This window comes from Sander lucioperca, chromosome 14 (genome assembly GCF_008315115.2).
Source record: "Sander lucioperca isolate FBNREF2018 chromosome 14, SLUC_FBN_1.2, whole genome shotgun sequence".
NCBI lineage: Eukaryota > Metazoa > Chordata > Actinopteri > Perciformes > Percidae > Sander > Sander lucioperca.
Window position 1 is genome coordinate 33,250,509 of NC_050186.1, and position 72,089 is coordinate 33,322,597.

The 72,089-nt window shown below is 42.2% G+C and overlaps 1 protein-coding gene and 1 long non-coding RNA gene across 2 annotated transcripts; one reads left to right on the forward strand and one right to left on the reverse strand.

Annotated features, from left to right (window-relative positions):
- The first annotated feature begins 28,556 nt into the window (after positions 1-28,556).
- Positions 28,557-36,212, forward strand: LOC116041477. The gene is made up of 2 exons (XR_004102974.1): positions 28,557-28,605; positions 36,089-36,212. It is a non-coding gene; the product is annotated as an uncharacterized LOC116041477 (long non-coding RNA).
- A 16,559-nt stretch (positions 36,213-52,771) lies between these two features.
- LOC116041444 lies at positions 52,772-55,568 on the reverse strand. The gene is made up of 4 exons (XM_031287338.2): positions 55,473-55,568; positions 54,466-54,660; positions 54,030-54,106; positions 52,772-53,756 (listed from the first exon to the last, which is right to left on the reverse strand). Exons 1-4 carry the CDS (start codon positions 55,476-55,478, stop codon positions 52,772-52,774), a joined length of 1,263 nt encoding a protein of 420 aa, XP_031143198.1. The 5' UTR covers positions 55,479-55,568.
- Positions 55,569-72,089: the final 16,521 nt, after the last annotated feature.

Here is a 72,089-nt window from a genome sequence, read left to right on the forward strand (position 1 = left end):
GACAAACACCCAGGCGTCAGTGTGAATTTGACGCAGCGTCATCTATGGGTATGGCGAGGTAATGTCATTTCAGGACAATAGTGTCAAAACGGAAAAAAAATTAAATATGAATCGATTTTTGGAATTCTATGAATCGATTTTGAATCGGTAGAGCTTGAATCTTGATTCAAATCGATTTTTTGCACACCCCTAACAAATACACACCATATGATGAAGACCACACCTCTTTATTATCATAAAACACTTTTCTGTCCCCCCCCCACCCCTTGTCATTTTTGTCTCTAACGTGTATAGGGTCAAGTGCCAACAACTAACAATTGAAATAATAATAACAATATATAGCCCGGCCAATAATCACTTATACAGTATAATTACAATTTGGCATATCTAAACAAAATAAACAATTACCAGCCATTCGCCTTAAGAACTTAGCTAATGTTAGCAATTCATTGCGGTTAAACAAAGAAACCGCGATTATTAAAAAACATTGACAAATGGACAATTACGTAATAATTTTTACAGTTTAGTGCCCCCAAAAGTCTAAGGGTCCTATCTTGCACCCGGCACAGTGCAACACAAAGCCTGACGCGAGTGTCTTTGCTATTTTAAGACCGACCCAGTTGTCAATTTCCTGTCCAGCGCCCACGTTGTTTAAACAGCAAATGCACCTGTGCCCATCTTTGCGCCCATGGGCTGGTCTTACAGGGAGGTGTGTTCAGGTGCATTCTGGGCATATTGCCATCTTGAGGCAGCAGAAAGTGATCGCACCATTGACCAACAAAAACCTGGTCTAAAGTCAATTCATTGTTATTTTAACAGCGCATTAGTAAAATGCTCCTAGGCTCGTGCACAGCGCACACACACTATGCTTGTTACGCAGCAGCACACAAACATGCAAAAGATTACAAATAAAAATATTACGGTGCAAATCCTCCATCATAATAGCAATGCACCAAGGTCCAAAGCACCTGGCTTTTAAAGGGAATGGGAGATGATCTCTGATTGGTTTATTGCATTTTACGCCCAAAACACACCTCTGATTAATGAAGACACTAAGTACAACCCTTTTGAACCATGTACCCGGCGCACGGACCCTTTTTTCCGCCGTCAAACTAGCAAAAGTGGATTTGGACACGCCCTAAACGCACCTGCACCAGGCGCTTCACGCCGTGTGCTTAGATCGTTAAAACAGGGCCCTAAGACCCTGGCATACCATCACAAACTGAGGATAGAAAGAGGTAAGAGTTACATTCATGACCTTAAAATTCTAAAAGGGAAAAACTGTTTCTGTTCAGGTTCTGTGCGCATAATTTGTGTAAACATAATGCATTTCTTCTTAGAAAGTATAAAGTGGGTGTGCGCGAAGTGAAACAGAGAGTCTGGTTAAAAGGCTTTACTCTGTTTTTTTTTCAGATTTAATGAAGCAGAACTGTGACTTACTAAAAGTTAAATTAAACAACAGGAAGAGAGAGCAGCTACAGGCTGACGCTCCACAGCGCTGATGTTCTTTTACAACACAGAGGAGAAGAGAAGACTCCATTTGGACTAACAGACTAATGAGCTCTATCCTTTTAAAAAAATAACTTTTGAATTCATTTTGATATTACATAATTGTACAAATTACGCTACTTCCGAAGCCAATGAAAGTGATTAAATCGGAGCTGGGGTCTGGTTTGCTGTGTGCTGCTATGGTGCCTTTTTACTGTCCTTTGATGATATAAATGGAGAGGTTTAGGCTACATTCAGACTGCAGGCAAAAGTGACCAAAATCTGATTTTTTTTTTTTGCTAAGGATGCACCAAATCCAGATTTTTGGGGTTCGGCCAAATACCGAACCCACTGGTTAAGATTCTGCCAAATCCGAAACCCGAATCCTACTCCCATCCTCAGTCCATGGTCTGGTTAACACAAGTTTTTAGCAGTGACTGTCCTTTCTTTGCCGTACCTGAAGTTGCTGCATTTTGGCTGCTGTCTGTAGATTCCTTCATGCACAACTCGTATTCTTTCGGATGTTTCATACCAGATGTTGTAACAGCGGTGATGTTGTGTATTGTTTAGGGTCCTCGCCACCACGAGACAAATCGGCATTGCAAATTGAACATGTAGCTGGACTTGAATGGCCTTCTTTTGACTGAAAGTTCTGCCAAGCAACACTTTTTCTGCTCACAAGTTCCATTTTCACTTTCTCACAGCCTACTGCATTGAACGCTCCACCTACGTAAACACCTTCCCGTAATCAACGGCGGCGTCATTACGTCGACCAGCGTAGCGAGTGTAGTGCAAGCGTAGGGTTCGGTGGAAAAAAATTCCAAGGTTCGGCAGAAACCGAACCCCGTCAAAAAGCCCAATATTCGGCCAAATCCGAAGCCGAATCCTATTTTTTGCTCATATCTGATTTTTTTTGACAGCCTAAGTCACATGGCATCCAATCTTTTCCACTTCTGATTTCGGCCACTTTCATATCTGGTCCAAATCTGTTACAGGTCGGATATTGCGCGTTAAATTTGGAACCAATGATCGGATTCTAAACGATTCGAGTGCTGGTAACCTACAGATACTTCAACTCCTTCATTCCTTCTGTCTAGTGTCTGCCGGTGTCTAACTGTGTGTCAATCACTGCTCAAGCACACACATTCATTCTCCCTTGTGGGGGGAGGGGCTTAGGAGACCGTTTTGGGCTTTAGCGGAAAAGGGGGAGGGACTGAGAAGTTGTGTTCACATTTTTTTGGCTAAGTCCTGGATCTTCACAATCCTACCTACAGCACCTAAATATTAGTTAAAAATTAAATGCTGCTGATGGCAGCAACATGTAACATCCAGAGCTTGTAATTCTGGGGAAGCATAATGCTTTAATTTATGTATTTATTAATTCACTAAGTTGGATTATGGTTGTATATGTATGGCATTTATATATGGTTACATTTGGCAACCTGTGTGTGCTTAGCTGCTCTTGCCTTGGTTACCCATTTGTTGACCTGCTGCAATGTTGTTTATTCTGTCTCTGTTGTCTTTTATGTGACTGGTTGACTGCTAAATAAAATTGCCCTTTAGGGATAAATAAAGTTGTTTGAATTGAAAATAAATGCTAAAATACTTAATTTGTAACTGTTCTTTAGAACGATACATAGAATAATTTCTGATACAAAACTAGGCCATCCTAAAAAAAATAACTAAAAAAAACAGCCGTATAAGTGTGACAATATGCTGAATATTTTACCTTCTAAGATAGAAAACTGAATGTATATTATGGACTAAGATAAGCTTAGATTCTCGCTACTTTTTTTTCTTTAGTCCACAGATGAATTAATATGATTATAATTATTGTTTGCTGAACTATGAATGACAAAAGCATCAAACAAAGGCGAGGCAATCAAATCTAATTTGATTATTTAAAAAAAAAAAAAAAATTGAATCCTGCTGCATTTCATTTCCTTTGAGTGGGACTAAACAGGCCTGTTTAACAAGCGGAGCTTTCCAGAGAGAGAGAGTCGTCTACTAAAGCGGTGAGTTTTCCCAAACTGCACAAGAGATGGGAGACGTCCTGTTTTCCAAGACAGGCCGTATGAATGTAATTGAAGAGAGCAGGTTGCTTCTGACTGACAGAGAGCCAACCTCCACTCCTGCATTCAGATGATTCGACTAAATGAAGCTGCCGTGTTTAACATTTCATTTCATCTGCATTCAGATGTATGGAAATAGACTCACTCGCTTCTCTGTCAGTCAGTTTATTAGTCAATGCAGCAGTAGTCTTTGTTTTAAGAAGAGCCCATCTGCTGAGTCTGAGTGTGTGTGTGTGTGTGTGTGTGAAAGCGAGTCAAAAAGCCAACAATGACCTCCTCCCTACTACATCTGCCACAACCCCTGACTGCGTGTGACTAACATTAAGTGCCCCTGAAGTGTGTGTGTGGAAAGGGTTTGCCTCATCTCCATGACAATAAACACTCATCGCCCCATCTGTCTCTCACACACACACACACACACACACACACACACACACACACACACACACACACACACACACACACACACACGTATTTATTTCAGCCCGTCTGTAATCCTCTCTGATTTCATCTCTATTCTCTCAACACAGTAAACACCACATCCTTTTTGTGCTCATAAGTAACCTGTATGCATCTCCTCAGAGTTAAACGGTCAAATAAGCCCTTTCCTCAACTGTGACACAAAAGGGTTGTTTTTTTTTTTCCCCCATACACTTCTGCTGGCCTGGCGCTACTCGGTATGACTCGGCGCGTCAGGCCAGCAAGGACTGGCATCTCCATTACAACAACGGGGCTACCCGCTTGAAAAGTGTGTCTTTAACTGTAACCCTGCTCGTCCTGAGTCGATGACGTTTAAAAGCAGCGGGCTGATCCATGTGACTAGTGCTCAAAGGAGCCCCTTCATAAATGGTGGATAAGCACATTTCATTTCCTATAAAGTCACAATAAAATACCCCGTTTTGTTATTAGACGGCTTTCACTTTGAAGCAGCAAAATCTGGAAAATGTTGTATGTTTTATCAGCAGCGGTGATTTAACACGACCCCTATAGGCTACAGCTGAAAGCGAACATTCATCCGTCCATCCATCCATCTTCGTCCGCTTATCCAGGGTTGGGGTCGTGGGGGCAGCAGCTCCAGCAGGGGACCCCAAACTTCCCTTTCCCGAGCCACGTTAACCAGCTCCGACTGGGGGATCCCGAGGCGTTCCCAGGCCAGGTTGGAGATATAATCCCTCCACCTAGTCCTGGGTCTTCCCCGAGGCCTCCTCGCAGCTGGACGTTGTCTGGAACACCTCCCTAGGGAGGCGCCCAGGGGGCATCCTTACCAGATGTCCGAACCACCTCCACTGGCTCTTTGAAAGTGGACATGAAACGGAAAAACAAAGCAGACATCTGAAAGTACAAACAGGGACGCAGGAGAGAAATTAAACATCAAACCACAGAGATTCAGTAAGAAGCTACAAAAGTACGGAGAGCTCTCTGGTCTCCTGCACCTAGGGCGTAAAGTGTTCATAAGTCATAAGCCAGACAAGGGGAAACACCCAAGCCGCTTACTTTGGCTTACTTTGAGTCAAGGCGATTAATCGAACATCAAAATAGTTGGCGGCCAGTTTAAAAGTTGACAACTAATCAATTCATCTGGGCAGCTCTAGAAGGATGTTTTAGGATAAGAAAATCTTACATGGGGCTTTCAGCTGCACTTTCCTGCTATGGGACACACTGCTGTGACATAAACCCATGCCTCATTTTGTCACGTGACGAAAATCTCACCTGCACTATCTGCACCAAAGAGTTTTGACGGATTAAGGGGCCATCAACACGGAGACGCTTTTTGATGCAAACGCACATGTTCAGCATCGTTTGGGCCGACCGTCCAAACGAATTCTGTAAACGCACTGCCTGAAAACGCACTTTCTTGAAACCTGCACTAGTGCACGGCCACACACGACTGCGGTGAAGCTAAGCGAGCATATCCCATCTCCATGGTCAAACCAGCTCACTTCATCTAAATACTTTGTCTCTGCTCCCTGACACTTCCCTCTGTTCTGCCGGTCCTGGATTGTACACAGGATATATTGCTAACGTTATGTAGCTAACGTTGAACATCGCTAAAGTAGCTGACCGCTACAGCAGCGACGTAGTTAACGTTAGCTGCTATGGTTAGCTGTCTATAAAGTGGAAGTAGACAACTTATCAACTAGCTAGCTAATCTGTCTGCTTATCAACTCCTTGAACGGATTATAGTAACTTTTACCACGGCTTATTGTAGAAAGGCTACTGCAAGAAAAACGTGTAGATTATCAAAAAGACATTGGCTCATTAATGTTTGTTTGACTGCCGATGTTCGTTAGCAGCGCTAGCGCGCTAACGTTAGCTCTGCTAGCTAGCGCGCTGCAATCATGTCCGATTACAGACAGAATTGCAAAATAAAAAGAAATCCAACAGCATATTATACAGTGTAAACGGCGGCCTTTATAAAATGAGCAGTGGTGAAAATTATTATAGTCCATGGATGTATTAAGAGAATGTTATAGTCTAGTCATGTTATGATGGGAAGTGGAAGTGACGATGCTCTTCTCCGTTTTTGGTGAATTTCTGTAGCAGAAACAGCGCCGCCTATAGGCCTGGAATATGAAGTAGCGTGTTGAGTCTTTTACAAATGGATCCGTTTGGACGCAACTATTCTACGAATCCAGGGAAGACGGGTAAAAAAAGACTTTTGGTACGTGTGGACGTGGCCTAAAGCAACACTAAAGAACTTTTCCCATATCGGTCCCCCTACAGGTTGGAAGAGGAATTGCCCATTACATTACATTATGCAAGTTTGCCAGATCGGGCAGCGGATGTGTAGTTCGAATGAACTGGACAATGTAATGTAATGGACAATTCTGCTTCCAACCTGTAGGGGGACCGATACGGGAAAAGTTCTCTTGTTTAACCAACATTCAGCGACTTGTTAACAGATTGCCGGATCCTTAATAATTAAAAAGGCAGAAAGCAGAAGTCAGCTCTGGCAGCCTCTCTCCGTCACCTGCTGCAAATGTCTCTCAAAACAGAAAAATGACAGGAGCTGCTGGGTAAAAAAAACAGAACCGAATTGCAGCCAATCAGCTGTCAGCATGGGAGGATGATGCCTCGGACACTTAAAGTCTACACGGGAAACCTTGTTAGTCCGTCCAATCTGTCAGAAGGAGAACTACAGATGAAGAGAGGGCTGTGTCTGATTCAGGAAGGCATGCGCATAGTACCTAAATAATGTAAAATACTGAAAAGAGTTTCATTTTCCAGAGTTCTGTTCAAATCTTTATTAAACCGTATGAATGTGTGTCCCAGCCCAGGATAGGAAATTAATTAACAATGTAAAGATTAACAAGCCACTGACAGAAATGTTCAAATTTGATTCATTCAATAAATTTTGTGTCTTTAATCCACCAGCCATTTTTTATATTATACCAAAATTTGCAGCATCCTGAGCCTTTATGGTAAGGTTACTATAGGAACACTCAGCCCAGAGTAGTTTTATTCTCACTGAAACAAGTTTCCCTTTTATGTTTAAAGAAGTATACCAAACAACAAAAATCGCAACTTTATCACAATAAAAAAAAAAAGAAAAAAAGCTGTCGCAAAATCAGGCATTTTGGCCCTCAAAAATCCCCCCAAAAAAGTCTGCGAAATCCTGGAGGGACTGAAATAGTGAAACATTCAGAGGTTCGTAGATTTCCTGACAGCCAGCTGTGCATATTCAGTAAGACAGTACGCTGACTTTAATCTGTGTAATTAAGTTTTTATATGTAATTTGACGGGTAGATTTTCATTGGAAACATGAGGAGTGTCCTCACTTCACTGGCGGCTTTCTGTATCTTACCTGAGGGGAAAGAAAAAACTGGATGAATGTGATTTGAAGTAAATTACTTTTAAAGACAAAGGTAGTTTGCTGAATGCGAATGAGGCTCGTAGAGGGAGGCGTTCGGCTTGCCATAGGAGCTGCAATTAAAACCGATCCAGACATTTCAAACGTCTAATTTAGAGCCACAACTTAAGAGGAGAGCTGCTGCCAGCTGCTGTCACAACAACTGTCTGTTTCCTCGACAACCATTCATCTGATGGACTTCGCAGTTGGCAGCGATATTGATGCGGATCCGAGGAAGTGCAGTGTCGAGTGTGAGCTCGAGATCTACAGGACATATTTATTAGTAGTGCATTATGTACACACTGTGTGTATAGGGCTCAACAGTGGCCACCCACTTTTTTAACGGCTCTGGTTCAAGAAGAGTTTTTCCCCGTTCAATTGTTCCATTGATGATTCAAAAATGACTTTTATACAAGATTTTTACATCTGGAACCAAGCCAACCAGCTACGAGAGGAATCGTGACCATATACAGTTTCTTTCGGTGCTAAAAAACATTTTGAAAACAGCAAAAAAGGCTAAAAGTACAAGCCTGTGTACAGAAACAATGGAAACGGTGGACGGCCAGATTGAGCTTCTACCAATGGTAGAAGCGCAATCTAGCCGTCCACCGGTTCGCGGGTACGGTAAACACTTCCATGGTAACAGCAAGTTGGACCAATCCAAGACGTCGCTGTTACGCTTACGATTATGGGTAGTGTAGTATTTTTCCTTAAATTTGGACTAAAACACGTTTTTCTTAAAACAAGGTTGATTTCATACAGACTTCTAGCTTCTACAGGAGCAGAAAACGTTTGTTTCACAACCTCGGTGCTAGTGGTCAGTCTACCTCGGATGGTTTAGACACTATGGCTGATAAGCTAAATCCTTATAGAGAAAGCCAATGGGATTTGTACTTTCGGAACCACACTGTTGAGCTCTGTTGAAAGGGTACGGCTTGCTCTGTCGCTCGCTACAGTACATCCAAGAACAGATGAAGAAAGATAGACCGTAGATGTTACATTGTAACTAGTCTGGATCAACGGAAGTACATTTCCAGGATGATTGGTTTAAAGAAATGCAAACATATCTTCTCCTATCCCAGAATGTATTTGTGGTGTAGCCAGACCATGCTCCACAGCGCTGTGGACATAGGTCTGGCAATGGGAGACTACATTGTAGCAAACTCAAACATGTCAAGCATCAGCGATGTAACTTTCAGAATGAGCGCTTTGTTCATGGCAATAGCCTGGTTCCAAATAGCTAGCTGTTAACAATTGACCGTCCAACAATAACACACTTTTCTACCTCGCTGCCCTCCAATTCACTATTAAGTTCACTAATAAAAGAGGTATGCTTTTTTTAATAAACAAAAAATTTAAAAATGTAAAAAAAAAAAAATTTAAAAAAAAAAGGTGCACTGTGTAGGAACTTCTCCCATCTAGCAGTGAAATTGTATTTTGCATTCAAACGAATAGTGCTCTCTAGCGCCTTGCTTTTTCAAATGTGTGTTGCAACTACGGTAGCCATTATGTGTCACGTTGCCTTTTTAATTCCCTTCTTTGGCGACGAGGATTCCTTCTCCTGTGGCTCGGCATAAGTATGATCCTCCGCCTCTCTCACTGATCTCCTTCTCCGTTTCAGCTGGTTTCAGTCACGTGACGCTGGCTCTGAACGAAAACATGTTGTGGATTAGCTAGACAGGTAGGCTAGTGCTGTATGTCCATCTCAGAGATTATAGTTTTTCAAAATGACGGAATGACATGGAAGCCTCCTTGGACGTACCCGTCCAACGTAAATACAGATAAGAAATTCTTCGCTTACGAGGATAAGTCAGATCATTGGCAGAGGTCATTTTACACCAATGAGGACATATTTATGAATGAAGACATTGAGTTTAGCTAATAAAATACTTAAAACACTACACTACACAATGGTGCAGGAATTCCAGAGTTCCAGAGCTTTACTTCCCTCGGAGATTTCCTGGAAATGTTCTGACCCTTTGCAACCCTAGTCACAGTAATAATATCACCAGTGAAAATAATTAATCATTCCGTGATGTCAGCAGCATGTCGTCCCGCGGCCGTGCTGTCGCTTCCTGCTGCTGATGCAGTTTGATGTGGCTGCTGCGGGCGCCGAATTAACGTCATCACTGAACGCTACACGCAGGAAACCTAGTGATGTAGCTGCAGGACTCTGTGACTCTGTGCATCTGTGTGTGTGATTTGTGTGTGTGTGACTATAGCTGGTTGAGCCGATGTGACATTTTTCAAAAGTTTGTTTCTGTTGAAACAAATTGGAACGCGAACGTTTTCCAGGTCAGTGAAGATGTACCGGTTTGAAACACAGCGACTGGTTCTCTGAAGGGCACAACCTCTGTGACACCACCTGGGTCATGATAAAGACTGACAGGGGTCGAGCTGGAGACATAAAGGTTAGGTGACATCACTGTGATGTCACCTAACCTTTATGTCTCTGGGGAAGGATGACGGTAGAGACAAACTGCTGGTGTCAGAGCTTCAGTAAACAGGAGCATGCCTATTTTCCCACAGCCCTATGTTCCCACATTTCTAAGAGTTCTTTCATAATTAGGCCCTATGTTCCCACATTTCCTTTTTCATAAATTTGTATCAGATTTTATCCCCCTTTCTCCCAATTTGGTAGCCAATTACACCCAACCTATTATCCAGTAGCAATGGACTACAGAAGGAATGTAACCCTAACCCTAACATAGGGCCTACTTTTAAGAAAAATCTTAGAAATGTGGGAACATAGGGCCTAATTTTCAGTGAAAAACAAAAAAAATCTTAGAAATGTGGGCACATAGGGCTGTGGGACCATAGGGCTGTGGGAACATAGGGCTGACCCCCAGTAAACGCCTATACCACTAGTTTTTTATCATGTTTATACTAGAGGTGATGAAATAAATCATTGCATCGATGCATCGCGATGCAGACGTGGACGATTCCGCAACGATGCAGTCACAGACCACAATTACTGCCTAATGATGTTTCTTGTTGATTTTTCGGTTTTTCGGTTTTCGGTTCTTTGTGTGCCTTTTGTCTGTTGTCTGCTGTGTTCAGACTCTGCTACATTCAGGAGGTGTCTTTTTTTAGGAGCAGATACAATAATAAGGAGAGTTCATATATATATATACATATATATATATATATATATACACACACATACACATATATATATATATATATATATATATATACACACACACATATATATATATATACATATATATATATATATATATATACACACACACATATATATATATATATATATACATATATATATATATATATATACACATATACATATATATATATATATATATATATATATCTATCTGACTACTTGAATCTGTTGATGAAAACCATGTGGCATGTCTGCCCAACCGAGAGGAATTTAGGTGTTTTTTGATTCTGCGATGTCAACTAAAGAACATATCAAGGGCCCTATCTTTGCTAGTTTAAGACCGACGCAGTTGTCTCTCCTTCCGGCTTAGCAAATCTGCCGTCATAATAGCAATGCGCCAAGGTACAAACGCACCTGGCTTTTAAAGTGAATGGGAGATGACACTGATTGGTATATTGCATGTTCAACCCGGTCTCAGGTAGTTGGTGAAATGGTTACGTTATTGAATCTATTGATTCGTGAACAGGACACGATTGTCATTTTTTTCTGTGTGGTGATTACAAATTTTAATTTAATGTATTTAAATGGGAAGCATATTTCATGATCACAGCACGACAACGGTAGGGAAAAGCAGAAAATCCACGTTGGGAGGTTGGTTGGTTGGGGTGGTAGATGGGTCAAACAATACAGGACTTTCACCCCAGAGACCGGGGATCGCGTCCGGCGTGTTGCAGTTCCTTTCCGCGTTATTCTCTTCCTAACCACAACCGTCCCGTTGTTTTCGGCGTGTCCTGCATGTGACGGTTCCTTTCCCAGTATCTTCTTTTCCTAACCTCATCCGTCCCGTTGTTGTGGCGTTTCATGTCCCCGTTGTTGCGTGCCACAGAGACTGTGGATCGTGTCCCTGCCCCGGGGATCGCGTCCCCGTGTGGCGGTCCGTCCCGTTGTTGTCGCCGGTGTGTGGCGTTTAATTTCCCCGTTGTGGCCGCGTGTGGCGGTCCGTCCTGTTGTCGCCGGCGTGTGGCGTTTAATTTCCCTGTTGTTACGTCCCCCAGAGTAGCCCAGTGTCATGGCAGTTCGTGAAATAGTAACGTTCGAAAATCGTGACCTGTACACAAATCAATAAATCAAAATAAAGTGACTATTTCACGAACTGAGACCTGAGACCGGATTGTGCATGTTACGCTCAAAACACACCTATGGTTAATGAAGACACTAAAGTACAACCCTTTTGAACCATGCGCCCGGACCCTTTTTTCCGCCGTTAAACTAGCAAAAGTTGACTCTTACACGCTGTGTGCTTAGATCGTTAAAATAGTGCCCAATAACTTTGGTGTCAAAGGTTGAATCGGAAATGATCACCCATGCTTTTAGCACATCTGGTTTAGATTATTCTAACAGTCTTTCTACTTGTTTGAATGAGAAAGAGCTTTTTCCGTCTTCAGAACTCTGCAAACTGCGCTGCGAGGCTTTCAACTCACACAAGCAAAAGAGCGCCACATCACACCTGTTTAAGCATCACTTCACTGGTCACCTGTTCATTTTAGAATTAATTTAAAATTTCTGGTCCTGATACAGCGTCACGCATCTTCCTGGAATCTGAGGTCATCAGGTCAGATGTTGTTTGTGGTCCCCCGCACTTATTTTAACACCAGAGGGGATCGATCTTTTCAGGCAGTGGCACCCAGGTTGTAGAATGCACTGTGTTCAAACTTCTTTTAAAAAAGGGTTGAAGACTTGGCTATTCAAACAGGCTTTTAGTTAGACAGGGGCTTTTATGGCTGTCTGATTTTATGTACCTATGTTTTCCTTATATTCTTATGTCTTCTATTTGTATCACGCACACAGAGAATGGACCCACGAATGCACAAATCAGGTAAGTAAAATACAATGGTTTTATTAGCAAGGCTAATAAAGCACAAGCAACAGTATCCAGTAAACGGCAGGCAAAGGGAAATCCGAGAAAACAGGCAATGGTCAAAATCCAAGGGAAAACAGGAACTCAGGAATACAGGACACAGGGAAAAAAACGCTCAAAGGCTGAACACATGGAAACAGACAATCTCGCACTGGGGTAAAGGGAAGACAGAACTTAAATACACAAGACAGGAGAGACAATGAGACAGGTGCAAAACATAAGGGCGGGGACAGGTAATTACACAGGCGGGAAAATATAAGACAGGAAGTAAAACCAGACAGCACATGAGAGAACAGGGAAACTACAAAATAAAACAGGAAATGGAAAACTAACAGAAAACATGAAACAAACTAAAAACAGAAACTTGACAGAGACAAGACATAATTTGTCGTCTTCCAATTTACTGTAAAGCACTTTGTGATTTTTATCTGTGAAAGGTGCTATATAAATAAACTTTAATTACTAAACTTTACTATGTGTAATATGTAATATTATTGGGGAGGTACTATGTGTAATATGTAATATTATTGGGGAGGTGACGCATCATGATATCGAATAGATTTGAAGCGTTGACAGTATAATCGTTATCGAATTGTGACACCAGTGAAGATTCACACCGCTAGTTTAATACACATCAACTACAAATCCAAATGTTCTATTCCTGCTGATTGGGGAGGGGGGGGGGTCATGATTCTTTAAATCCACAATTTTTTTGAATTTTCGATTTTTAAACATTTTATTTTCAACAGGGACAGCAATGCTACAATTGCAACTAGATAGCAGAAGGGTACTTTGAAACAGCAGTTAAGAGTTTCTCAGAGGTTTTTTGTTTTTAATGGCGCAATTGAATGCCTATTACTTTAACAATGTCTACCTCAAGGCACCATGGAGTCCCGTCTGAACTGGTGTTCCAAAAAGGGATCCTCTGCCAAAAACTAATTTGTCAAATACAAGACTCAAGAATGAAATCGGGTTATTTTGAGGCAAACACAACCTTCCATAGACAAGGCATAGCTTAGTGTCTGTTGTGTTTTTTCTTTGGACGTACGAAAAAGAAAGTAAAAATCCAAAGCTCATTTCAATACACTTTCAATTTAAAAATCGAAATCGCGACCCTACTGCTGATGACATTTTCCCTATCATCCATCAGTGTTGTAATCTAATGAAGTACAAATACTTCGCTACTGTACTTAAGTAGAATTTTCACGTATCTGTACTTTACTTTGTTATTTATATTTCCGGAAACTTTTACTTTTACTCCACTCCATTTCCTAAATAAAATGTATACTTTTACTCCACTACATTTCCCCTAAGCATCTTAGTTACTCGTTACTACAAAATAAAATCAGAAGAAATTTGTTACACTGTAAAAAAGGCAGGTTTGGAGAATCATTGCTCCTAAATTGCCAAGATAATGTACCCTCCATTCCAGTTGGTGACCTAATGCTTTGTTTGTTGCCAAGTGGCAAAAAAAAAAAAAAAAACATAGGCCAAAACTAAAGAAGAGGAGGAAGCATAATAACTGATATCGTCATGGAAGCACCTGCTGCAGGCTCTGCCACCATGGTAACGGACGATGATCACCTCGACGACAGTGGTGATGAAGATAACGTTACACACCTTTGGCCATAAAGTTCATGATCAAAGTTTTTTTACTTTTACTTCCAAAACTTAAGTACATTTAAGTTTTTTTTTTTTTTTTCAAATTACTTTTGATACTTAAGTACAGTACATATTAGATACTTTAAGACTTTTACTCAAGTAATATTCTAAAAGGAGACTTTAACTTCTACCAAAGTAATTTTCTGGTAAGAAACTTGTACTTTTACTCAAGTATTGCTTTCAAGTACTTCATACAAGACTGTCATCCATCAGTTTTTCGAATGATCTTCCTTCCTGGCAGCCATTGCTCATTCAGTTCATTTCTATGACAATCAACCTGCAGAGAGTACAAACTTGCTCCAGAGACATATTCACAGTCAAAATCCCGTCATGTGGTTACATTATCCTATTAGTTCATAATAGGATTTCAAAAATAAGTCTTTTCTGACAAAGCGACTGCTGCTGAAGAATTAAAATACGTACATTTCAATCTCCGGGGGAAAGTATTCAGTGCTGTAGTAATGACTTGTGTAATGACTAAAATGTGCTGACTGCTGAGTTTTAGTTTGCACAGCTGAACATTGAAGAAAAATGACTGATGACTATTTGTCTCTGCTTTAGTGCGTAACTGCGATGAAACGTTTGGTGACTCTTTATAATGCAGCCTACGATTTACAGTGCAGTTTCCTTGTATGAATCGGGTCATGATGACTGACTTAAGACTGTAATTGGGTTATATGGATTAGATTTACTTATAAGAAAGAAGAAAAGCATGGTGAAACAACTGGCCATTTTAGAGGAAAGAGTGTCAGTATTAGAAATATAGGAAATATTAGATAGAATAGAACACAACACAATGGTATCAGATGGTCCCATGGTATCAGAATTTTGGATAATCATCATGAAACATTAATGTGACAAGTGACAAGGGCTGGGAAGATTGGCAGAACAGGCAGCCAAGTGACAGGACAAAAATGACAAAATGAGAGATGGAAACAGCTCTGCCGAATAAGTTGTGACGTTTGCGGACATGTAACTCACATGACTATAGTCCCGGTATCCATCAGATGGGGCAAGGATCGGGATACTGATCCCATCCAGTGCGGCGTACACTTGTGGCACAAGGTGCGTAGTGGAGTTGCGGCGCGCTGTAGCCTGAGCCTCAGCCACGTCGGGTGTACTGACGAATTGGTTCAACAGCTTGAATCGTATGGCTCTGCACACCGCGTACACACAGCGGTGAATGGTTGTCTCGCTGACACCAAATGTCTCTGCAACAACCCATGTATTCTGCACAGGTGGCCAACTTGTACAATGCTATCTCTCTCCATTTAGCCAAAGAACTGCTCGCGTTTCTCACACACACACACACACACACACACACACACACACACGTCAAATGAGGCGCTTATTATAACTTTGTTACAATAAATATCTCCCCCTCGCCCTAATATTGACACTAGAGTCAGCCAGTGCTTGTTTACTGTGTGAATGAAGCTGTGGAAGACTTGTAGCATTTAGTGAAATGCAGCTGCAATCTCATTTATAATATTTAGAATAATATATATTATTTATAAACTATGTGATATTTGGTCTGGAAACATTGCGGTCTTTCCTTTAACTAAGCTGCAGAGTCCACGCACGGACTCGCGCACGCACGCAATATTTCTCAAGTGTCACTGCGACATGTGTTCTCCATTAGAACCAGTTAAAAAAATTAATTAAGTGGTAAAATTCTCCATCTTCCGAAAATAAATCATAAAGACTTAGCATGGAGATACAAGGTTTTCATCTGACAGCAGTTCTGTATGTAAGACTGCATTTTCAGTGTGTGTGTGTGTGTGTGTGTGTGTGTGTGTGTGTGTCTGTGTGTGTGTGTGTCTGTGTGTGTGAGCTGCATGCAGGACGCATCACTAATCTTTATAAGTGGCTATAAATCCAGCTGGCTGAGCAACGGTGGCGGGTGGCGTGCTGCTGCTGCTGGAGGGGGGATGGTGGGGGTGTCGGGCGAACGTTCAGGGCTCACTGGTTTCTGGAGTCCTTGTTCCCCTCGCATGACGCCATGCCTCACCGTATGAATATTTATGAGCGGAAAAACTGCTGCAGTTGAGGCGATTCATCTCATCTAGCTACAGACCTGCGGCGCTGCACAGGAAGTGATCATGTCTCACGCCACCCTGGATGTTTCTGGATGGCGGCCAAACATGGCAGACTATTGTTTGTCACCGCCCGTCCTCGGCGGCTTGACCATCCTGTTTGTTAACAGCAGAGCAGGACTCCAGAAGAATGAAAATGCTATGTGTTCTACCTAACAAGCAGCCGCGACAGCCCTGCACGGTGACCATGCAGCACACCTGCACCTGTGTGGCCCCACCCCCTGCCGTCTCACCTCTGGACACAGCTCCATGTCGTCCCCCTCTCTCTCCCCCCCACTTTCCTGACTTAATCTGTTCTACCAATGAAGGTAATAAAAGCCAAAAAAATAATACATAATAATATATACTTCATTAATCCCGCAAGGGAAATTACAATGTACACACACAGGCCTGAAATACACACACATGCTCACTACCTGCACAAATGCAACAACTGTTGATGGACAGGCGCCACAAGCAGTTGGGTGCCTTGCTCAACAGCACCTTGGCAGCGTCCAGGAGGTGACCTGGCACGCCTCCAGCTACCAGTCCACACTCTGTACTTTGGTCCATATGGGGACTTGAACTGGCAACCCTCCGGTTCCCAACGCAACTCCCTACAGACTGAGCTACTGCCACCCCCAAAGCTAGCCCCCTAGCTAAGCTAATGAAATACACATGTCAGCACTACTCCACGCTAGTTTTCAGGCCATTTTCATAAAGATCTCCATCCACACGGAAGTTTCTAAAACAGGAACAGGGAGTAAGCACTTCTTTTTGTTCATCACACCCAACATCAGATGCGAGCGTGCTCCGATTTATCCGCAAGATACATTTAGTTTTTGTGTTTGACATGCATTAAAGTCCTGCAGATGTTCAGTATGTGTGTGTATGTGTGTGTCATGCTCTTCAGTACACAAACTGTTTTCATCCTGAAGCCAGAAAACGGCATGCCTCTGCATAAAAACCTTCTCATTTGTTTTTAAAATCAGCACCAAATCTATCTGCAGACAAAAACAACAACACAAACGCGGTGGCGCAGAAAATATAGAAAAAAACAGGAATAAAATAAGTAAAAACCAATTAATGTAAAAGCCTGCAGCGGTATTAATGAGGAGGATTTAAAAGGTGAGGGAGATGTAGTGCTCCTCAGGCAGGTAATGCAGGTTCAACATGAATAATGTATGAGTGTCAGAGTCGAGCAGCTGATGTTAAATATAGACGGCAGAGAGAGCGAGACATAAATGAAACGGTAATGTTAAGAGCCGAGACAAATTATCTTTCTGTAAATTACTCACAGACATGTCTTTTTGGTTTGGTTTTTTTTCGCCAACCTTTTGAATAATGCGCAGACTGAAAAACATCCTACACACTGAGGCTTTCAGGACAACCATTGCTCAGTTTTGGGTTTAAAAACACAAGTTCACCACTGCTGAAAGAGGGAACTTTTTCAGTTTGAATCAAAGCTGCTTGTTGAATCACAGCTTCTTTTTCCATCTCAAGAGTTTGTTCTGTCTGAGTTGGAGTCTATGTTTTTGGGATTGTCTCACTACTACATAATGGAACTCTTCTTTTGGTTTCGCCTTACAAAATAAATATTAAGTGGGAATTTCAAAATAAAAGGCACATCTTAAAGATGACGATAGGTTATCGATCTTTTCACTTTGAATTGATAACAGTGGATTGTTGAGGAATGAATCGATGGATCGATGGATCGTTACACCCCTGCGGCAGAGCAGCAAACTGTAGCAGCTTGCAATGTTTCTCTCACAGAAACAGACTGCGGTCACTTGCATTTTCTGTGGTCAAACCAGCCGCCGCTAAAGTTGGAGACAGTCACCGTCAGAGCAGAGCGGAGTCTCTGTGACAATGTCTGATTATTGAAATGAAAAGAGCTGGTTTGACCGTGGAGATGGTTGACATATGCACTAGTCCAGAACACAGGACCTTCTTCCTGTATTTACTTTCTTGCTCCCGCCCCCCAGACACATCTGAGCAATAATAGGAGTGAACGTTCTTACGTTATTTGTATTGCCCCATTTTGATACACTTGGATTTTTCTAGGTGCGAAACGAAACCGAACCAAGGGGAAACCGCTCCAAGTTTACAACGTCATCAACTGATTTGGACCAGAGCAAACGAACTATAGGTGTAAATGCCCTTAGTGACTATATTTTTTCTTCATTTGCATCCTCTGGCCGGTTGCCTGTGCTTCTGCAAACCCTCTCACACAATGCTCTGCCACAAAGTCTGTGAACAAGATTACTGCAGCTAATAGGGTTTGGGTGTGCAAATTCATTTCAACAGGCCCGAAGCACAGCTTTTTCTCAAAAGGGCTTTACAATGTGTACAACATAAACACTCCGTCCGTCGATTCAGATGAGGAAAACTCAGTCACAAGTCCCATTTAAACATCAAACTAACTAAAACTAAGAAAACTGGATTCCTGTCAGTCTACATTCTGTTATTTCTCATTGAATCTGGTTTCACTGGATATTTTAAGTGTCTCATGATGGTCTGAATGAAGAAACCACAGAGAGAGTGAAGACACACCTACATCTGCCATCAAAACATTCATATTCTCCCAAAATGTACACTCAACTCAGAATCAGAAAAAAAATACTCAAACCCTATGGTATTGAACACTGAATATAAATAATAACCATAGCAATAGGCAACAAAATAGTTTGAGCTAGTGTAAGGAGAACAGGGTTTTTTGTCTTGTTGATAAAAACAGGCATTTTGTATGTCATATTTCTCCTTTTTCATTTCCACTCAGCTGTGTTTTGCTTCAGGTTGACTGCTGACTGATAAATGAACTCTGCTGAATTAACACACAGGAAACCTCAGCGTGTTTCTGTTTGAATTATCATCTCAGATTTGTAAATTACTTTCGGTTCACCGCAGAAGGGAACAACCAAATTAAACTGAGCTGAGCAGCAGCTAACACACCATTTTCAATCGTCCACCCATTCATTAATCCACCGTTCCCTGGCTGTGATTAAACACACACACACACTTAAACACACACACACACACACACACACACACACACTTAAACACACACACACACACACACACACACACACACAAGTCATCTGTTACAGGAACACAGAGAGTCTAGAGCAGCAGCATGAAGGGTTTCAAAGTGGCCAAGTCCACGTCAAACACCAATGAGGTTGGAATAGAAATCAACAAGTCTCAAGTCAAGATCAATGAGCCCCAAGTCAAGACCAACCTTCAAAGTCAAGACATGGAAGTCCCAAGTCAACACCAAAAAGTTCAAAATCAAGTCCCAATGTCACGGTTCTGCTCTGTGGCCAGAGGCCTTCACACGTTTTGTTATTCAAATTAAAGTTAAGACTGGCGGTGACCGCTTGAAGTATATCTTCTTTATATCTAGCCTTGACTGTTTATTTAAGTCTCTAGATTTTGTGTTTTGGGGCTTTCTGTTTCATGTTCCTTGATTCATTGGTTGCGTTTTGAGTTTTCTGTGATGTGCCTACCTTATGTGTGCCTGTAGCCCTGCCCAGCATGTCATCTTCGTCTTCTTCTTCTTCTTGGCGACATGCAACCAGTCGGATCATTATCGCCACCTACTGTATCCTTTTTTCATATTCCTTACATCCTTGCTATTAGTCCAGTTTGTTGCAGATAAGTGAATAGAATTTTGAACACCATCTTTCCAGAGTTATTTGCTACAGTTATTTTAATGTCCATGTGCTGAATTTCTTCACATTCCAGTACATCCTTTAACAACAGTCTTTCAGTTAAGTATTGACGGCATACCAGAAGAACATGTTCCACAGTCTCCTTTTGATTGCAGGCATCCCGAGCATGTCTTCCGTTATACACTTGTTTTGTGTCTATCTAGCCTCATCAGCCTGCCTTTGTGTTGCCGGTCCTGTTACCCAATCAGCATTTGCCTCGTTATTCCAGTTCCCTGCCCACTCCAGGTGTGCCTTGTCTTGTGATTAGCTCCTTGTATGTTTTGACCTGACTGTTCTTTCTTCATTAGTATCACTGTGTTCAGCCTGTTATAGTTCTCCAGTGTGTATTTCTTGGAGATTAAATAGTTTAATCTTTAGTTTAGTTCCTGTATCCTGCCTGCTGCTGTCTCTGCATATTGTGTCCTGACCTGCACAACCCTGAGACCCAAGTCAAGACCTTGAACCCAGGTCAAGACAAGGCAGACCCAAGTCAAAGTCAACAAGTCTTAAGTCAAATCAAAAGTCAGGAAAAACAACTCCCAAGAGACCTTTTTCACAGCAGACATGTTGACATGTCATAGTAGGAAAAGCACAGGTGTATTCAAACCCATTAATGATGTCTGCATTCCACTTAGGAGAGGTCCTGGTATTGTGCATGCTGACTCACTGAAATAGCTCACTGGGACACTTGATGGAATTGAGCCATCGTTAAGGTTATCAATTTCAGCTGTGCTTTTCCTACTATGACAAGTCAAAATGTCTGCTGTGAAAAAGGTCCAGACAAGTCCAAATCCTAACGTTGCATCACGTGTCACAACTGTAAGATGAGTTTTCTGATACTTGCCGGTATTAACCACCAGTGTTGGGCTTACTTAGTTAGTTACTTATTACTTAGTATCAAAAGTAATTAGTTACGTTACTTTAACAAAATGCAGCCAGCTCCTTTAGAACTCTTTACTGGAACAATAATTAACCTTACAGGAGGAGTCAACAACCAACCAAACTGCACAACTGCAAACATTCTGCATTCAAGCTGTTATGTTATGAAGACTATCGCACATTTAACGTAGTTTTTTTTTTTTGAACTAGTCTCACATAGGCATACATTATGTAAAGGACCTGGCGATGCAGATTCCCATCACCATAGTAACTTGCTGTGCCTGCGTGCACAAGGCGAGAGAGGAGGGGGGACTCATGTTCCCACCCGGATCAAAGCCTTTTATATAATGACAATACTTCCAGTAACAAGAAGTGTAGGGGATTACAATTTCCCAAACAGCAATTATATCACAGTTACTAATCCAAGTTGCTGCAACGCTGCATTACTGCGTTACCCGAATGTGATTAGTTTTTTGTCCCAGATAGGCTTTCTTATATGATGACGTGACGTGTTCGCATGTTGTAATATAGCGTGCGGCAGGTCACATCGGCTACTAATCAAAAAGATAAACCAAGGATGACAGAGAGAGGAATACTTTCAACAGCTGGAAGTGTCACTATATAAAGGCTTTGATCCGAGGGGGACATCCAACATGTCACTGTGTGCAGAGCAGAGCAGAGCAGCGTCCCTCTCCTCTCTCGCCTTAGCGAGTTACTATGGTTATGGGAATCTGTGTCGCCAGGACTTTTCCATAATGTAAGCCTATGGGAAACTCGACAAAAAACTTATAAGGCCTATGTAAATGTGCGATAGTAATAGCCTGAATGCAGAAAGTTTGCAGTTCAGTTTGGCTGGTTGTTGACTCTTCCTGTAAGGTTAATTATTGTTCAAATGAGTTCTAAAGGAGGTGCCTGTTTGGGCGTTTTTTGGGTGTGTTTTTTTATTGGGGGGGATGGGCCGCGGAAGAAATATAGTAATATAACAACGTAACGTAATTACTTTTGATACTACGTAGAGATGGTCCGATACCATGTTTTGCTTCCCGATACCGATTCTGATACCTGAACTTGTATATCGCCCGATATACTACTATCCCTGTATGGATGTGATATGATTTATATCTTTATTGTACGGCCTGGCTCAAGTTAAACTTTTGTGAGACACGAAAAAACACAAAACATTAACGCCATAGAACTTTCTTTTAATATCCAGTTTGAAAAAAAAAAAACCTTTAAAGTAGATTTTCTTCAGGGCTAAATTATGTAGTATCGGATCGGTGCATATTCTTTAGTGCTTTCGTTTACAATACCAACATTTTAGGCAGTATCAGAGGCTTTACCCATACTGGTATTGGTATGTGAACATCTCTAATACTAAGTAATAAGTAAAGTTATAATTTTTTTAAGAAGTAATAAGTAAAGAGTAACATATTACACTTCCTGAGTAACTTGCCCAACACTGTTAGTGGGTGGGTACAATAATACATACCTACAAAGACCATGTTGCTAGCCTTCAGTTAAGGGGGAGGCTCATATTTTCAAATCTCCAGTTAGCTTTTAGCACTGACTTAATGTAGGGTCTTATGGAGTCTGTCTTATAACTTTTTTAAATTCTCAATTTTGCGATTCTGTCCATTATTTGGTATCACTGAAACAATACGGCTCTATATTAATGCTGCCATAAGGCTTGGCGTGGCCACAGACGGGCCCTCATCGAAAAAAACTTACCAAAGGGCTTAACAACATTTCTAGAGGAAACCCTGAACCCTGATTAAAAAACCCTGGAGAGAGAAATTACCTCAATCCTCTGTCTGCTTACTGAGCTTGGGTCCCTCGTTCTATGCTTTTGTCGCACTAACATACAAGGTGAGCCCTGCATTAGTAGCTAATGCCGGCCCTGTCTTGTTGGAGCCCTGTGTCATCTCAATTATTGAACTCTTTAATTGTGCTCACCTGGTGCCAATATTCCAAAACTAAGTGTGTGTTCAATCAAATCACTACAATCATAACTGTGCTGCTTTTACTGGACCTAATGGGATCTGAGTGGATTGGAACACAGAGGAGACAAATCATGACTTAATAATTACATTTAATATGCAGGCATTTTCTCCTTCATACAAAATAGATTTAGGTGGTTGGGTGGGTGGTTTGAGGTGTAAATTAACATCTCCTTGGTGGTGAAAGCCTGCTGAGTCTCTAATGGATCGTCTCTGACTTTATTATTCAGCTCTGCTTATGAATGAAAAGGTTTTACTGCTTTGTAGCTTTTAACTTTAATGTGATTCTTGATTAAATTTAGCTCCCCTTGATTCCATTGTTTGTTTTTTGCAGCGTATGGAGTTTCTTTGTTGTTGTCGGCTGAAAACCTTGGAGAGGGTTATAGATTTTAAATCAAACAGAGGTACAAAATAATACCTGTTTTTTATGACTACATCCTTCTCTGCAGGGACACATAAACCAGACCTAGCTGCTAGCATGGCACGCCCTCATACTCTGCTTCTGACTGGCTAGTAGTCCTTACCTAGATACTGTCAGGGCACGCCCTCATACTCTGCTTCTGACTGGCTAGTAGCCCTTACCTAGGTACTGTCATGGCACGCCCTCATACTCTGCTTCTGACTGGCTAGTAGTCCTTACCTAGGTACTGTCAGGGCACGCCCTCATACTCTGCTTCCGACTGGCTAGTAGTCCTTACCTAGGTACTGTCAGGGCACGCCCTCATACTCTGCTTCTGTCTGGCTAGTAGTCCTTACCTAGGTACTGTCAGGGCCCTCATACTCTGCTTCTGACTGGCTAGTAGTCCTTACCTAGGTACTGTCAGGGCACGCCCTCATACTCTGCTTCTGACAGGCTAGTAGTCCTTACCTAGGTACTGTCAGGGCACGGCCTCATACTCTGCTTCTGACTGGCTAGTAGTCCTTACCTAGGTACTGAGCATGTGCGACTCCCAACAAAGATGGAAGAGAAGTGAGAGGTCTCACTCTGTAGCTAAAACAGAGAGCTCAACACACAGGGTGAAAAGAGGAGCTGCATCAATGTGCAGTACAACAAAAATATGGTGTTTGTTGAAAATTAAACCACATAAACATATTCTGGTACAACCTCTAAATACAATTATGAACCTGAAAATGAGCATAATATGAGCACTTTAAGAACGACATATTTCTATTCTCTGATTGCACTCTCTTTGCTTCATTTTCAGAGATGATACAAATTAGATATGACAGGGCAGGAGGGAATGAGATGGACAAATGGAGACGTAACATGAAAATGAAAAACGGGATAGAATTAGATCAACAAAACAAAAGTTGCAATAATATGAGATTAGCTGATAAGATAACGAGAAGAAACACAAGATGAGTTTAGAAAGAGATGACAACAGAAAATAAGGCGAGACACAATGAACAGAAGGGATGCTGAGATTTCCGAAACAAGACAAGTCAGACAATTGTGAGAAGACAAGATGAGATAATATTCAACAAGACGAAACGGGATTAAAGTAGATGACATGAGACAAGGGAATTCAAGACAAATGAAACAAGAGATAGGAGAACAGATAAGGTGAAAAACAACATATATATAAGATATATAAAATACTAATTAAAATGACTTTGGTATACAATATGATGTCTAAGAGCCATTCAATATATTGATATATAGAATATTACATGCAGCACAAGTCGGCTAGAACTAAGCATAATGTACACAGAGACAGTGTACAGACAGGAAAGTGTTCACTTCTGAATGGTAGACAGTAAAACAAATCCTCCTCTGGATACTGGCAAAGCTTTAAAGATAAATCTGCTTAGTCTTAATACTAACAAAGTGCTTATTCCCACAGCATTGTTCAAAAGACCACCCCCTGAATACACACACGCACATTCACCCAGAGAGACAGACAGAAACAGAGGATGAACGGGAAGGATTGCTGCACTTAAGGTCAAAACAACAGATAAACAGCAAGAGGATTGTGAACATAACTTTGCAGTGCAGGAAAAACAACAACTCATAAACACAGAATTTATTAGAGCTGCTGGTTCTTTAAAGGTAGAGCGAGACCTCTGCACACCTGAGGGCCCATGGAATCATGAAACCTGCCATCAACAACAGTAACAATGATGTGTAACATTAACAATAATGTGTGTCGTAACTACATCAGCAGCAACCTGAGGATAACACTGTGTTTCTTTATGGCTTTAAAGATAGCAGCATGGCTAAAAATATGATTGGCAATGTCAGTCTATCCATCAGTCTGTTTACCACTCTGGGTCAAACTGAAATATCTCAACAATTGATGTATTGACATGACTTGTGTACTTATGTACACATATTCATGGTCCCCAGAGGATGAATGCTACTGACTTCGGTGATCCCATGACTTTTCCTCTAGTGCCATCAGCAGGTCTAAGGTTTCGCTTATCGTGTAAAATATCTCAAAACTGGATAGATTGGCCCAAACTTTTGTCCATACTTTCATGGTTCCCAGAAGATGTATCCCAAAACATTCAAGGATTCACCTGACTCTTCCTCTAGCGCCACCATAAGGTTAGCATTTGTGATATTCTCTGGTTCTTAAAAACTATTGAATGGCTTTGCATTAAATGTGGTACAAACATTCATGTTCACCTCAGGATGAATTGTAATAACTTTGGTGATCCCAAAAAAAATGGGTTTGCCAATACTTTGGTTTAAGACCAAAAACCTGCAAAATGAATAGCATTCCCATCAGCCAGCCATGTCTAAATGGTAACTGAAGATTTGCGAAACTCTCTCAAGATGGTTAAAGGTTAGGCATTGACCTTGAATGGTTAAGGTTAGATGATTGAGGTTAGGCATTGGCCTCAAATGGTTGAGGTTAGGAATTGACCTTGAATGGATTAGATGGTTTAGGTTAGGCATTTACCTCAAATGGTTAAGGTTAGATGGTTGAGATTAGGCATTTACCTTCAAATGGTTGTGTTTTGGCATTGACCTTGAATAGTTAAGGTAGATGGTTGAGGTTAGGCAGTGACCTTATTTGGTTAAGGTTAGATGGTTTAGGTTAGGCATTTACCTTAAATGGTTGAGGTTAGGCATTGGCCTCAAATGGTTAAGGTTAGGCATTGGCCTCAAATGGTTAAGGTTAGGCATTGGCCTCGAATGGTTGAGGTTAGATGATTGAGGTAAGACACTGAACAAGAATGGTTATGGTTAGAAAAGGGATAGGGTTAGGATCTTTGGGCAGCGAGTCTCACGAGAGTTTTTGCACATCTACGGTTACCATCTAGACACAACCCCATCAGCCTCAGCTGTACTTTGTTTAGTTCATTTTGTGTTTAGCATGCTAACATGCTAAACTAAGTTAGTGAACATGGTAAACATTATACTTGCTTAACATCAGCATGTGAGCATTGTCATTGTGAGCATTGTAGCATGCTGATGTTGGCATGTCTGTACACTACTGGCCTTGTTAACTGTTTCCACAAACAATTCAACCAACTACTATTGCTCAGATCAACATAAGATTTGTAGTGGATATGAATAATTCACGACACTGCAAAACTGCTCTGGGCTATATGTGACTCAATGAAGTCAAAGGAGGGTACAGAAAGGTAAGTGGTTTCCTAGAGTGTGTGACAGTTTTAAATGTTAAGACGATGCTGCAGAAGAACTCTCTGCTGTCAGGTTCACTGGCCATGTGTCGAGTTTAATGATGAATCATGGAGGTTAAAGCGCATTGGGAATAATCTAATAACCTAATCTAAACATAATGAGCCAAAACGAAAACAAAGATGATGTATTCCCCTCTGTTTCACTTCCTCAAACCCTCTATCCATCTTCATTTGGGCGGAGGCTAAAACATCCTAGCAGGATAAGGAACTACAGAGAGTTTTAAACAATTTTTCACAATATTCTGTGATAGATTTACTTTCTGAGCATTTTCTTTAGCTTATTCATAGGGGTGGGAATTACCAGATGCCCCACAATGCAATATTATCACAATACTTACGTTATTATTATTGTGATTTTGAACATATTGTGATATTCTGCGATATATTGTAATGTATTACCTTTCTCCAACTTCCAATGTCCCTAAACTCAACTGCACCATCTAGTGCACTCAAAAAAAAAAAAATTGTTTTATTAATCTAGTACCAAATGCACCTCAAAATTATTTTGGTGGCAATCAGTGCAGCAACAGTGAATACATAAAAACATAAAAAAATAATAAAAACGTAAAAGCACATGCATACAATATAAAAACGGCATTGCACATAGTGCCCATATGAGCCTTTGCAGAGTTGCAGAGTTTTTAAAGTGCTTTCAGTTTGTGACAGTAGTCCTTAGCAGCTACAGGTTGTATTTGTGTGTGTTTGTGGGGAGGGAGAGGGAAGGTAGGGTTGATGGAGGCTGCAGCTCTGGGGACAACACATTCTCAATTCCATCAAGTCAGAAAGCGATGCTTGGTCAGGTGCCAGGTGTCACTATTTGACGCTCTCGGGACTCGCGTCTAGCCATTTGGCGTCATATCCAGACACGCTTGGTAGGGACTCTTGGCATCACTTTTTGACGCTCTGGGTCGGGACCTACGTTTAACTGACATGTGACACAAGAAGGGGACAGTTAGGTTTGGAAAAGATTGTGTGTAGGGTTATAAAATGTACGTTTCAGTGACACAGGACACAAACCCCGGTCTCCTGGGTGCAAGTCCTGTGTTGTTGGACCTATCCACCACCCCAACCTACCACCTTACGCAGATTTTCATACTTTCATACTACTTGCTACCGTTGTGGCTCTTAATACTATGTCATCTTACAGCGCCACGTCACGTCGAGCTGCTGCTCTGCCTGGTGCGTTCCATACAGATGCTAAATGGTAATTTGTGCCTCGGTATCCGACGCTGAGAGACACTGACCAAGCGTCAGTATTTTACGAGTTGGGAGTGAGAACGGGTTGTTGCGGAAGAAGCTGTTCCTCAGTCTGTTAGTCCAGGTTTTGATAGTTCTGTGTTTTTCCCAGATGGTAAGGGGACAAACAGACAGTGTCCAGGGTGTGTTGTGTCCATGCTGCTGGTACTGGCTCTCCTCTGTATACAGTATTGCCATGGAAAAAACAAAACTATGCTGTATTGATGTTTTCCCCCACCCCTACTTACTAAGGATACTTTCTTCTCAACATCTTTTCTTCTCAAGGGGTAAGACTCATTCATTTCAATTATGAAGGGAATGAGACTTGTTCACATCCAGTGAAATGATCCTGCCTTGTTCGCTTGGCATGAGGTCAGTCTGACTTAATCTAAGAAAATAATGGCTATTATCCTTGTTTCTATTGAAATGACACCAGCAGCAGAGAAGGAGGGATGTGCTAGGTTGCAATGAGTGCAAGGTTGATGTGTAATTTTTCAAAGGAAACAGACCCTTTGAAAACCTACCTGGACCCAACATGCGTCAATTACTGTTTATTTATCTGAAGAGATTTTTTTTCTATTCATTTAGTAATTTTGATGTGGGATTTGTTTTAAAAATCGAATTGTTCATTTTTGATTTCATCGTTATTTAAGATAAAACTCAAATTTCAGTGCACCTTTGATAAGAAGACACATCTGTTGTTTTGCACAGTTTATATAAATCAAGGAATATTTTCCAGTCATTTATCTGAAGCGCGTTCTGTTAAAAAATCGTGACGTCGTATTGTGAACTTAAAATTGTGACTTGTATCGAATCTTGAGTTGAGTGTGTTGTTACTTCCCTACTAACCCCCAGTTAGCAAGCTAACTCGGTCCAATCTGAGTTTTCTGTTGCACGACTTAAACAACTTTTGAACGTACACGTTCCACCAGAACAAGTTCCTTCTCAAGGCTGTTTTCCAGCGGCACCGTGCCTCAGCTATGACAATTGTGATTGGTTTAAAGAAATGCCAATAAACCAGAGCACGTTTTTCTCCCGTTCCCGAAATACTGTGTGGACCAGCCAGACCCTCCTCCACAGCGCTGTGGAGGAAGATCTGGCAAAGCGAGATTACACCAAAGTGGATGGTGCAATTAATAAGCTACCATGGCTTTTTGCATTTTTAACTCTCTGGCTCTCTGTTAAACGCAGCACAATTGGAATCAATTGATTTAGTCGCAGATATTCTCCTTTTTAATGCCGGTGTGACTAAGCCTTTAGCTGGGCGGCCAGGTGATCATGTGCCATGGTAAATCAACAGCCTGCAGGTTTTCATTCCAACTAGAAATGACTCTACCTACAGTACTGATTAGCTCTCCCTCAGGTAAAGTAGAGGAAGTCATCTGTGAAATAACCTGCAGACTGCTGGCTCTCTAGTTTAAACCAGACACAGAGACAGAGCACCTGAGCACACGTGAAAGTGAGCTGCTTCTGAAAAAGACATTGTCCACTATTTAGTAACATTTCTGAATCTGTTAAAGTTTAATGAACGAGGGAAGAGGAGTGTGAGTGTGTTTGTGTTTGTACACAGTAGCATCCACAAAGATAAATGCTAGGATTTTAACAGCTTAGCTGCTGACACACATGCACACACGCACGCACGCACACACACACACACACACACACACACACACACACAAATACACACACAGTAACTGCTGGATCAGCTGAGCAGTCTTCATTCTGTGTGTGTGTGTGTGTGTGTGTGTGTGCGTGTGTGCTCTCTCCTACCACCAATTAGCTTAATTAAAGTGTTTGGACATAATTTATTGACAGCAGGAGACTCAGAGAGAGAGAGAGAGAGAGAGAGAGAGAGAGAGAGAGAGAGAGAGAGAGAGAGAGAGCGAGAGAGAGAGAGTCCGCCCAGCAGCTCTCAGATCTGTAAAACAATAAACCTTAAACAATGATTTTTGGTATTTAATGTGGACTATATATATATATATATATATATATATATATATATGAATTGACTGGAGAGTAACCTCCCTTTGGGATTATTAAAATACTCTAGGCCTATCTGTCTGAAATCAGCAGCCTAAACCGGAGCGGTTTTAAGAGAAGCTGAAGGTAAAACAGCAGTAAGATTCACTAATATCTGCTTAAACCTGCAGCTGAACACATGATCAAAGCAGGAGCAGCATGGTGAATCACCATCAAATAGTAAAAGCCTGAACAAATCTGGTAAAAAAATCGAGCAAAACCTGGGAAAAGCCAGTCAGACAAACCAAAACCTCCTCAGAGCAACTGAAGGCAGCAAAGAATCTGTTCAATACCTGCTTAATGCACATGATTAGACCCACTGAAGCCTGCTGAAGCCCAGTCAAATCCATTCAAACCAGTCAAATCAAATATATTAAAAGAAGAGAAAAGTCCAACCTGATCTGATCTGTCCCTGTAAACCCTTTTATGCTGGCAGACACTGAGGGCGACATAGCAGCAACACCCTGAACCATTCACTACAACCTGCTCACAGCAGCAGCCTGACACATGACACAGCTCCAAGAAATAAGGAAAAGCCTGGCAGAGCTTCATGAAACACAAAATATAGTCAAATGGTCAAATCTTGTAAAAAAAAAAATTAAAAAAAATAAAAAAAAAACACCCTGCTTTGATCCACTGCATAACACATGATCAGAATGCTGAAGCCAGCTCATCGATTTAAAGGTGCAGTAGGTAAGATTTATTAAACTAACTTTCTGTCATATTTGCTGAAACTGACCCTATGTTCCAGTAGAACTACATGAAGCAGGTAATCTAAAATCCGGTTCCTCTGGCTCCACCTACAGCCTGTAGTGCGATTTGCAAAAATCCACCGCTCCCTGTTCAGATGCACCAATCAGGGTCAGTGGGGGAGTCTAACTGCGTGTCAATCACTGCTCATGCACACGCATTCATTCTCCCTTGTGGGGGGAGGGGCTTAGGAGATCGTTTTGGGCTTTAGCAGAAAGGGGGGAGGGACTGAGAAGTTGTCGATGTTCAAATTCTTTGGCTAAGTCCTGGATCTTCACAATCCTACCTACGGCACCTTTAAATCCACAAACCCCGAGATCAGACTATAGCAGAAATCAGAAACCCAAAAACCCCAAATCCCAAATCAAACCAAGTAAAGCAAATCCAAACCTGGTTAAAAACAGACCAGCAGTCTTAACCTAATCACTCCCAGTGAATCCGTTATTTTCGGTAAAACTGCACTAAAAATCCAGTAAGATTCACTAACACCTGCTACACTCTTAACAACGTTGGGTTAAAAAATAGCCCAATTGTAACCCAACTGCTGATCATCTATGGGACAGAACACGCGCTGGGGGTTAGGGTTAGGGTTAGGTGACCCATGTGCTGGGCTAACCCAATTCAAACCAAATGCTTGAGTTATTTCATTAGACCCCAATCTAGTGATTGAAATGAAGTCCATTGCTGGGTTACATATTACCCATTCACTGGGTTAGTTTCTCACTTGCCTTGGTACAACCCAGAATTATGACCCAGCCTAATCAGCCCAGCCATACAGAAACAACCCAGCATTTGTGTGTGTGTGTGTGTGTGTGTGTGTGTGTGTGTGTGTGTGTGTGTGTGTGTGTAAAAAGCAAAAGCCTAACCCATGACCAGAGCCGCTGAAACCTGCTGAAGCCCAGTGAAATCCATTGAAAGCCAGTCAAACGCTGCAGCCTACAGCCTGATCACACACAGTATTAAGCCCAGTTCAACGTGGCCAGACCCGAATCGTCCCCGATTTTACAGCCATGGTTTTTTAAACAGCAGCCGACGGGGGACACGCAACAAATGTGTCAATTCTCGTTTGGTCTGCGGCAACCAGCAACACACACACACACACACACACACACACACTCTGCGGGATGGAGGCAAAAATCACGCATATAGGCTATCATTCTTTTTATTTTCCACTCACCGTGCGCTGTGGTGTGAGCAGCCAGAAGCCAGCAGAGCAGCAGCAGCAGCAGGTAGAGTCCCCCTGTCCTCCTCCTCCTTCTCCGCACCAGCACCTCCCAAACATCACCCCTACATCCAACCAAACCCAGCTCCATGCTGCCCGGCTCCAGTCCCAATGAGCCCGAGGGGAAAAAACAGCAACGAACACCCAACAGCAAATCCTGCTGCTGTTTATTTTATTTTATTTTTTGTTGTTCTTCTTCTTAAATCCTCCACAGAATCCAACAGTCAATTAACAATCAAAAAAAGAAACTCAGGTTGGTGAAGCAGGAGGATGATGTTAAGGAGGAGAGAGAGAGAGAGAGAGAGAGAGAGAGAGAGAGAGAGAGAGAGAGAGAGAGAGAGAGAGAGAGAGGTAAAACAGCCTCTCCTCTCCCCCAAAATAAGCCTCCCCGATCGGGCTTGATTCCCCCCCCCAAAAAAAGAAAGAAAAGGAAAGAAAAGGAAAATCCCAAACAAGACACACACGCGCGCTGTTAGTTCCTTCTTTTTGGGATGAGAAATAAGTTCCAGTAACTATGAAGGCAGAGTCTCCATCACTCCTGCCCGGTGCAGCTGATTCCCATTCACACAGACGCAAAGGAGGGTTAAAAAAAAAATCCACGCTTCCTTCCCGGAGGTCTGCTCCGTCTGCCGGGGAGAACGGATGGAGAGGGTCGGAAGAGGCGGAGGAGTGTGGAGGGAGCGAGTCGAACCCACTCTCTCTCTTTTCTCTATAGGTCTATACAGCTGGAGAGAGAGAGAGAGAGAGAGAGAGAGAGAGAGAGAGAGAGAGAGAGAGGGGAGGTAGAGAGGCATAGGCAGAGTACAGAGCTACTGATCTACAGAGGCTGGAGCTAAAGCCCGGAGCTGGAGCGGGGCGGGGTGGAGTGGAAGCTGGAGCCCGGCAGAGGAGGCAGAGTGGCGGGGGAGACATTAGCTGAACTCTCCTGCCCTCTCTGGTTACACCAGGAACTTTAACACTTTAATTACAGATGGGAGAAAACACTTATCAGCACCAGCTCTCTGGTAAGGCTAGGCAGATTTGTTATTTCTTGTATAGCCTAATTTGACAATGCAATATCCTCCATAGTTGCCACAGCCCCATTATCCCCTTAGGATAGTGTTTATAACCTGTATATATTTATTACTTCAACTCTATGTTTACAAGCTCCTGGTATACAGTAGTACTCATACTCCAGTTACAGTATTTATAATTTTTTAAATCATTTTTTTGCACTCTTTTTTGTATAGTATCTAAGTTTTTTTGTCTTATTTTATTACCTTGTATAATCCTTTTCTATTTTAGTCGGTGTGCTTTTCTTTGCTCTTAACTAAGTTTCTACTTGACTCAAAGAACCTGCACAAGAATTCCTATGTGCCTGGATGGTTTTCTGTATGCACAAATGGCAAATAAAAATCTTGGATCTTGAATGGATGTGTATGGAAGCCCTTTTCCGCCAAGAAAATAAAGAAAGTTGAAATGTTAGGAATTACGAAAGTGTTCATGTTCAATCAATGCTGTGAGATGCTAAGACTAAACAAAATAGTAAATCAACATTTTGACTAAGTTTGTCGTTTTTATGTAAACTGAAAGTTTTGACTGACTATCAAATTTGACTTACTAAATACAGTCAACATGCATTTCTTATCTTTCTTTGTTTTGATTTAGAATTGTGAGGCCTATATAGTAGGCCTAAGTAAAACATTTGACCCAGTAAGCCTTTATCACGTTTGACTGAGAATGTCAATATTGTTTTACTTATTGTCTCATAATTTGGATTTACCATTAGACATGTTCATTCACATGTTATTTGTTTTGCACGTATTTGCTCATAAAACAAAGTATTGGACAAATTGAAATGTTGACCTGATGATGGTGACAGATGAAAAGTCAAAGGATCACCAAAGTCTGGATTCATCCTCTGGGGACCATAAATGTCTGTACAAAATTCCATGGCAATCCATCTAATAATTGTTGAAATATTTCAATCTGTACCAAACTGACCTGACAGACCGACATTGTCGTCCATAAAGCAACCTGTTTTCACTCCCAACTTGTAAAATATGGACGCTTGGGCAGTGTCTTTCAGCGTCAGATCCGGCGCTAAAATCCCACTTTGTATGGAACGCACCGGGTAGAGCAGCAGCGCGACCGCAGCGCTCTAAGATGACGTAGTATTTAAGAGCTGCGTAAAGAGGTAAGGAGGCATAACGAAAACAACACAGGACTTTCACCCAGGAGTTAGTGTCCCGTTCTTGTCCCGCGTGTCGCTCAAACGTTTTAAACATTTTATAACCCCACCCACGATCTTTTCCTAGACCTAACTATACGGTTCCTGTGTCAGTTAGTACGTCCAAACCCAAAAGTGACGTCAAGAGTCGCGACACTAAAGGAGACTTTTAGCGTGAATAACAAACGCCAAAGGATGCACTTTTAGCGTGAATAGCAAACGCCATAGGATGCCAAGATTCCGATGCTAAAGGAGACTTTTAGCGTGAATAACAAACGCCAAAGGCACATGACACCTGTATTTTACACGATCGGAGAGTGAGAATGTGTTGCATAAAGCCATGCTGCTAGCTAGAAAGAAATAATTAGACACCACCTACCCCAGGGAATACCAGCCATGTCTGTTTTTACAAAAAGGAAGGTAAAGATGTCCAATCAATCCTGTATTATGAAAATTAGAAAAGTTGATAATCCCATAGGAACCTCCTCAGTGACATCTAGAACTCTTTAAGGATTCTTTCAACTTCCGCCAAGACTCCCATACAACTGTATACTGAATAGGGATGCACCTATTTCAAATTTCTCAGCCGAAACCGATGCATAGAATTTTTATTTGGCCAATGTTTATTGTTTTCTTTTGCGCGAGGTAAACAAATAAATCTCATTATAAAAAATACTGAACCATCTTCATAACACTAACTTTGAATGAGCCGAAATTCAATCAAACACATTTATGAACAGTTTGAGTTTCTCAGTTTTTGTAGTGGCCCAATTAAAAGCATCATTAGTTTAATGAGTGTACCTGAAGGCACCATAGAGTCCCATCAGAGCCCACGTGCTTTCATTGTTTGTATACTCACTCACAAGGAAGGCAAAATGTTGCCCCACTGGTGACTTCTCCGTCATCTCCGTCTCCGGCAGTGACCAAGGTGTTTGGAATATTCAAGCTGTAGGCTACCAGCTGGTAAGCTAATGTTACTCTGTGTCTTTAGCTGTATGCTACCAGCCGGTAAACTACACTGTCCGCAGGGATTTCACCTTCTCGAATGCTGTGGTTAACATGGGCTGAGTCGTTCTGTGGTTTCTCGGCCTCCAGGTCATCTCTCCGTTTTCCATCAGTTTTCAGGTAATCATTCATATCATACACTTGAAATGTCACAGGAACATTCTTTTTTGAAGCTGGGTAGGCTACCGTTGTAGGCTACCGTGTAATGTTCCATCTGATGATCATGAATGACTTGTAACAGCAAACGAGACTAACAGTGAAAAGAACGCTATTTTTACATAGTTTTTAATAATGCCTTTGCCCGGGTCAGATTTTACTCGCAAAATCACAAAATGATTTATAGCAGGTAGACGGCGCTACAGGGCACATATTCTGATGGGTCACAGATTTTGGCTGATCACCAAAAAAGCCTGTGTTAGTGAGTATGCAGGTAAAAGGTAGCAGGAGATTTCTTTGTATAGGTCTAATTGTATTTCAGTTAAACATTAAATTATGTCCCGCTTCCATTTAGTGCGGCCCTTTTATTCCTTTCAGTCCGTGTTTGTGTTGGCCTACTATTTTCTCTTCCCTTGTCCCCCTGTACTTGTGTAAAGTTATATTAATCTAAGTTATTATTACGTTGGTTGCTACAACAAACTCTTAATGCTTTGGCTTTGGTTTATCTCACCATACATCCAAAGAAGACTAAGTTGATAAGTCATAAGACCGTATGCAACACTTGAAATGCAACGATGCATCTGTAATGTACTATCTTATTGTAAATTCATTATTATCTGTCCGAGCAAAACATTCATCACAACTATAGGACCTCCCCGTAACGCTAACTCCTAGACCTTTACGACAGCAGGTGTGGTAAAAACGCTACCGCTTTTGTCCAAAGGGGCCGCTGAAATCAACACAAACTGAAAGTGACATATAGTCACTTTAAGGCGGCGCAAAATAAACATAACCTACTTTATTTGCCGATGGGCCGATAATAGTAAATAGGGCGGACATTGGCCGATTACCACGTCCAGCCGGTACATTGGTGCATCCCTAGTCTATATCAATGACGTTTCATTTCCAGGATTGTTCAGATGCTGCTGAAAAATTCCGCCTGATGTCCCTCATTTCGGCCAGATGTCCATCACCTTCCTCTTTCTTTGTGTTGGCATTCTAAACTCCGGTAAATCCAGACAGCTAGCTAGACTATCTGTCCAATCTGAGTTTTCTCAGAACAAGTTCCTTCTCGAGGCTATTTCGCAGAGGCACCGTTGCTCCGTCCAGCGTCTAACGCCATCCAAGACGATTGGGATTGTTTTGAAGAAATGCCAATAAACCAGAGCACGTTTTTCTCCCATCGCTGAATGCTGGGTGGACTAGCCAGACCTTCCTCCGCAGCACTGTGGAAGAAGGTCTGGCAATGCAAGACTAGTGCATCCCTCATACTGAATTAACCACATCAACGGTCTATGATTGGCTTGCATGAGTCGTTTATCATATGTGGACGGCTCAAACAGAGTTCAGGTCAACAGTTAAACCCCTGTTCTTAATCAAAGCTCAAGGTATGATAAACTCATAGACTATAAAAATAATGGACGCATCATCAATGTTATCACCCATTGGTTTGGGGACTGCTGTTTTGAAGCTTTAAAGCTACATTGTGTAAGGACTTCTCCCATCTAGCGGTGAAATTGTATATGACAACCAACTGAATATTACTTTCTAGCCCTTCCACCTACGGTGACCGAACCCGAAATAAGCTCTAGTATCTCCATCGTTTACACGCAGTTGTTCTAGCAACTCCAATATTAACTTTGGTCTTGTTGCTTTGCCTGTCGCGTTGTCGTTTTAATTCTCTTTTTTGCTTCACTGGCGAGTAATCTCCCCCTGGCATTCGTCACCGTGCCACTGAGTGTAAAAGCGCGAAATGCGGAGGTATGTCCCTCTTTGGCTAATGTATTTTAAAGATGGAAGCACAACATGCCGGCCGTCATTTGAGCGACTCGCTCGTATGTATTCTGAATGGCAGATTCTACGCTTATGAGAATACTTTGATTAGTTGGTGGAAGTAATTACACATGACTGAGCACATATTTGTGAAAGAACAAAAGGTTTTTTGGTAAGAAGCAACTCAAAAAATGACACAATGTAGGTTTAAGTTTGGCGATTCGGGCGCCCCCACCTTGGTTTTTTTGGAACCAGATGTAAACATTTTTGACAAGGGTTAGAAGGAGCTGGGGAGGATGAAGCGGCCAAGCCAGTGTTGTTTATGGTTGCAATGGTGCAGCGATAATGCTAAAGGGGGAAAGTTGGAAGGAAGGAGGCTAACCCCTGCACCAAAGAATTTTGAAAGACTAACTGAAGTAAAAGAGAGGGGAGATGAGGAAAATGGGGAAGAAGGAAGAAGCAAGAGATGTTATTTGTTTATTTATTTGTCTCTTTCAGCTAGTTTTATTTATTTTTATTTGCTGTTTTCCTACGAGTCTTATTTTTCACTGTGAGTTTTGTTTTTGGCCCTTTTTTTATTGCTTATCTATTTGTAACCGTTGCACTTTTCTTTTTGCCTGTTCCAGTTCCCCCAAATCATTTCCCTTTGTCCACACACACACACACACACACACACACACACACGCACTCAAGCAATCCTCACAGATAAAAAGCCAATCAACACCCTCAACATGCAGTGTGCCAAAATGCTTAGATTTAGTGTCTCCATTGTTCACACATAGATTATTTTCTATCACATGGTCTAGTCATGTTTTGGTTATGTCCCTCATCGGTCTTGTGCTGCACCACTTATGACATTTTTTTTTCAAAAAAGACCAAAATGTTCAAATTAACTTTGATAAAGGGAAAACACACAGTGAGAGGGTCAAACACAAGTTCAGGTCTATTTTAAAGTCCACAGTGCCATGGTTTAGCCTCTGTCCTGATTGACAGGTCAGTAGCTGTCAGGTGCTGCGTCAGAAGTAGACGAATCTTGGACCCAAATGCAGTTTAAGAGATTTATTGCAGACAGGAAAAACACTTACTTGGAGTACTATCCACAAGGCAAGGCAATTCACGACAGGAAACACAACACAAACAGCACGCAACAACAAAACAATGATCCGACAAGAGACAAAGACAGCACAGGGACTAAATACACCAGGTAATGAACACTAACAACGGACAGGTGATACAAACAGGTTGAACACATCAGGGCGGGGCAGAACAATCAAACAGGCGGGAAAACAGAAAACAGGAAGTAAACTAGACAAGACAAGGGAGAACAAACAGATATCAAAATAAAACAGGAAACACAAAGTCACAACCGTGACAGAACCCCCCTCTTAAGGGACGGCTCCCAGACGGCCCAAAAACAAAAAATGTTCACCAATGTCCACAAAGGAGCAAAGAGCCCAGAAAGGGCGAACAAAAACGGGAGCGGGACTTGGGGCCCGGGGCCGCAGGCAGCGGCGAAGGCAGAACCCCTCCGGTGGCTGAACCAGATGGCGAAGACCCTCAGGATGCCAAGCAGGAATGTGAAGATGCACAGGCGGCCGGCAGGCGAAAGTGGAACACCTCCGGAGGCTGCACAGGACAGCGAAGGTGAAGACCCTCTGGAGGCAGAGCAGGACGGCGAAGGTGGAATACATCTGGATGCCGGTAGTGGAGGCGATACCCCTCTGGTGGCCGGTGGCGAAGGCGAGACCCCTCTGGAGGCCGGCGGCGGAGGAGATACCCTTCTGGCGGTCGTCGGTGAGGGCAGGACCCCTCTGGAGGCCGGCGGCGAAGGCGAATCCCTTCTGAAGACCTACCAGATGACGAGTCAGCTGGGCTGGAGACCGGCGACGAGTCAGCTGGGCTGGAGACAGGCGGCGGGTCAGCTGGGCTGGAGACAGGCGGCAGGTCAGCTGGGCTGGAGACAGGCGGCCAGGCAACGGGAACAGTGGTAACCTGGGGTGCCGACAGGACACGAGGGGCAGGAGTAGGTCTGACCGCTGACAAAACACGGGGAGCTGGAGCCTCTAGGACACCGGGGAACAACACAGTCTTTGAAGCGCCACATGGCACAGTCTCTGAGACGCCACACAACACAGTCTCTGAGGCGCTGTGGAATGGCGTAGAATCCAGGATACTGGCCAGCACAGAAACACTGGAAAGCTCGGGAACACAGGAAAGCTCGGGAACACAGGAAAGCTCGGGAACACAGGTCAGCTCAAGCTCAGATACACAGGTCAGCTCAGGCTCAGATACACAGGTCTGCTGAGGCTCAGGAACACAGGTCAGCTCAGGAACACAGGTCAGCTCAAGCTCAGATACACAGGTCAGCTCAGGCTCAGATACACAGGTCAGCTCAGGCTCAGGAACACAGGTCAGCTCAGGAACACAGGTCAGCTCAGGCTCAGAAACACAGGTCTGCTGAGGCTCAGGACAAAAAACAGGCATGGAGACGGGGAAGCGAAACTTCCTGTTCAGCCGAGGACTGAGGAGCTATCAAATAGGGATTGACCGATACTGGTGTTCCAAGGCTGATTATTAGCAGTAAATGAAACCAATAACCGATATTTGGAACAGATATGCATTAACAGTGAAAATGAAAATCTTTAAGTCAAAATTAAGATTTTGGAATGTTACAAACTCCTACACAAAACTTTGTTTAAAAGCCTTAAGCAAGTATTTAATAAATGAGAAACTTTGAACATAATACCCAGTAACAGAGAGTCAGATAGTGTTGTGGGGTGGACATTAAGTCAGACTCAGTGGTGAGTGAATCTGAAGCAGAGGGACAGACACAGAGCTGTAGCCGAGCCAAAATAGAACACTTTTTAATTCATTAACTTTATCAGTTAATCCTCTGTTTTAAAATAAATGGGACCATAGTTTACAAAATGAACATCAGGCTGTATTGAAGAAGACTTGAACCTAGCGCTTGAGGCCCTAAACTCATTGTGAAAATGTTTATTGAGGTAATAAATCAAGTGGCTCATTTTCCCATAGACTTCTATAGAAACTGACTTCTTTTGGGAACCAGTGGAGTCGCCCCCTGCTGGAAATTATCTAGAATGCAGATTTAAGGCACCGCATTGGCTTCACTTTTTAGGCTTTAGACTTTTTTAAGCTTTGTCCATTATTTTTTAGTCTTTGGCTAAAGTGCAGGTAGCCATAGCAACAGTGCTGACTGATGAAACTAACCATGAAGCACGTGTTAAACTGACTATTTCAATTCAATTTTATTTATAGTATCAAATCATAACAGGAGTTATCTCAGGACACTTTACAGATAGAGTAGGTCTAGACCACGCTCTATAATATACAAAGACCCAACAACTCCAGTAATTCCCCCAAGAGCAAGCATTTTAGTGCGACAGTGGCGAGGAAAAACTCCCTTTTAGGAAGAAAACTTGGTAGGGAGAAACCTCGGACAGACCCAGGCTCTTGGTAGGCGGTGTCTGACGGTGCCGGTTGGGGGTGTGATGAACACTGGCAATAATAGTCACAATAAAGATAATGGAACAGTGACTAGAAATAGTAGTTGTAGTAGTTCATGGCATAGCAGGGCACTGCAGGGTGTTACAGGACGTACCAGGGCACAGCAGAGCATAGCAAGATGTAGCAGGGCACTGCAGGGCACGCAGCAGGACCACGGCGACAGCTGCCACCATGATTTAGGTGCCATCCTAATCCAAGGAAACATACTGGGCTAAAAAAACATAAGTACTCCGAAGAATAAGCTCCCCAGAGCTAAGTTAGTAACGAGCATTTCTGGGACATGGATGCACACAGATGGAAAGAAAGGAGAGAGAAGCTCAGTGTGTCAAAGGAAGTCCCCCTGCAGTCTAAAACTATAACAGCATAATTAAGAGAGACAGGTTAAGGAGAGGAGCCTGGTCGGGCTAGAACTCTCCCCAACCGGATCGGGCTGTACTGGTCTGCCTCCCTCTATTTGGTTATATCACTGATTATATGGTAAATTAATCTGACGACTATGAAGAGAAGCAGAGATGAGAAGGGGTGCCGCGTCTGTAGACACACACCCTCCCCTGCCAGTCTGGCTGAACGCTGCAACTCCTCACTCCCTAACTATAAGCTTTATCGAAGTGGAGAGTTTTAAGTATACTCTTAAATGTGGTGATGGTGTCTGCCCCCTGAACCCAGACTGGAAGCTGGTTCCACAGGAGAGGAGCCTGATAGCTGAAGGCTCTGGCTCCCATTCTACTTTTGGAGACTCTGGGAACCACAAGTAACTCTGCATTCTGGGAGCGCAGTGCTCTAGTGGGGCAATAAGGTACTAAGAGCTCTTCTAGATATGATGGTGCTTGACCATTTAGAGCTTTGTAGGTCAGAAGAAGGATTTTAAATTCAATCCTGGATTTTACAGGAAGCCAATGCAGAGAAGCTAATACAGGAGAAATATGAGTTCTTTTCTTAGTTCTTGTCAGAACACGCACTGCAACATGCTGGATCAGCTGGAGAGTCTTAACGGACTTATTTGAGCATCCTGATAGTAAGGAATTACAATAGTTCAGCCTAGAAGTAACAAATGCATGGACTAGTTTTTCAGCATCATGTTGAGACAAGATGTTCCTAATTTTGGCAATGTTACAAAGGTGAAAAAGGCTGTTCTTGAGGTTTGTTTTAACTGGGCATTAAAGGATATATCCTGATCAAAGATAACTCCTAGATTTCTGACAGTAGTGCTGGAGGCCAGGGCAATACCATCCAGAGTAACTATATCTTTAGATAATGAGGTTCGGAGGTGTTTAGGGCCCAGCACAATCACTTCAGTTTTGTCTGAGTTTAACATCAGAAAATTGTAGGTCATCCAGGATTTTATATCTTTGATGCATGCTTGGAATTTAGTTAACTGACTGGTTTCGTCTGGCTTAATTGATAGGTATAATTGGGTATCATCCACATAACAATGAAAGTTAATTGAGTGTTTCCTAATAATATTGCCTAGAGGAAGCATATATAAGGTGAATAGAATTGGTCCAAGCACTGAGCCTTGTGGAACGCCATGGCTAACTTTTATGGAGCTAAAAGAGTCTCAATAAAGATAAATGCACACACTACATTAACATATGCACACACAGGATTCATACATGCACACACAAAATTCACAAATACACACACAAAATTTAAAAAGCACAGAAGATTCACAAATGCATAAAAAATTCAGAAATGCAAACAAAATTCATAAATGCACACACAATTCAGAAATGCAAACAACATTTACAAATGCACACAACATTCAGAAATGCACAGGACAAGATTCAGAAATGTATTTCTGATGCACACACATATATCTTGATTTACAAACTGCTTGCGGTCTGTGAACTTCACTGCATTTGTGTGTGAATTTTGAGACTGCCCTGACTTGGCTCGACACACAAATGCCTTTTTTTAAACAGGGAATGATCTGCAACCAATCAGATATCTCCCTTGTTTTAGCCAATCACAAGAACGCACCCCACATGGGGGATTGTTTACTTATAAGCCAATCACATGAACGCGTTCACACAGCGCTATATGAATGTGGTGTGGGCGCGGGCTAGCGCGGTGGAGTCATGGATGTATTAAGAGAAGTCGGTGGTACTGCACCCCATGGCCCAGAAAGACTTTTCACATAGCCTTTGCTTGGCGAAAGAAACATCTATATTTCAGCGGATCATTTGTTTCTGGGTATATCAACTCACCAGCCCGAACACTGAAAGGGTCCTTGTTTAAAACGTCACGTTTTTAACATTTTTAACATTCACTAGAAGCGAATCCAGAATTATTAAATTTGGCATGATGAACGTGCATAGTGGACGCGAGCAGAGCCGCGGGACTGCGCCCGCCCACTCACATGACTGTTCTCCTGCTCATGTAGCTAGCTGTAATAATGGATATAGCTAATGGTTGTAATTCACCATGTGTTCTATGAATACGTCCATGGTATTATCTTATGAAGTTATGATACATCCGAGGGATGTATGTAGCTATGCTGTAAAGCTTGTTAGCTACGTGGATGTAACGTCATTAGCGTTTCCCAAACTGGCGGGCTATCGGCTAGCTAGCTAGTTGCTAACATCAGGGGTAGCTATATGCCTACATAACGTTACTACAGACATAGTGATTACATTGCCTTGGTTGTCTCATATGATACATCCGAGGGCTGTATGCTGTAAAGCGTGTAACGTGGATGAAGGATGAAGCCATGGATGAGCTTTGTTCACAAAACTGCAGGCTAACTGCTAGCGCTAGTTAGTAGCTAGCTAGCTAGCTAGTAGCACAACATAATTATTAAATCTCCTTGGTTATCTAGCTAAATACATCTATCGTTTATTTAGCTAAGCATGTAAACGATAGGGAACAACGAAAACAGTGTTTAACGTTAGTGAATATTTTAGACAATGAAAACGGCGAGTTCATGAGTTCGCCACTTGTAAGAGACACGAGAGAGAAGTTCATGAACGCGCATGTTGCTACCGGTTGCTACGACAACACAAACAAATTTTTGTCTTAATACATCCATGACTCCACCGCGCTAGCCCGCGCCCGCACCACATTCATATAGCGCTGTGTGAACGCGTTCATGTGAATGGCTTATAAGTAAACAATCCCCCACGTGGGGTGCGTTCTTGTGATTGGCTAAAACAAGGGAGATATCTGATTGGTTGCAGATCATTCCCTTTTTAAAAAAAGGCATTTGTGTGTCGAGCCAAGTCAGGGCAGTCTCAAAATTCACACACAAATGCAGTGAAGTTCACAGACCGCAAGCAGTTTGTAAATCAAGATATATGTGTGTGCATCAGAAATACATTTCTGAATGTTGTGTGCATTTGTAAATGTTTGCATTTCTGCCTGGAGGATTCTTCGTGTTCCAGTCTCTGTAACGGGATGGTATGGTCAATAGTGTCGAATGCAGCGCTAAGATCTAATAAGACAAGTATGGAGACAAGTCCTTTGTCTGAAGCAGTTAGAAGGTCGTTAGTAATTTTCACCAGTGCCGTCTCCGTGCTATGATGCTTTCTAAATCCTGACTGAAAGTCCTCAAATAAGCTATTGCTATGTAGAAAGTTACATAACTGATTAGCGACTACCTTCTCAAGGATCTTGGAGAGAAAGGGAAGATTAGATATAGGTCTATAGTTGGCTAAGACCTCAGGATCGAGGGTGGCTTTTCAGAAGAGGTTTTATCACAGCTACTTTAAATGACTGCAGTACATAACCTGTTAATAAAGACATATTGATCATATCTAGTAATGAAGTGTTAATCACGGGTAACGCTTCTTTAAATAGCCTCGTTGGGATGGGGTCGAAGAGACAGGTGGATGGCTTAGCTGAAGAGACCTTTAACATTAATTGTTGCAGGTCTATAGGATAAAAGCAGTCTAAGTATATGTCAGGTCTTGTCGTTCTTTCAAGCACTCCTGTGTTTAAAGGTGAACCGTTAGAAGTTGAGGGCAAGAGGTGATGAATTTTCTCTCTAATTGTTATAATTTTATCATTAAATAATCTCATGAAGTCGTCACTACTCAGAGCTATAGGAATAGATGGCTCAATAGAGTTGTGACTGTCAGCCTGGCTACAGTGCTGAAAAGAAACCTTGGGTTGTTCTTATTTTCTTCTATCAGTGATGAATAATAGTCTGATCTGGCATTTCTGAGGGCCTTCCTATAATTTTTCAGACTGTCTTGCCAGTCTAAACGTAATTCTTCCAGTTTGGTGGAACGCCATTTACTTTCAAGTTTTCACGAGGTTTGTTTTAATTTGCGAGTTTGGAAGTTATACCAAGGTGCTAGTTTCCTTTGCTTCATCGTCTTCTTTTTGAGAGGAGCAACAGAGTCTAAAGTCGTCCGTAGGCAGGCCGTAGCACCGTCTACAAAATTATCAATTTGGGAGGGACTAAAGTTAACATAAGAGTCCTCTGTTATTTTAAGGCACGGCATTGAATTAAATGCTGTTGGAATATCTTCCTTAAATTTGAGATAGGCATCTAGTGTAGAAGCTTTTATCATATTTCGTATAGTCGGGTAGTAAGAATTCAAAAGTTATTAGAGAATGGTCTGATAATAAAGGATTCTGCGGAAATACTATTAAATCTTCAATTTTGATGCCATATGCCGAGGTCGAGGGAGTGGTTAAAACAGTGAGTGGCCTTATGCACACTCTGACTGAAACCAATTGAATCTAGTAGTGAGTTGAAAGCAATACTAAGGCTATTGCTGTCAACGTCCAGATGGATATTAAAATCACCTACAATAAGTACTTTGTCTGATTTAAGGACTACGCATGATAAAAACTCAGAGAATTCATCTGAATCTGAGAATTCAGATAAAAATAATAAGAATTGGCTTCTCAGCGGGTGTATCACTGAGTGGGGACAAACTGTTAGAAAGGCTAAGATGTTGGTGGTTAGCCATAGGCTCCAGTTTAGAGCGACCGCCGCCATGTGCGCTCCCCGGTTTAGAGCTAGCACTATGCTTCATTCGGACAGTCACCCACTCGCACGGCTGCTCGGGGCCTGCCGGGGGACTGCTAACAGAAGCTATAGTATGTTGGTCCGCACCAGCTACGGAGCGCTGGCTGGCTACAGAAGCATATGATTTTGATTCCATGGTGTGGAGCCGTGCCTCAAACTCACTAAGCCCTGCCTCCAGAGCAGTGAATATACTACATTTATTACATATATCTTTATCACTAAAGGAAGCAGAAAAATAGCTAAACATCTGACACACAGAGCAAGAGAGAGCAATGCAATCTAACAATGGCTAACAGTGTTTTAACAATTGTGAGATCCGCGAGGCAGTCGCTGTAAGAGAAGAGAACTATAAGTGCTTGAGTATAACTAGTGTAGTTTAAATGCAATCCCGGCACTTAGCCGCTAAATTAAACAATAAAGCAGAGTTGAGTAAGTTTTTGCTGGAGCAGCAAAGTAGCGTCTATGAGACGGGAGCACCGGAAATGAGACAATATGCTTACCGTAAACGTCAGCACGTCTCAACAGTTCAGTCCAACGTCTGCAGAGGAAGGAGGAAGAGTGCTGGGATATGGGAGGTGTGGGAGGAGGAGGAGGAGGAGGAGGAGGAGGAGGAGGAGGAGGGGATGAATGGCCGTGGCAGCAGCTGCCGTCTCCTCATTCTACAAACACAACATTTCAGAAACGTTCTGAGAAGGGTAACACTCGGCAACCTTAAACACGCACACACACATCCGCAGACGGACGTGTTACACAAAGACACACCCAAACCTCAGGTGGAAACGCTAAAGCTCATCAGTGTGTGTTTCTGCTCTCAGTGTAAGTCTAATCAGCTGATAACAAACCTCTCTCTCACACACACAATTAACTAATTACTGATTATCAGACTGTGAACTCACAGCAGACTAAACACTGCAGCTATGTCTGTATGTTTGCATGGATGTGTGTAGGTGAATTTATCTGTGTGTGTGTGTGTGTGTGTGTGTGTGTGTGTGTGTGTGTGACAGAAAGAGAGAGAGAGAGAGTGTGAAAGAGAGACCCTGTCTAACAAAGCCTTTATTCCACACTGAAAACCCTCCAATAGAAGCCAATTAGAACACAATACAGCTGATAGCATGTATATATCAGACTGCTGCCTCACTCCTCTCCTCTTGTGGCGGCCATAATGCAGGTCTGGCATCTTCAGTGAGAAGCTGACTGTCTTTAACCTGAAATATTCAGGATTTCGCTCATACAGACCACGTCTGGAGGAGCGGAATCTGAATAGACTGTTTGAGCGTGTATCGCTGTCAGAGATGGGGATGGGGCACTTAATGCCTACCATACATTAGAAGACTTTGAACAGACCTTGAAAAGACTAAAGTCTGACACCATCTCACATCTAAAGACAATCATCTGAAATCTAACGTTAAAGACTGTCATGATATGTAAAGACTGGGGATCTTGCAGGGTCACACATTGCAAGACTACGGGATCAGCCCTATGTTCCCACATTTCTAAGAATTTTTTTTTGACTGAAAATTAGGCCCTATGTTCCCACAGCCCTATGTTCCCACATTTCTAAGAATTTTCTTAAGATTAGGCCCTATGTTCCCACAGCCCTATGTTCCTACAGCCCTATGTTCCCACATTTCTAAGATTTTTCTTAAAATTAGGCCCTTTGTTCCCACAACCCTATGTTGCCACATTTCTAGGACATTTTCAAAATTAGGCCTTGTGTTCCTACATTTCCCTTCAATTTAAGCCCTATCCTCCCAGAACATTTTTTAGGGTTAGGGTTGGGGGATAAAATCTGATACAAATTTATTTAAAAAAAAAAGGAAATGTGGGAACATAGGGCCTAATTTTGAAAATAAATCTATGAAATGTGGGAACATAGGGCTGTGGGAACATATGGCTGTGGGAACATTGGGCTTAATTTTCAGTGAAAAAAAATCTTAGAAATGTGGGAACATAGGGCTGTGGGAACATAGGCACGCTCTTCTGTTCACCTTTAAGCTATTGTTATAACATTATGGTTTTGAAAGTAAATGTTAATATTATATAATATATACAAGACAGAGTCCAAAGAGCTTCAAGTCCAAGTCAAGACCGAGTCCAAATGAGAGACAGTCAAGATCTTAGAAACAAGGGCTCAAATTAGGCCACATTATTTACTTAAAATATAAAATGGAAATGTTCCCATTCTTGAACTTATTACCTGTCCTGAAGAATTCATAGTACAAAGTGCTTGCTGACATGAAAATGACTGATACCTGATGATTGAGGTATATGATGCAGACAGGTGTATACCAGGGGACCAATCACGATGCCTGTTACAGATGGATTATGAATTAAACTAATACCTGTTTACTGAACGAGCTCACTTCATCAATGGTTTTGTTTTGAAGGAAGTTACTTTAGAACAAAAGCATATAGTGCTGGACTCAGTCGAGACCAACTAGAATATTTGGCGAGTCCAATGGCCGAGTCTGAGACAGGTCCGAGTCCGAATACCAACGAGTCCAAGATGAGTCCGAGACAATAGAAAAGCGCCTCAGGTACTACAGCCCCGTATTATATAGTAATGGAGTCTTTTCTGTCTTCTATTGTTTTTCCTTGTATTTCCTTTCCCAGTTTTACCTTCTCTCTGTGAATTTCCATTACAACGATCAGCAGCTCAGATCTAACAACACAGCAGGGGAAGACAATGAAACCCCAGAATGTGTGTGTGTTCATGTATGAACGGATATTAATGTCAGACGGGAAATTAAAAGCCAGGTTTGCGAAGACTGTCTGTGTGTGTGTGTGTGTGTGTGCATGCGACCAGAGTGTTTAGTGCAGGGGTCTCCGGTGGCATCCTGACAGATATGAACATGCACACGCACGCACGCACGCACGCACGCACGCATGCACGTACGCACACACACACTACTACATTTGTAGTTTTGTCTTTCTACCATTGTTCTACTGAGTGTCCTGACTTATGGGACACTCGTATGGTATGGCGTTAGCTCTGCAAAGAATCATAATATCTGCAGAGAAAATCACCAACACACATTTACCTACTTTGGAAGACATCTTGATACATCTCCCGAAGGCTGTGAAAGGCACATGAACAGTTTGAACTCCTAACCTCTGTGCAATATGCAAACATTTCATTTAACTGGTGCAATACACACAACTCTTTTAGTCTTTGAACTTTTTAACATGCGTATGTTGACAATGGTTTATGTAAGTCGCATGTTTGTGAATGTTAGATGTTACATAGGTATATTTTTGAGTATCGTCTCAGGTAGCGCACCTGAATCTCATTGTATGTATCATGCAATGAAAATAAAATAATTTTTACTTATCTTAGTCAGTGGGGGGGTGCATAAGCGGCAAGGCCGAAAACTAACATTGAATGCCTGTGACCTTCGATCCCTCAGGAGGCACTGCATTAAAAACCGACATCATTATGTAAAGGATATTACCACCTGGGCTCAGGAACACTTCGGAAAACCATTGTAAGTTAACACAATTTGTCGCTACATCTACAAGTGCAAGTTAAAACTCTACCGTGCAAAGCGAAAGCCATATATCAACAACACCCAGAAACGCCGCCGGCTTCTCTGGGCCAGAGCTCATTGGAGATGGTCTGTGTGCTGTGGTCTGAAGAGTTCACATTTCAAATTGTTTTTGGAAATCATGGATGTCATGTCCTCGGTGCCAAAGAGGAAAAGGACCATCCAGATTGTTATCAGCGCAAAGTTCAAAAGCCAGCATTTGTGATGGTATGAAGGTGTGCCCATGGCATGGGTAACTTGCACATCTGTGAAGGCACCATTAAAGGTCCCATGACATGGTGCTCTTTAGATGCTTTAATATAGTCCTTAGTGGTCCCCTAATACTGTATCTGAAGTCTCTTTCCAGAAATTCAGCCTTGGTGCAGAATTACAGCCACTAGAGCCAGTCCCACAATGAGCTTTCCTTAATATGTGCCATTTCTGTGGCTGTAGCTATAGGCTTTATGCCGAGCGTCACGTGACCAAACCGGAAAACAGGTCTTCTGACTTCCGGTTTGCTTCTGTTTTGATACTGACGGCGAGTCGGCGACTTGGTCTAGCTAACCTAGTTAGCCATTTTTACTGTTGGCGTTTTATTTGAATCATCTCATCAATCATCACATCTAAATGTTAGTGACAAGAGAAAATGTCAAAGCCAGTAAAGTACCAGAAGCGGGATAATCCCAACAGTGATTTCTGCTGTGTGCCTCAATGCGTGATGTCAGGGAAGTTCAACTCCACCGTGAGTTTCCACCACTTCCCAAAGGAAGAAACCATAAGAAAAATATGGATACGTAATGTGAGACGTGATAATTTGGTAATTAAGAGGACCACCACAGTCTGTAGTAGACATTTCGTCTCCACCGATGTCATTCAAGGTGGACGAAGACGCTTGAAAGAGGGGGCTGTGCCCGTGTTGTTCGCCTGGAACGACTACTCTCTGCCGGCAGTCAGACCAAGTGTCTGGGAGAGAACACAACGACCAGAGGACGAATCAACTAAAGAGGAAGAGATGGATGTTGAACTGTTGCTTCAGTGCCATGATTACGATGCAAAACCAGAACCATCAGCTTTGGATATAGCATGTGAGAAAATAGAGGCCCAGCAGCAGGTGATAGAGGAGCTGCAAAAGAGAATGGCTGAGGTTACACTGAAGCAGTCGTTTGGCTTGGAGAGGTTTTTAGCATCGGATGACGACATCAGATTTTATACCAGGTACGTATCATGTCATATGGTACTTAGCTTGCATACCTCTGTGGTTATGACTTTCTTGCAGACCTAGATTGTGTTCAAATCCATTCATTTATTAATCACAGTAGTGGGCAGAATATTCAGATCCTTTAATTCAGTAAAAGCACTAATACCACACTGTGAAAATACCCCACTACCTGCATTTAAAACCTTACTCATGTAAAAGTATGTAAGTATTATCAGAAAAATGTACTTAAAGTATGAAAAGTAAAAGTACCCATAGTGCAGTAAAATGATCCCTTTCAGTGTTTTACTATTATGTAGGATGTTTATGGATTAATATTACTGCTGCATTAATGTGTATGTTTCATTTTACTGCTGTAGATGTTTAAGGTTGAGCTTATTTTAACTTTATATACGGTTGGCTAGTTTAATCTATAAGATCATCATAGCCTGTTTGTAGCGTCTCTGTCCTGTGAGAACCACATATCTCAGCTTTGTGATGATGCATTTTCCAAACATCAATAATGGGTTATGCTTTGATTTAAAGTTAATAATAATTTTCTTTCACTCTTTTAGATTTGCAAGCTACCGCCACCTACAGGCATTTTGGAGACAGATTGAACCTGCAACGAGGAGAATCGTGCGTGTTGGTACACAGTCATCCACTTCCAGCACAACAGCAGCTCCTGACAATGCCACTGATTCACCGCATCGACCAGTAGGCATAGTTCATACTTAATCATTTTGTTTATAAAAGTAGCTTGCTGATAAATCTGCATCGGTAACAACACAGCTCTCTAATTCAATGTAATTAAAACCACATACAAGTGGTCTCAGACTTTTGGACCCCACTTTAGAAACATTTATGATGACCATGCAATTATTATCATTTTTACCACTAAGACTTGTTCCCCCTGCTCCCCACCAGAGCCGATGCCTTCCGATGATTGATGAACTGTTCCTGTTCTTGGTGTACCTATCACTGGGACTGAAGGAGAAAGATCTGGGTGATCGTTTCGGTATTCATCAGTCCACCGTCAGCAGGATAATCAAAACCTGGGTAAATTTTTTGTACACCTTATTGGGTGCTGTTGGGATATGGATGTCTCCTGAGACAATTAGAGCCATGATGCCGAGTGTATTCGGCAAATACTCTGACACCCAAGTCCTTATTGACTGTACAGAGATGAGATGTCAGACGCCTTCATCTTTACTCTTACAGAGTGAGATGTTTTCACAGTATAAATCCCACACTACCCTGAAAGGGATGATTGGTGTGTCACCACATGGTGCTGTTACTTTTATTTCCTCACTGTATTCCGGCTCTATCAGTGACAAAGAATTGTTCAGGCAATCTGGCATTGTCCCTCTCTTGGATAAAGATATGGCTGTAATGGTGGACAAGGGATTCAGAATTGACGACCTAGTGCCTTGCAAAGTTTACAGACCACCTTTTCTGAGTAAAAAGTCACAGCTGTCTCATGGCGAAGTGCTGGTCACTCAGGACATTGCACGGTTAAGGATACATGTGGAGAGGACAATTAGGCGAATCAAAGAGAACAAACTCTTTGACGCTATTATCCCTCTGTCCATTTGTGGCCGTATCAACCAGCTTTTTGCAGTAGCCTGCCTCCTAACAAACTATCAAAACAAGCCACTGGTCAAAGCTTGGGCCAAATAACTGTGTTAACCTCACTGAGCCAGTCTCTCTGGATACTACTAATACACTGAATGGTCAATATTATTGTCTCAGATCTGCTCACTAATCTGCTAATGGACCTCCCTCAATTCTGTTCCATTTGTCTCTCTTTATGATAAAACAATAACACTACATAATTTCAACGAACTGGATTCTCTGATGTAGATTTGACATATGTATTCCATGATACATGTTTATGTAGCAATACAAGTTATGTTATGTTTGACTTTGAGTGATTTAATTTGTCAAAATGCCAACTGTTCATTAATTGTCCCCCTCTCTATCTCTTGTAGTAAAATGTATGAAATCAAACCATGCATACAGTAAAATATTGTATATGAAATCTGAAAACATCTTTTATACATTGACCATGAGACATTGTATATGGAATGATTTAAATATTTTTGTTACAAATAAATCTGAAAAAAAACAACCTTTTATCTCCTTTGTGTTTATTGCTAAATACGCAGTGTATTTATATAGCCTATTTATATAACAATTATGGTGTAACTTTTAATGCAAATATTGCTTTGGCGATAAAGAGTTTGTCAGACCTAAAAAACATCCTTCCAACAGTGATGCATGAAACATTGAAATTGACTGTAAGAGCCCTTCAAAAATAGATATGGTTTCATTTCTAGATGTGAATGACAAAAAAAGTCACCTTGCTTGAAAAATCTGAACCATATTTTACTGTCAAGTAATAGAACACATTAAGTAAATAGCACCTGTGTGTGGTGTAATTACTTTAACCACTTGTGAGGCATATGCTGTGGCTAATGTGTAGTTCTGTATAGCCACCCTGTATGTTATGAAGACCCAAAGCATTTAAAATGAAACAAAGCATGAAATAATTAATTACACAAATAGGTGAATATGTTATGTAATATAACAATACAGTAGTGAAATAAGCCAATACATTTTCCAAATTCAGATGAGATGCATAACATTTTATTTACTCCTGCTTCTCACAATAACAAACATTTATTGCAGGTAATTTCATTTTTCTTCATACAAAGGCCCCCACGTGAATTATCCTGCATCGATCAGTAAGATCTTTTGGAGACAGACAAGTACTTCTGCATGTAGACTTTAAAGTAAAACTGGTCCACCCTCTCTCTGATGACTGCTTTTACCCCCGGGTCAACCTGGATACGCTGCACCAGCATGTCTTCCTGAGCACAAATCACAAAGTCACACCATTGCAGGCCAGTGAGCAATAGTTGACCCTGCACCTGCCAGTAGTAAGAGTGGCTTTTACGAAGAGCCAAAGTGCCATCCTGCATTTGAAGGTATTTACAGTCCACATAGTTCTTCACATTAGGGCACTTTATTTCAACCAGTCCAAACGGTGGCTGTGCGAATGGATCAAAAATCAAGCCATCTGGCGAAGCACCAAGCCAAGGGGCATCTGGGTGGATGACGAGGCCACAGGGTGTGTAGTTTACATTTTTCATCTGGCAGTACTCCCTTGCCACCTCAAACTCCATGTCTGCACCTCTTCTCATTTCTGCAGTTTGCCTTGTTCCTTTGAGGACTCTTTCTGCAAGAGACTCTGCAGAGCTCACTCCCCTCACAAAACACACCTCTCTAAAACATGAGGAGGTGATCCTAGGCCTGCGGAGCTGATGCCACTCCTGGTCTGCTGCCTGCTCTCTTGTTGCTGCCTCAATCTTATAGGCCATGTCCAGTGTAACATTTAAGCTTTTGAGGTGGAAGTGCTCCTCCTCAGTGCACACATGGACACAGTCTGTCGGGGCAAGCCTGTAGTCCCCAATAGGCAGCGGTGGGTAAGGTGGAGGATCCTGGTGCATCTTGACAGACTTTGTGGGCAATACAGGCTGCTGGTATGAGAGCACACTCCCCCTTTGTGCTAAGCCAAAAGCTGTCTCAACAAGGGTCTTTTCGTCACTGATGCCCATTGTTGCTGCAAGAGGTTTCTCTCTAATGCTAAAGTCTTTGTACATGTCTTCCATCAGTAGCAAAGAGATGTCGATTGGGTCCCCAACCAAGCCCTTGTAGAGTGTACTCCTGTGAAAGAATGTAATAGTTAGTAATTTTAGTGTTAGTAGTGTAATTAGTGTTAGTAATATTTGCATGTTACTGACACCTATGAAATCTCTCTTTTATTTATTTGTGTGTGTGTCTGTGTGTGTGTGTGTGTGTGTGTGTGTGTGTGTGTACATAAGTGTGTGTGTATACTGTATGTATGTGTAAGCATGTACATATGTGTGTGTATATGTGTACATATGTAGACTGTATGATGCAGTAATTGCAATAGCATCTCACTAGTCACTACCTCACCTGACTCCTCCTTCCGTGAGCCGGTTGAGTCTTGGTTTCCTGATGACTGTTTTGTTTACAGGCCCAGGTTTCACTCCCTGACAAAAAAAACGACAAACAACATACAATCTTAACAATAGGAGACAATAAAATTGAAAGGAGAGCAAAACAAAATTGCATTCAATTGCATTGCTCTCCATCTAAGGTTCCTGACCCTTTAAAAGTTGGACTCGGCATTGACAGATTATTCTAATACATATGTATACTTAAATATCACTAATTCCAGGAGTATTAATAATAATAATGTTTATTTTATATAGCTCCTTTCTGAGGACTCAGGGTCGCTTTACAATAATTAAAAATACACATAACATAGAAATGATATATAAACTGTGAAGGACAACATAGTAGAAGAGGTACAGTACATGTTAGGCCTAGGAATTGTCTAAACACTTACCGCGGTTCTGGGCTTGTGCCATTGCTGCTCTGTCTCAGTGCAGGTGTGGACAGGTGGCACAACCTGCACATTCAACTGTGAATAGTGTGCAGTTTGAAATAGCAAAGCAACAGTGTGGTTACACATTGCAGTGCCAGCTACACATGAGCACCGATTTGACGTTAGGATGACAGGGTCCGAATCTCGAAGCACTATCTGTACAAAAGTATATGGAGAATTTTTTTTGCAAACATTGACACAGATTTGAGAGTGTGGTTGAGCTTTAATGTATCATACTTGAGCAGTAGTTCAAACAGATGCCACTGATTTGAGTAACAGTCTAGTTAGGATGCTGGGACAAGTTTGGCAATGACATTAATACAACAAACACAATAACAGAATTTGCTCATGCTGTAATAGAGGGATTTTATAGGACGTATTATGAATAACATAGAAAAGATGGCAGTCAGGAATCAAGGATGTCCAATCAGAGTTACCCCAGTAACCTCACTATACACATATTTTGACAAGTAGACAAAAAACAACATTGCACTTGGAACTTGTGCATGCATTTACCAAGCGTCTCAAGACTAAAGCAGCTCCTGCAAGTCTGTCCATGGTGATAAGACAGTCAAGGGGACCCGCTCATGATCACTGATTAATCCACTCTTGCTTACTCCTACCCTGAGAGGCTTGATAAATACTGTCCCTGAACTGGAACAGACTGAGAACCCGAACAGAACACCCAACCCATCCCTAAGGTTACTCTCAAGCTGTGTGGCTTCTCGTTTTTCCTCATTGATCTGTGACTAGCTGCCCTGATGCTGACAGCACCAGTCAGTCTGTCTTTGTTTGATACTGGTGAAAAATAAAGTGAAAACGTGATTATGTAGGTATATAGCTAGCAATCATAAATTTGCAGCTCAGATTAGTAGGTTAATGTTATCGTTAGTTTAGCTACCATAGTGACATACTGCATTCTTCCCGTTCGGGAATGCTAACATGAGCTATCGCTAGCAGATACAAACCTTCATAGTCAAATATGTATGAGGAGGCGTATAGCTTAAACCCTTTGTCCATTTTGGTGGCAGGAGTTTTAGATGTCAACCTACATATGCGATGGACATCAGTTATACTCATTTTGGGTAATTCCTGAAGGCATCTAGAGTAAAACAGTGCCATATCCAACGTAGCGCGGTACAGCGGACCTGAACCGGATGTTGTTTCACCTGTTTCGCAAAATGCGGAAGTAAGTTGCGCATAGAGCCTATTGAGGAGGAGAGAGGGGGGGCAAGGTGGAGGGTGGGGGTGTGGCCTTGACCAACTGCCACTTTGCTCGTTTGAAAGCCATGATGTCTCTCTCTCATGGGTGGGCCAAATTCTCTGGGCGGGCAAAGCAGAGAAAGGGGAGGTAACCTTTCTCCTTATGATGTCATAAAGGGAAGATTCCAGATTGGCCCATCTGAGCTTTCATTTTCTCAAAGGCAGAGCAGGATACCCAGGGCTGGGTTTACACCTATCACCATTTCTAGCCACTGGGGGACCATAGGCAGGCTGGGGGAACTCATATTAATGTTTAAAAACCTCATAAAGTGACATTTTCATGCCATGGGACCTTTAATGCTGCCCCGTACATACAAGTTTTGTATGTACGGGCATATGGCATATGCTGCCATCCAAGCAAAGTCTTTTTCAGGGACATCCCTGCTTATTTCAGCAAGACAATGCCAAGCCACATTCTGCACGTGTTACAACAAGTGTGGCTTCATAGTGAAAGAGTGCGGGTACTAGACTGGCCTGCCTGTAGTCCAGACCTGTCTCCCATTGAAAATGTGTGCCGCATTATGAAGCGCAAAATACGACAACAGAGATCCCGGACTGTTGAGCAGTTGAGAAAAGGTGATGTAACACAGTGGTAAACATGCCCCCGTCCCAGCTTTTTTGGAACGTGTTGCAGGCATCAAATTCAAAATGAGTATGAATATTTGCAAATATCTTGTCTGTGTAGTGTATTCAATTGAATATAGGTTGAAAAGGATTTGCAAATCATTGAATTTTTCTTTACGTCCCAACTTTATTGGAATTGGGGTTTGTAAATAATAAGGATAAATATCAACCCAAATACAACACATATCTGTTCACATATATGTGAATTAACAGTTCAACTTGAAATTGGGTTTATTTAACAGGAAAAGAGACAACTCAGTGAAAACAAAGATGAAAAATTAATTGGATGTAGATTCTTTAAAGTGTCAGTTGCTGTCGTGTTTGTGTTTGACTAACAAGGTTGGAATGAACGGCAGCCAAATGTCACATCCATTCTGGATGTTTACAGTTCTGCAAATAACACACACACATTTAATATTTTAATGCACTCAGCCAATTACAGCACGTTACCCAATAATAACTACCTCCATTATTATTTAGACTTGATAACAGAAACGAAAATGAGACAAAACCTCGTTAAACAGCAAATCAAGACTTGCCACTTTTACATCTCAGTGATGTTCACGTTTAATTGTGTCGTGTCACTCACACTGACACACAATCTTCAGTTAAGTCATTTAATTGTGTCATGAAACACACTATCCAATTAGAGAGATTGAAAAGGTTGACTACTTTTTTATTTAAGTGTGAGGTGATGATAAAAGCGAGAGACAGGAGAAACAACTACCTGAAAATATGTTAACATTTATTCTTATATTCAGGGTGCGTTTTGTGAAAAAAGAATTAAACATGCAAGAATTAAATCCCACTTCCAATACCACCATGGATAAAGAGCCACTTATTGTTTTGTATGGGCAGCTCATTCCATGCCTTAGCTCCCTTAATAGAGAATGATGTCTAGCCAAGGGAAGTTTTTTCTGAATTCTCATCACAGTTCAAGCAGTGTAGTTCACTGTCTAAGGGCGTTTTCACACTTACCTCATTTGGACTTTCGGACTTTTCAGTTTGGTCCAGACCAAAATTGCAGGCGAGAAAGGTGCCTCGGACTACGGTCCGGATCAAAAGACCAAATTTTGGTCCAATCAAAAGAGGTGGTCTCGGTCCGGACCAAACTGACTGAAACATGGTCCGGTTCATTTATAGTGTGGAAGCATTTTTTGGATGGTTCGGACTTTCAGACCAAATACAAGAAGCTCTGGCAGGCTCTCCTTGTGTTACAAGACCGGGGGATAGCACGGTGCTTAGCCTGTAAGTGAGAGAGAGTGACGGTGAATGCGCTCAGAGCAGACAGCTGTCAGAGCTGAGAATACATCAGCAATTTACTTGTTAAGTGGTAGTAAATGTATAGTGTAGGTTTCCGTTTGTCTCTGAATAAATGCTCCAGAAAGAAAGTTCCCGTAGTAGGGGAGAGCAGCAGTCGGGGAGAGCAGCAGTCAATATATGTGATGACGGCAGGACGTAGTTTTGTCACGTATAGATCTTTAGTGCACTTGCATAACTGCAGTGTGAAACCAAAACTTACCGGATCAAATGTATACAATGTAACAAAAACATGAACCTTGGTCCTGACCTTGGTTCCGACTTTCAGGTGTGAAAAGGCCCTAAGACTACATTTACATTGCTACGTTTTGGTTCAAAACTAGTGCTGTCAGCGTAAACGTGTTATTCGCGATACGACTAAGGGCCGACGCGATGCGATTAATTTTTTTATTAATTAATTTTCGCATGCCGGCATTTATTAATTTATTTTACACTTCACTCGGTTTTGCGTCGTGCCTAACAGGCTACTATTTTTACCCTTTGCAGCACCGTTACTTATCATCAAGCTGCCACTTCCTCGTAACACATCCTGCTGCTGCAGGCTGCAGGCATGATGGAGAAGACAGCAGCAATGAAATCATGAATGGCGCTTTTTATTTTCCAAAACTCCCGGACGGCTTGTACACAAGTCGAAAGCCATATTGTGTAAAGCCGAATTAAAATATCACCGAAGCACGTCAAGCTTGAGCTACCACCTACAGAGCTAAGCATAGTAGTACAGTTAATGTGATGTTAGACCACCGGCCCTCGGGGGCGGGGGAGAGATGAATTTTCGGAAATAAGAGGTTGCTGTGGCCCGCCGTACAGGTTAGTTTGACCAGCGGGCAGCAGCGGTGGCCGGAGCGAGCAGCAGCAGCTGCGGCGGCCAGAGCGAGCTGAGTCCGAGTTGACCATTGTTCCTGAGCTGACGTGCAGCTTTCCAGCGTTCCAGCTGACATGCAGCCTTCCAGAACCTCCGCTGACGTGCAGCCTTCCAGAACCTCCGCTGACGTGCAGCCTTCCAGAACCTCCGCTGACGTGCAGCCTTCCAGAACCTTCGCAGACATGCAGATTTCCAGAACCTTCGCAGACGTGCAGTCTTCCAGAACCTCCGCTGACGTCCAGCCCTCCAGAGTCTCAGCTGACGTCCAGCCGTCCAGAGTCTCCGATGACAACTCTTCAAGTCTTCGATGACCGCTCTTCAAGAGTCTTCGATGACCGCTCTTCTAGAGTCTTCCAGTCGTCCAGAGTCTACGTCGACTGACCTCCCAGAGTCTACGTCGACCAGTCTTCTAGAGCCTCAGCTGACAAGTCTCCCAGTGCCTTCGTTGACCGCAGCCCCAGAGACTGTGTCGTTGCCCGACATCTCAGAGACGGTGCCGTTGCCCGACACCTCACAGACTGTGCCGTTGCCCGACACCTCAGAGACGGTGCCATTGCCCGGCACTTCAGAGACTTTGTCATTGTTCAGCCCTCCAGAGACTTTGCCGGTCTCTGGCATCCCAGAGACTTTTTTGTGGTTAGGCACCCCTGAGACTGTACCTTTGTTTGGTGCCACAGAGATTCCTGCTCCTCGTGTTTTGTCGGTGGTCCAACCGACTCCTGCTCCCCGTGTTTTGTCGGTGGTCCAACCGACTCCTGCTCCCCGTGTTTTGTCGGTGGTCCGGCCGACTCCTGTTCCCTTGTTGGCGGACCCTGGCCCAGTTGTCCCCAGTCCAGCTGACCCGTCGCCTGTCTTCAGCCCAGCTGACCCGTCGCCTGTCTTCAGCCCAGCTGACCCATCACCTGTCTTCAGCCCAGCTGACCCGTCGCCTGACTTCAGCCCAGCTGACCCGTCGCCTGTCTTCAGAGGGGATTCGCCTTCGTTATCATTGTTAATACGTACTTAAAAAATATGGTATAATGATAATGATAAAATATGCGTTTAATCGCAATTAACTATAGAACTTCAGCGATTAATCGTGATTAAAAAAATTCATCGTTTGACAGCCCTATTCAAAACTAATATGTTTTGCTACATTTACACCTCTCATTCCCCCTGCTCTGGCGTTTCCGAGCCTCGTAACCGGAAACATTTGAAAACCCTTCTAACTCATTTTGGTTCGGAATCTGCGGGGTTGTGTTGCCGTCTCAACGGCCGCCAACGGAGACCTTTGGCAACACCGACACTGACGCCAACGTTTCTCCGCCTGCTTGGGTCATGACGTCTCATTCTCTAATACTAAGCTACTAATATTACCATGGCAACTACCAGCAACGGGCGGAGTAGGCACGCTGCTTCCTGTTTACCCCGGCACGTGCATGTCCGGTATGTGAGAATGTTGATGAGATATTTTTGTTTGGGCGTGATAGTTTAAACTGAGATCAGTTCTTCTACTGCAGCTAAAAACACATGGGCATGGAGTTCGCCTTTAGGCTCAAAACTCTGCTTAAAAACCAAAATGTAGCAGCGTAAATATACCCTAAATGTAATTATATGTCTGTCCACACTGTTAAATAGTCCATGCATGCTTCATTTTACACAAACGTATCACCACAGTCTGACACAAAGAGCTGCAAATGTAATGAGTTCCATAATGGGCATAATTAATTGGATCAGCTTCATCCTCATTCAGCACCAGCTGCACAACATCACTGTTACACAAGAGAAAAACACATTTAATTAACTTTTTATATCATCTATACAGAGACAGGAGAAAAGTAAAAACAAAAACATGTGTTGATCCTCTCTCTAACCTTTTTAACCCATGATGTAATTAAGAAGGTTTTGTTTTGCCAGTGCACTAATTATTTTAGGCGGATGAGTGTTTAGGCCAAGTGTAAATTACACATCATGTCGTATTTGAAAATAAAACCTAGAAGGAAAACATGGAGGTTGTGAAAAGTTACAGAAGCCTTTTGCACCACCAAAGGATCTTTTTTTTTTAAGTCGTATATGTCGTATTTATAACTTTTCTACTCTGATACATCCATATCTTGTAATACTGAAGAACTCCAAAGTACATGATGAATTGTTTCATTGTATCATAATAATAATAATAATAATAATAATAATAACAACAACAACAACAATATTCAATGGCATCAATATATTTCAAAGGCTTAAAGGAAGGAACATCACATAGTCATCATGGTTGTTTTCTTAAATGCAGATGACGAGACCCGTATCTCAGTAAGCAATAGATAATACCCGACAAGTTCTATTTGTCACAGTGTGTTTGGTAACTCCCTAACATGGTAACCAGTGTTTTCCCTAGCTTTATAAAAGTATAAAAGACTTACAGCCCAAACACACCAGGCGCGTAAGTATCGTGTATAGCAGCGTAGCGCAGCTATTTCTATTTCGGAGTACATTTTATTATCATCTTATCATTGCATTTGAAGAAAAACATTGCTAAAAAAACGTCGAAAAAAGTGACAAAAATGTTGAAAAAGTGACACAAATGTCGGAAAAAGTGACAGAACATTGGTCAAAGCTTCAAACACATGACAAAAGTGTCAAAAAAGACGACAAAAAAGTTGGAAAAAGTTTTTATTTTAAATTTAGACCCAGAAAAACAAAAAGTTCCATTGTCGACGGGAACGCAACCCAAGGATTAAAGTCAAAGACGTCCACTGGGGGCCGACTACACTAGTGAGATCTGAGGAAATTCTTTTAGTTATTTTGGTGCTCACATCGATTTCATTCGGCTTAAATGCTGCACAAAATGGCTCGGGTGCTGCACCTTGCACCTGCAAATTCTTAGAAATGTGGGAACATAGGGCTGTGGGAACATAGGCACGCTCCCGTCCCAACTTAGTCTAATACCGACGCACCCTTCAGCGCCTGTATGAGACGCACCGGGTTCCAACAACAGCACTGTGAGATGATATAGTATGAAGAGAGCCAAATTCCACTTATAAAAAAAGTCAGGGTCAGGACCTGAAGTTTACTTTTTGGGCCACCAGCCACTGTGGCAGGTGGATTTTAAAATCCACTAGCCACACAGGCTTTTTACCAGCCAATTTCTTTCGCCTCATAAAGCTGAAATACAGGAAATGCATGAGCATCGTTTTTGAACTTGTTAAGAATACACATTTAAAGGCACCCATATGGTAACACTTATACTTATATCTGTACCGTTTATATGTCTCTATTAAACACTAATTTAAATCAGGGTTTACTTGGTGAAACCTGCAGAAACCCTGTTAATAAGTGTTACCAAACACGTTGGACGTTGGATAATGTTACTACTCCAGCATCATATAACGTTAGACACTGTGGTGTAAAATTTGCAGTTGTTACATATCCGAAATGCCTGACTCGGGACAGTTTGAGGCAAGTCTCCAAAAATTTTAAATCCATCAACTTGTCTGCAACATTTTTTCTTTTGGAAGGGTGAGCAGTGATTATTTGATGCTCTGCACCCTGGAATGATGCCTTTCTCATGGCCGACGTGACTCTCCTGCTTGGTACTCCTCTCGGCTCAGGCGATGAAGCGAACATTGGAAAGGGGGCGGGGCTATGTCGATTTTAGAATATAACAACCATTGGTTACCCGGTTTCTACGTAGCAAATAAATCAAATTCTAACTGGCCCTTAGCTGGGAGGCGGTCTAGTTTTGTGGGGGGTTGAGGAATGGCGGCAGTAAGTGATTTCACATTTTCACAGCTTTTACTTTACACCCCAGAGTTTATATCACACACAACATGCCATAAAAACCCATTTTCACCATATGGGACCTTTTAAGCTATTAATGAAATCAATATATTGTATGACTCTTAGAATATATATTGTTTATCTTTTTATTTATTGATTTCCCTTGTCACTGCAGTACATTAGTTCTAAACTGCTGTCGTAAATCAGCGACTTTACGAACCTTTGCATTAAAAAGTATTTTACTCTCCTTTTTTTTTGAGGAAATGGCGAACTTGGTTAAAATGTGAAAGAAGAGGGTTAGCAAACAGTGGCAAAAAACAACTCATGAGTCACTCAATTCTCATTGGCTAACTGCCAACGTGGCAGATAGATTTCTCCCGCCAACAGCAAAATTCACCCGCACTGTGGGGCACCTGGGTAGCTCACCTGGTAGAGCGTGCGCCCCATTACAGAGGCTTAAAGGCCGTCCACACCAAGAACGATGACTATAACGATAACTATAAAGTTATAAAGATTGTTCTTACTCCAGTGGACGGTGGAGTCCACACCACAACTGTAACGACAACGACAGTGATGGACGATATCGTTGGAGTCACTTTCAGAGCGATTTGATGAACGATAGAAACACTGACAGCCAATCAGAATCCATTGGAGTTCACAACATGACACGGCGGAGAGAGACACTGACAGCCAATCAGAATCCATCCACATGCGGAGAGATTTGTGTTACACAGGTGGTTAGTGGCGTGACTTTACCACACGGTGGAGCCACGATCCTTTAGCTCTGTGTATTTTTAAACAGCAGTACTTTGAAAGTATTTCTCATGTCACAGAAATCACTGAGAGTGAATCTTGTGTTTTAAATGTGATTATCATACTGTCAGTATTTTTGTCTGTTTCCTGGAGAAGACAGCGGTGTCTGCCCCCCAGGGGACCGCCGGACAGACTTTTTTGGTTCATAAAATATACCTGAATTCACAAATATGTAGGATATTAACTACAGACATTCCTGTAATCGTACGTTGCAACGTCTGCTGAGATGTATTATTAGCAGCTGGAGCGTGCCGTGCGAGCTTTATGTCGCTGTTTACATGCTGTAGGGATTTATTAGCTTGGACCAACGACAAGGTGGAACTGTTACTGAAAGGCATGTAAGCCTACCTAACCGATAAGACGACGTGCGTCGTTGTTTCCAAAGGTCTCCGTTTGTGTCCGTCCAGACTACAGAGCAACCCCGGACTTTTAAAACCAAAACAGGGGCAGTAGTGTTTCAAAATTGTCTCCGTTATAGGGGCTCGGAAACACCAGAATACTGTAGACGTCAGGCGTAAATGTAGCAAAAGATACTGGTTTTTAAACCAAAACGTAGTAGTGTAGATGCTAATGACGATGATAGAGAAACTTAACAAAAACATTAAGTTGTTTAAACATTGACTGTGATGGAATATCTTGTGTAGCAATGTTTTAAGTCTCTGGAGGTTGATTTTCATAGAAATGTTAAAAAAGAAGTGGAAGCAATGGCTGACCGAAAGAAAGAAAATCAATCTAGAAAGAGATGGATGATTTGGGAAATGCTTAGCAGATACGTGAAGAATACAGGGTTTATAATTCATGTGTTCAAATCCTTCTGAAATTTGAAACCAGTTCCTGGTAGCAGTTATAGGTGTTGGCCAGACTTTGGGATAAACCTGGCCTGTTTGAGGCCAGAATCAATACTCACAGGTGTTATCAGTTTATTAGCAGTGGTGGTGTGCCAGGGACTCCCCTGATAAGGTTGTAATGTAACTGCAGTCCAAACAGCAGCTAAATGAACTGAACAAGCTGCTGTTTGTGTCTGTCTGCTGGAAGTCGGATCGTATCTGCAAAACAAAGAGCAGCAGAGAGATGGCAAATAGAGAGAGAGGAGAGGACGCAGGCATGAATCAATGCTGCTCGGCCAGGGATGGAGGGAGGGGATAGAGAGGTACGGTCAGCAGGAATGTGCAAGGTACAGGAATGAAGAGAGGAAAGGGAGGAACGGAGTTAAGCTGAAAATATGAACTCATCAGATGAAAGTCAGATGGGAGGGATTTACAGTAACAAAAAGCTACTACAATGTACTCCAACTGAGTGGTGAGTCATTTAAAGGCCCCCTACAGCCAGTGTTACTTACTTTGTAGTCTCGCATTGCCAGATCTTCCTCCACAGCGCTGGCGAGCTGGGTCTGGCTAGTCCACACAGCATTCCGGCATGGGAGAAAAACATGCTCTGGTTTATTGGCATTTCTATAAACCAATCACAATCGTCTTTGGGCGGGCGGGAGCCTCAGGATGGAACTTGTTTTGGTGGAACATGCGTACGTTCAAAAGTTGTTTTAGTCGTGCAACAGAAAACTCAGATTGGACAGATAGTCTAGCTAGCTGTCTGGATTTACCCTGCAGAGATCTGAGGAGCAATTAACCATAGTCCTCAGAAATCCACCGGAGGTTAGAACGCTAACACAAAGAAAGCAGAAGGTGACGGGCATCTGGCCAAAAATGAGGGACATCCGGCAGAATTTCCAGCGGCACTGGAGCAAACCTGGAAAAATAATCGATATGACTACTTCCTGTTTGATGGTTTAAGGGATACCTTGCCGATTTTCAACCAGAGCTTTGTTCCGTTCCACAGTGTACATAAACAGTACCCCCTACAGGGAATGCTGGGTAGGAAACATCCCTCAACAAAATTCCTCCATTTGGAACACCCTGCAACTTCACCAACGCAGATATGACGTCTTTGCATTATCCTGGTAACACCTTGGATACGTTGCTGCTACTGTGGAAATGTTACAGTACTGAACTAAATTATTGAAACACAAACTGATACCATTACAAAACTTGTGACTATATGTGATTTGATTTATTTACGAGATGTACGGCGTCATTCCAGGGCAACGACCGATGGGTTATCTTGCTTGTGAACTTCCGGTGAAGTGATGATCCTTTGTTCAGTTCTTCCCTATACACAGACACTTTGAGCTTTTTTGCTCCCTACGGTTTGGAATCTTAAGCCCAGTTCAGACCAAAGATTCGCAACGACACAACACCGTTTTAGAACGTTGCAGGGAAAAGTTGCAGTAGTGTGAAACTGGCCCGTCTCAGCTCGACTTAAACCGATAGATGGCGGCACCTTCGACTCATCTTGACTTTTAGAACATATGGGACGTCACCGTCAACAGCCAATAGCGAAGTCAGCTTGTAAAGTCAGCTACAAACTATAGAAATAAAATGATCGATGATGATCAAAACTGCTCTGGAACTTCATCCACAGTGGAATTCTTGTAAAGGAGTGGACACGGTGGCAGAGAGTAGTTTGGAAACTTTATTCAGCAATAAGAATGAGGATACAAATAAGTTTACCATTTGTATTTGTGTGTGGGATCTGTAATATAAACAATATAAACCCCAGTAAGAATTAGTAACATTAACTTAAAATGCCTTAACCCTAAACATGGCCACAAAATATACATAAAATACATAAGCCAACAAACTTATCATTTTCGTCACACATACAATGTAGTAGGTTAGCTTAATCAGCCATGCAGTCTGGAAATATGACATGGAGCATTTCAGTGAGTTCAGCACAGAGAGCGTATGTTGGTAACGCCCTATAGCATCCCTTGATTTATCGTCTTTCAAGATGAAAAGTGGTTCGAATCCTATCATCTACTGGCTTGACCCCTGGGAGTTGATTCTGAAAGCAGTGGCGAGCTCGGAGAACAATGCAAAACAAAGCAGGGTTCAGTTCAAACAATGTTCTAAAGGTTTAATGAGACACACAAGGATATAAATATTCTTGTAACAATCGCTCCATTCATTTAGTTGAGGTCTAGTGAGATAAGAGATTCAGGATGGGAGGAAGGATTGTCTCAAGGTTTGTTCACACAGTCAGTGACATGTGAAACGGATGAGAATTACTTTCTTCAAACTTCTCACAGAATGTAACGTTATTCACAACATGAACATCATGCTGTATTAAATACTTGAAAGTAGTGATTAGCCATGAACTCATTATGAAAATGTTTATTGAGGTAATAAATGTGAGAAGTAGGGTCAATTTCCTCAGACTTCTATAAAAAACAGACTTCTTTTTGCAACCAGTGGAGTCGTCCCCTGCTGGAAAAGAGATAGAATGCAGGTTTAGGGTAGACTAGAAATCTAGACGCACCCTAGCGGGTCAGTCTAGCAACTTGCTTGCGAGCTGGAAAAACCAAATTCTGGTCAGGCCAATCACATCGTGTATAGAGTCGGTGAGCGGGCTTAACATAATGACGGCAGAGTTGCGACGGTTCCGTGTGAATTCCCTGCTACTTGAAAACAAAGAAAATGGCTGCTGCTGCTGCTGGAGAACAGCGGTCTTTGGAATCGGTCTTTGGAATTGGTCTTTGGAATCGGTCTTTGGAATTAGCTTTAGCTGCGACTCTGGAAGACTTGGAGTTAAGCACTGAAGTCATTCTTAAAAAAGGAAGATGTGTTCAGAGTTTTGCCGGCAAAAGTTTAATCTATCAACTAGCATTGCTCTGGTTGGTTGTAGCGCTATCCTATTGCGTCCCCACCTACACAACACACCTAAAAGGAAACAAATATAAGCCTCTTGTTCCCAGGCTCAAAGGCCCTGCCCCCCCTCCTCCTCCTCCTCGTCAGTATTCTGGCGGCAGCGGCAGCGGCAGTGAGCGCTGCCAGCGCCTATCGATCAGACATTTAGCTGAATGTTCTCATCGAACAGCCGGCTGCTGCGGATGAGACGCACGTGCAGAGACTGGGAAACAGCCACACACACACACACACACACACACACAGAGAAGTGGAGGGATAAAATACATGAGATTCATGTATGAAGGTAGAAAGAGGGAACTGATATTGCTGACCATTGATACAACAATAACTATGTACTAATTAAACTATTCATTTATACACTGCATGGCTAAACATATTCAGACTGTATAACGCTCAGATGGTTGAAAGTGTCATTCCATGGCAATAAGCTTTAAATTGCTGCTGTAAGGGTTAGGGTTTCCCTCCAGATGGTAGAAACTGGCTGCAGAGATTTGCTCCCATTAAGAGAGCATAATGTTGATGTTGGGTGATAAGGTTAGCTCTCACATGGGATTCCTGTTTCATCCTAGAGGTGTTGGACGGAGTTAAGGTCAGGGCTGTGACACTAAACTGGGAAAAACCATTTCATAATGGACATGGCTTTGTGCAAGGTGTCATGTTGAAACTAGTCTGGATCAGCGGAAGTATAAATATAAATAAATCCAGGATGTAGCTTCAAACATCTGGCCCGTGGCTCACAGATGTGGATTGTGTGTGCGTTTTCTCTAAATGAATGTAAGGATTTACAAACATTATGTTTATGGCATTTAGAATCAGAATCAGAAGATTTATTGTCATTGAACATGTCATCAGAACATAAATCTAAATCTAAAAAGACAAGAAATAAATAGTAAAACAACAAATTAGAAAGCTATAGATATGCACACTAAATTATATATACACACATAATTAGAAAGAAATACGTACACAAAAATAGAAAGAAATATACACACTAAAAGTACTAGTTATTGCACATGGTTCGTATATGAAGGTGTGTGTGTGTGTGTGTGTGTGTGTGTGTGTGTGTGTGTGTGTGTTTTCATTTGAGCCATTCAGAAATATGAGCCATTGTCATCTTGGCAGTGCCTGATGTCAACTAACTTCTGGCTAATCCAAAAATGGGCAAAGAGGTGGAGCATTGATGGAGCTGAGGCAGACTGAACGAAGCCCCAACACCCCACCAGGCTTTACATTTAATTAGTTTAATTTTGCTGTAAAGCTGGGCTTTTTGACATCGGAGTCTATCGGGATGGACTCACTTTTGGAGCCAGCCTCAAGTGGCCATTCGACGAACTGCAGTTGGCACTTTATTTTTAAGCACCGGAAGTTGCTTGAAGTTGAATATCGCCATCAGAAAGTATACTCGTATGCTAGATACATGTGCCGCCTATTTATTGTTACCATGTGTACCACGTGCAGCTCCTCTGCTACAAGTGGTAGCATGGCTGTCTACTGCGCATGTGTGTAATGCATAGTCCAAGTGAATAGTAAAAACAGACCTGCTATTCGCCAATGGGGTCCGCATCTGTGTACGCGTCCCTAAGCTTAATTGAGCCTTAAGGCAGAGGTTCTCAAACCTTTTTCCATCGTGCCCCCCTGCAGAAGCTAAAAAAAGGCCTTCCCACCCCACAATTTGTATCCGTCATTAACAATAATTGGGAAAACAACTAATGAAAAAAGGATAAATGTTGAATTTGGGTGAAATAAAGGTGAACATGATCGCATTATCCCTACATAAATCATGTTCATCCAACTTTGTTTCACACCATATTTTTTCTCTGGTCATTCATGAAGGACCTGTAGCTCCAGCTCATTAAGTGTTACATGATCAGGACTCCACAGGAAGGATTATCAGCCACACAACGCCAACAAAAGGCGACATCAACTTCAACAACAAGATCAACATCAGCTTAGGAGGTCAACCGCCAGTCGAGATAAGATTCATACAGCTACAACACAACATAGCATCACAGGGGAGCAAATGCCTGATTTCAGAGAGAAGACAGACACACAGAGAGACACACAAAGACAGTTAGAGGAGATACATCAGAGTGAGACAGTTGTAGTCAGCAGGTGGAATGATGGAGAGGAAACGGATGGTTAACTTCCCTTCAGCTCTGTGTGTGTGTGTGTGTGCGTGTGTGCGTGCGTGCGTGCGTGTGAGAGACCCCTTAGGTCAGATCTATAATGGAAGATCCTCTCCTCCATCTCACTGATCCGCCCTTTGAACTGCCACACACACACACACACACACACACGTTTGTGGCACTATCTTTGTGGGGACCCGTCATTGACATAATGCATTCCCTAGCCCCTTACCCTAACCTTAACCATCACAACTAAATGCCTAACCTTAACCCTTACCCTCACCCTAACCATAACCTAATTCTAACCCTAATCCTACCCCCACGAATATAGTTAAACAAGCATGCACACACACACACACACACACACGCACGCACGCACGCACGCATGTGTGCACTTAAGGCACCAAAACAGCTAGTTAAGATAAAAAGTCTGTGGTTTGGCCCACCACAATCGATCACACAAATGTAAGATCACAGTAGCCTATATATTATGTTATAAAAGAGCAGAGTTTTTTTTCCAACATTAGGGGGGGGGGGTACATTAAGCAGGGGGTCTGGCCTGGTCTACATTTTCTGTATCAATTTATGGTGGAAATGTCATATATATATAGCTTATATAGGCAGCACAGTGGCTCAGTTGTTAGCACTGCTGCTTCCCAGCAAGTAGGCACTGCAGAGTGTTTCTGCGTAGGTTTCCTCTCACCATAAAGACATGCATGCTAGGTAACTAGAACTACAGTTGAAACACTTACAGAAATGTTGATTAATGTGCATTGTCCTCATAAATAAATAAATAAATAAATCTTGATACTCCATATCAATCAACAGGCAATTTCAATGATTTAATGATAAAAAATAAATAAACTCAGAGTAGTGATGGCCAGTTTCTCTTTTTTCTGAGCCCACTAGATGGGGCTCTCTCTTCAAAGGGTTGAAAACACACTGAATTGCCATTCCTTTAACCTTTTTCTTTGAACAGAGAGCGCCATCTAGTGAGCTCAGAAAATAAAGAAAATGGTTTACGAAGTTCATTTGACCATCACCAACTAAGAGTCCAAGTTAAGCAGGTAGGAAATCCAAAAAACCAGAACACTAGGAAGCAGAACACAAGACACAGGCAGAACCTTTAGACAAGAGGCAACAAACTAATCCCAGACAAAGGAAGCACAGAGACTAAATACACAAGGTAACGAGGGTAGTAACGAGAGACAAGTGAACTGAGGGCTGATGAACAGGTGAGACACATCACACACAATCACAGAGGCGGGAAAACACACAAGGCAGGAAGTCAAACAAGACATGACATATGGGAAGTGACCCTACAAAATAAAACAGGAAACGGAAAAAAAAACCAAACAGGATCATGACATTGTACAGTGGGCTAAAAACAGCTGGCCGCTGAGTATGGACACTGTTGAGAGCAAATCAAAATAATAAAGTTGTGGACCATAAAACCAGAAGAATGAGCTGAAAGATGCTCAAACGCCCCATAAAGCTGAGGGAAAGTTGGTGATATTTCGATCTTTCAAATCGTCACTGTGAGCGATATCTTTCACATGACTCATGGTCATTGGTGATATAAAAATTATCGAAGAGATAAGCTTTGAGCTAGAACAATTTGAAAAATTTGAAGTTGTAAAAAAGGTAATACATTGCAATATATTGCAGAATATTAGCCTGACATCGTCATAATCAGATTCTAGTCAGAATCTGAGTATGATACTGCTCCGTTGGGCTGTGATTATGGGGCGTGTTTCAACCGAACCAGGAAAGAAAATCCCTCTGCACTCAATTGGATAGACCTACAACCAATCAGAGCAACGGAGTATGTGACGCCCCATCTTCTTAGCAACCATCGGGGCTAGCTGATAAATTAAACTTTTGCCGAATCCCGTAGGAAGGATGGCAAAAACATCTTTCTGATCGACAAATGCCTTGATCGCGGTTCTCTGTTCCTCTTTTTAAATTAATGTGCTGTTGATATCTTCTATAACAGACGCAATGGCGGAATCTACTAATCTCAATTCCCCAGCGGCAGCCATTGTTGTTGTAAACAAATTCCACCCAAGCGCTCTTTGGTGACGTGGTTGATTACGTTACTGTTGATCATCTGTCCATCATCGTATAAAGCATGCCCTGACAATTTGATTGGTCCAAAAAGCTCTGCTTTGAGCATAATTGCTCCACAACGGATCAAGTCCAGACCGAACTTCCCGATCTCAAATGTTGTGGGCGGGGCTAAGTTCGGCTGGCATCCAGGCTAGCAGAATATTGCAATATGTTTAAAATTGCAATAATATCCTACCATGACATAAGTATTGTGATGATACCGTACCCCTGCTGCTTTGTCAAAGCAGTACACGAAGAGCAATACTCAGGTGTGTTCACACAGAGAACATCTGATGCTTGTTTCATTATTAAAGGGAAGAGCACTGGCAGGACATCTGTTGATTCATTTACAAAGAGGAAAGGATTTATTATTTATCGGATCAGTTTGGATCTAACAGCTGAAACAGAATCACAGCAGTTTGAAAAGAGAAACTGTCTTCTGCCTGATACTGATACATCTTTCATCTTTACACAATGAACCACTGTAAAACCACTGACGCCTGGCCCACACTGAAAGATTTTCAAATCTTAACAGATGTTGAAAAGGGTAAGAGACGACCCACACACGACGACGATGTAATGATAGATTTAACAGTTTTCTTCATGTAGTGTGTGGGGAGCAGTTATTTGGCCAGAACAGCACACCACCTAAAACGAGACCAAGTCATCACCAAGACCAGAGTGTATCGACACGAAGACAATACCAGTACTTTGAGGGTTTGAGACTGAGTCAAGGCCAAGACCAGAATGCGAACACTACAATGCATTCCATGATAAAATGTGAAGAAAATACTAACCATCAACACACTCTCACTCCCATCACGTCAGAAAGCGAAGGCAATTTGTTGTGCAGCAGATAGTATAGTACAAATCACACACAATCATACACAATACAGAGATTGTCTACCTTGCAGGCATAATTAAAAACAATAAAACAGTAAACAATCA

Coding starts and splice junctions, on each gene's coding strand:
- LOC116041444 (XM_031287338.2), bottom strand. Junction 54,107..54,465: donor GGCACAAGCCCAGAACCGCG/GTAAGTGTTTAG, acceptor TTTTTTTGTCAG/GGAGTGAAACCTGGGCCTGT. Junction 53,757..54,029: donor CTCACGGAAGGAGGAGTCAG/GTGAGGTAGTGA, acceptor ATTCTTTCACAG/GAGTACACTCTACAAGGGCT.